The sequence below is a fragment of the Micromys minutus genome (genome assembly GCF_963924665.1).
Source record: "Micromys minutus genome assembly, chromosome: 1".
In the NCBI taxonomy this organism is placed as follows: Eukaryota; Metazoa; Chordata; class Mammalia; order Rodentia; family Muridae; genus Micromys; species Micromys minutus.
In genome coordinates, this window is record NC_137969.1 from 170,892,000 (window position 1) to 170,963,896 (window position 71,897).

At 43.1% G+C, this 71,897-nt stretch overlaps 2 protein-coding genes across 2 annotated transcripts in view; both read left to right on the plus strand.

Annotated features, from left to right (window-relative positions):
• The first annotated feature begins 2,001 nt into the window (after nt 1–2,001).
• TAF1B (TATA-box binding protein associated factor, RNA polymerase I subunit B) lies at nt 2,002–53,123 on the plus strand. Its single transcript, XM_080939444.1, has 15 exons — nt 2,002–2,028; nt 3,615–3,713; nt 7,911–7,998; nt 11,861–11,958; nt 12,532–12,627; nt 14,470–14,620; nt 16,149–16,299; nt 19,520–19,619; nt 40,335–40,482; nt 41,939–42,116; nt 42,772–42,818; nt 44,640–44,730; nt 50,739–50,809; nt 51,306–51,528; nt 52,879–53,123. Exons 1-15 carry the CDS (start codon nt 2,011–2,013, stop codon nt 53,078–53,080), a joined length of 1,761 nt encoding a protein of 586 aa, XP_080795570.1. The 5' UTR covers nt 2,002–2,010; the 3' UTR covers nt 53,081–53,123.
• Nucleotides 53,124–66,232: 13,109 nt separating this feature from the next.
• Nucleotides 66,233–71,897, plus strand: part of GRHL1 (grainyhead like transcription factor 1) — a gene marked incomplete at its 3' end in the record, with an annotated part of 40,005 nt that continues 34,340 nt past the window's right edge. Inside the window, exons 1-3 of the mRNA XM_080919224.1 lie at nt 66,233–66,302; nt 69,412–69,598; nt 71,303–71,373. Of these exons, the coding sequence (XP_080775350.1) occupies nt 66,283–66,302; nt 69,412–69,598; nt 71,303–71,373 (278 nt within the window). The 5' untranslated portion in view covers nt 66,233–66,282. The remainder of the gene's footprint in view (nt 66,303–69,411; nt 69,599–71,302; nt 71,374–71,897) is intronic.

Here is a 71,897-nt window from a genome sequence, read left to right on the forward strand (position 1 = left end):
TACAGCCTGGATGACACAGAGAAACCCTGTCTGGAAAGAAAAGAAAATTCAATGTACTGGCTTATGGTTTCCGTAAAATGTTTTTTTTTTTTGTTTTTTTTTTTTTTTGTTTTTTGTTTTTTTTTTTTTTTTGCCTATGACATTTCTAGTGATGTAGACTATACTGGCCCATATTTTACTCCATATTATTCTATTTTGGTGTTGGTAATTCAACCCAGGGTCTCGAAAATGTGCTTCTCTTCTTGATCAGTCTTCCCAAAGTTATTAAAATTGTCACTCTTAGAGAGGGCTGACACTGGTCTATGGAAGCTTCCTGTTGAATTCTTGCTCTCCCTTTCTCTTGTTTTCTTTCTCAGTCTAACCTCTGTCTTCTTTTTTAAAAAAAAATGTAATTAAGGATCCTTCCTCAGTGAGATCCTTCCAGACTACCCCTATTTCCAACTGAAACCACCTCTCTCACCGCATTTAACATGTCTTCCCTATTTCATTTTCTATTTTATGTGTATCAGTGTTTTGCCTGCATGTGTGTGCATAGCATGTCTCTGCCTGGTAACCATGGAGGTCAGTGGACGGCACCTGATCCTCAGGAACTAGAGTTATGACAGTTTTGAGTTGTAATGTGGGTGCTAGGAATCAAATTGAAACCTTGTAAGGAGATGCCAGTGGTCTCTTAGCTGCTGAGCCATCTCTCCAACCCCATAATTTTCTTATTTTTGTCTTTTCCTACCATAGTATTGATATCAAAGTCAATCAGCCTCGCTTCATCTAGTACCTTCCAGAAACTGCCATAAACTGCTAAACTCCTGTCACGTAGCAGCCCCATGGTGGGAGAAGGCACAATAGGTTTAGCTTCCTAAATTATGGGCCTTTATCCTTTTTAGTGCCTTCATTAATCTGCAAAACAAAGAGTCTCCTCTTAAGGGTTTGGGGATCCTTTTTCTCTAACATCTATAATATCAGGAGTTTCCCTTGTTCTCCAGGGTGCTGCAGGATCTTCGACCCACCCCAGACTCCCCAGCTAGCGGCCTTCCCACCTGGAATCCGTATCAGCAGTTCTCTACCGCCCCTGCGGGAATTTTTAGAATTTAAAACAAAAGCTAGACTCTGGTGGCACAGGTCTTTAATCCCAGCAGTGAGGAGGCAGAGGCACATGTCTGTGACTTCAAGGCCAGCCTGATCTACAAAGTGAGTTCCAAGACAGACAGGACTACTCAGACAAACCTGTCTCAAAACAAACAAACAAACAAAAAAAAAAAAAACCAAATACATAAAACAAAATCTTCACGAAGGTGGAGTCTTATTCTGTTCACAGATCAATCTCTAAAATAAAAAACAATTTTGGTTTACAGAATGAAGCAAGGGATTAGTGTGTTCAGCGAGGGAACAAGAGATAAATTTATCAAGAACATATTATATGAGAGATAATTATATTCACAGGCAAATATATCCTTTTTACACAGGAGAAGAAGGAGGGACAATAAAGTAAAGTCATGAATAGAAATCTTGGTTTATGAGTTGTGGATGTCGCTCTGCGGTGTGGAGTACTTGGCTAGCATGTCGGAGGGTTTGGTGCCTAGGATCTGGGAAGTTAAAAGAACAAAACCAAAACCAAAACCAAACCCAGTTCTAGTTCAACCATCTGTGTTTCGTACTTCAAACACTGAGAATACATTCGGTAAAATCTAAAGGAAGTGCTGGCACACGCCTTTAAACCCAGCACTCAGGAAGCAGAAGCAGGCGGATCTCAGTGAGTTCGAGGCTGAGCTTAGTACAGCCAGGGCTACAAAAACAAAAACACAACAAACCCTCGTGGGTCTGAGCTCTGTCTCTGGGGCCTGGTCTCGGTCCTGTAAACCCTGATTGCAGCCTGGGTCTTGAGCCCCACCGGGACAGCAAGGAAGACTCATGGAACGCAAAGGCAGAGGCTGTGTTTCCGGCCGGAGCGCTCTCCCCAGGTCTCCCGGAAGCGGCGTCTGCTGCCTGGGTAACGGTGTCAGCAGCGGAGCAGCGATGGACGTGGAGGAGTTGGTAAGGACCGAGAAAAAGTCTTGGAGCTCCGACTCAGGTTCCCTAACTGAAAGGGCCAAGGATAGCTAGGAGGTGGAGCAGCTCCCGGAGGAGGCGTCAGTTGGGGGCGGTGACCCGCATAGGGGGCGGAGTGAGAGGCGGTGGCCGCGCGGGCCCGGATCTGGCTGCGCGTTTGCTTTGGGAGGTTGCTGGTGAGGTTGGGTGGAGTGTTTGTTCACTTGGGGCGTGGGCCAGAAGGAGGACGAAGCTTTTGAGGGACCATCCCCATGGGTCGTCCTCCTTGGAGAAGACCAACCAGCAAAGCTCCCCGTGATGCTGGGCACATGAAGTCGCAGGCCCTGGAACTAGGGATGCCTCCAAGTAATCTATGTCAGTCTGTCTAGAGTACGAATTCCAGACCCTTGCCGAGGACATTCTAATGTGCTTGCGACCTTAGGGTTTCTGTTGCTGCAATGAAACACCATGACCAAAAAGCAAGTTAGGGAGGAAAAGGTTTATTTTATTTCTATGTCGTTGTTTATTATGTAAAGAACAGGACAGGAACTTGGAGGCAGGAGCTGATGCAGAGGCCACGGAGGGGTGAAGCTTACTGGCTTACTCCTCATGACTTGGTCAGCCTGGCAGATTCTGTAAAACCTAGAAGTATCAGCCCAGAGATGGCACTTCCCACAGTGGGTTGGACCCTTCCTCATCAATCACTGATTAAGAAAATGCCCACCTGCCACTTGATGGTATGGAGGTGTTTTCTTAATTGAGATTCCCTCCTCTCAGATGTCTTTAGCTTGTGTCAAGACACGAAACTATCCAGCACACGTGTCCATACCTCATCATAAAAGTGGTCAGGATGCCGCTGAACTTTGCGTGCGCTTTTAACATGGTAGGCATATTCTGTAATTGACCAGTAAGGAACCAATTCTGTGTGTGTGCATTGGCAGAATGATAGAGGGCCTCATGGTAGATTAGTAAATACTACTTGTGCTTATTACAAATGTAGTAGGGTAGATAATAAGTTGATAAAACTAAAATTACAATCTACCGTGATTCATTCATATAGACGACGAGTGGACCCTGTGCTCCTTTTCCTTACAGTAGGAACCCCCCCCCCCCAAGTACCCAGTTAAACATCTAGTACACATGTATTTGATACCTTTTATATTGTTGGACAAATAAACCAAAATTTGAAACATCCGCCTCATGATATATTTCCAGTGCCCCAAAGGAAAAGTCAACAGTGTTTTCAATCTTTGTGTGTTTGTTTTGCTTACCATACACTGGGTCATCTTTTTCTCAGCTCTTCCAGGGAGTTTACCTATGTCTTTGTTTCCAATTTAGCCCTGTCCGCCTGCCCTTTGTTCTAATTCTGCATATGTCAGTAGTTTTATGGAATAGTCACTGCATTACTTAGTACTGAAGAGACTAAACTCTACTTATTTATAGATAGTATCTGATATATTTTTAATGTTTTATGATTTTTTTTTAATTTGGGGGGAGTTGAAATTGCTGGGATCACTGGAAGTAGAGCTTAGAACATGGGGTTTAAGATGCAGTGTGTTGGCCTGACAATAACAGACTTGTCCCTTCCACAGAAAGCACTCACAGACCGCTGTTCTCAGTGTGACGCTGTCTCCTGGGGCCTTACTGATGAAGGCAAATACTATTGTACTTCCTGCCACAATGTCACAGACGTAAGTAATGTGTCATTCATGAATTTGATTATGTTTTTAAAATTGCAGTTTCAACCTGGTATGTGGCCTGACTTGTAAAAACTGAATCTATATCACTCACTCAATGGCCAAATACCAAGAATAGAAACAGTCTTTAAGAGTACAGTTTTGGATTAAGACCTTTGCAAACTGGATTAGAGATAAACTTTTAAAATTATGTTGTGTCACATTTATAGATGAATGTTTTATTTACACTGTATATTACATATGGAAGTTTTTGTTGTTGTTTTTTTGGTTGTTTGGTTGGTTTTGAAGTTTTTGAGACAGGTTTTTTTTCTATGTAATAGCCTGGGGTATCCTGGAACTTGCTTCTAGACCAGTCTGGCCTAGAACTCACAGATATCTGCTTATCTCTGCCTCTTGAATGTTGGGATTAAAGGCGTGTGTTACCATGCCCAGCTTGAAGTATTTAACATTATACTTGAAGGCTATTTTTAATAGTTTTTAATGTGTTGTACCAGCTTAGAGATTTGGAGGACAGAATGTTAGAATGGTGGGGGGAACTGTTGGGCATATTGGAAACCTGTTTCCTTACTACACATCTTTGTTTAGTTCCTTACAACCTACCAAGTACTTGTTTGTCCCTTATGTAATTCCAGCCTCACAACAACCTGTGAGATACAATGTATCTCAAAGATAGACAGAGCAAGCAGGGCTCATGAGTCATTAGTGGCTTTTGTTGTTGTTCTTGTTTTAAGACAGAGTCTGACTGTGTAGACCAGGCTGGGCTCCCACTCAGAGATCCAAGAGAGCCAGGATCAAAGCCATGCACCACTGCACCTGATACCAGTTGAGTTCGTGGCTAATGCCACGGGAGTGTAAAGATTTGGGATAGGACTTGAATCTTAAGTCTTGTAACCCCATTACACCTGTTTCTTAAACTGGAGATTGTCACTCTTCACTGTGTAATCATGGTAAATGAGACCATCTCCTTACTGAAAGTTCTAGGTCCTGTTCTGGTGAGCACACCTTACCAGTAACCAAAGTTCGGATAGTCTGATGCTGGACCAGCTAAACATGCCACGACTGTTCTTCATAGGGAAGGATTTGTTGGAAGTGAAGAGCCAAGAAGGAGTTAGCACTGCCTTGAGCACTTAATCAGAAAGGCTCACTGGGGTGGAAGAGAGAATGTGACCCAACACAGAGTATTATAGGGCTGACTTGCCTTCCTACCTCAGACCACTCAAAGTTGTGCCTATAGAGTCCAACAGGGGGAGCTGGGTTTGAGATGGCTGTGAGCTGATGGTTGGCATGGAACTGAGGGGTCTTTGGCAAGACTTGTGCATGCTCTCAGCCCTGAGCCATCTCTCCAGCCCCACAAAGGTGTGTTCCTTTGAGGTGGCTTCTTCAGTCTATAGCTCAGATGCTTGTTTACTTCCCTGTTAGTCAGACAGGATATTACCCAGATATATACTTAACCAAAACCACTGGGGAATGGTGGAGTGATAATCTCCTTGATCATGGTAATGGGGATAGTCCCATCAAGATATACGATACTCATGTACACAAATACATCAGATTGCACACTTGAAATGTATGCAGTTTATCCTGTGCTTTGATGCTCACTGAGGCTCCAGTAGTTTAGTCAGTGTTAATTTTATAGTGTGGTTCAAATATAAACATAGTGAAGGAGTGAGATGTCATAATGGAAGAGTCTCCATTTGCAGATGGAGTCAGGGCACTATTTTTATAGGAACTGAACAGCCGTAACTAATGGCTTCTTTTATTTCTGTCTTTGATGTTTCTTGGTTTGACTGATTAAGTCAACTACCATAATTTTTACTTTGAAAGAATATAATATTACTACCAAGCATCATATTTAAGAGTTTCAACCCAAGGGAGTGAGGATGTACAGTTCTTGAAGGCAGATAACATTTTTTTTCTTTTCCTCCTGTTCAGGGGCATGATCTAGTGCTTACTGTGTGCTGGACAAGTGTCCTATTGACTACATTCCTGGTCCCAGTGTGTTTTTGTAAAAGGCTGTGAGCCTGAGAAGCTGCCCTCCACACAATAAGCAAACCTGAGCAAAGTTATACAACTTCAGTTGTACTCTTGGCTTTACACTAACCTAGGCATATTCAACGCATAGAATAGTGTACAGCCTGCTTTCTGGAGATGTGTAGTGTGGTGCTGTTGAAATTCAGTGGGTGAAGAATGACCAGTGGAGGCTGCACTAGAGCTCTCCTGACAGTCTGCTTCTTTCCTCTCCCTCAGGTCACTGTGATTCTTCAAGCTCTTGGCACTGTGTACAATCCCACCAAAGCTTTCTGAGTGGAAAGCTTTTTTTCCTTGTGTGTTTTAGTCAGGAAAAAGAACTTAAGGTCTTGAATCTGGCCCCAGATTAGATGACACATATTTTATAAGTCCTTAAGTATTTAATACAAGTACGGGCTTACATTATGTGGGGTGAATAGATTTTGTAAGAACAGTGCGTGCTCATTGTAGGAGGCTGAAAACTGCAAGTGGAAGCCCACGTCACCTACATTGTCAGAATGCACCTGCAGTTCCCATCCTGTCTTTTGTTTCTCTGGGTAGGAAAAGGGGAGTTTGTGAGTTCCACTAAGTATTTGCCTTGATGGTTTCTACTGTGTTGTTCAAAGCATCACAGATTTCTATTACGTATGTGGATAGTCCACAGTCTAACTGTGGGGCTCGCTTGTTCTTGTTTCTTGTTCTTCTGTGTCTTACATAGCTCCAGTGTAAGGCCCCTGCTCACCTCTTACATCTTACCTGTCTGTCTAAGTAACTGCCTCTGTGTTATTTTGGCACGTCTTATCTTTTCACTGTAGCTTCTTTATATATCACAGTGCTTTGAAAACAGTATCTACATACAGACTGTTATTGTTAGAGGATGTCTCTTACTGTGTTTGAGAAGGATCTTGGGAATTGAACTAGGGTTTGGCCTTGTTAGGTTGGTGGGGAACTCCTCAGCTTGTGCCTTTTATTGTTATGAGACTCACTCTGCTGGGATTGTAGAGCCTGGAACTCTAGACCTCAAAGGGCAAAGGCTTTCCCAGGCTATGTGGACCCCCCTCTCCCCCCAAAAAGATGTTTCATTTTCAATTTTTAACTTTAAAAAAGTATATTAATATTATTTATTATTTAAAAATTTTTACTTTTCTCCAGAAATAAGACTCAGCATTTTGTTTTTGGTTGCAGGACAGTCAGTCTGAGATAATTTCCCTCAATAGCTGTTGGCACCAATCAGTTTGTTCTGAGTGCTACTACTACCACTTTCAAGTTCTATTAGAAACAAAAAGTACTTTGATTTTGTTTAATTTTTCAGATAGATCTTACTTTGTAACACAATCTGGCCTGGAACTCATTATGTAGACCAGGCTGGCCCTGACTCTGACTCCCTAATGCTGGGATTAAAGGCATGTTCCTCACACCCATGGTAGTACTTTCGTAAATAAAAATCCTTTCTGAATTGATGTTCACACAATCATGCTGAAGGTAGATGAGCCTTTCTGTGTGACAGGCATCAGCAGTGGCAGAGAGTCAGGGAGTTCATTGTTTTTGTTGTCCTTTGTTTTGGGGGAGGGTCTGTGTAGCACAGGCTGGCCTTAAACTCTTTATCTGTCTGCCTCCACCTCCTAAGTGCTAGGATTATGGGCACGAGCCCCTAAATCTAACCATAAATTGTTGTCATGTTAATGTGTATTTTGCATGGATAAAGAATGAGTGTATTATTTTTGGTCTTGTTTGATTCCCCATATTTTTTTAAAAATTAAATAAAAGTTAGCTTTTAATACATTTTTGTTTTGTTTTGCTGTTGTTTCCAAGATATGGTTTCTCTGTGTAGCACAGGCTGTCCTGGAACTTGCTCTGTAGACCAGGCTGGCCTCAAACTGAAAAATCTGACTGTCTCTGCTTTCTAAACGCTGGAATTAAAATCATGCACCACCACATCTAGCTTTTTAAATTCAAATTTAATTGCAGTATAATTGCATAGTTTAAAGTAAATGTTTGTTTGATTACTGTGTAACTGGCTCTCTTAGGAACCAGCATTTCTTTGAATGAACAAGTAGCACTATCATGGTGTGGCTTCCCAGTCACCGTCCAGTCACTCTCAGGTTGGTTCCTGGACGCTTGGAATGTGTGCTTCAGGGGCTAGAGCTTTCCTCACTCGTCATGGCCTGTCTTTGTTTCCTTCAGCGATCTGAGGAAGTCGTGAGCACCGCAGTCATCCCTAACACCAAGATCAACTCCATTAGCAGGGGATTGAAACAGAGAAGCAAGCACGGTGAGCACCGATTCCCACAGCAAGGCCATGTGAGAACACAGGCAAACTGAAATACATTTCAGACAAAATGCCAGCTTTAAACAGAAAATCCAAGTTCCTAAAGTCAAGTTGCTGCCAGGGGTGAACTGGGAGCAAATGTGCTCAAGTGTGTGTTGTCTCTAAGCTACTCTTCTGCAGAAGGCAGTAACTGTTCGCTGTCTGAACCTGGCCTGTGTCTTGTGCTGTGCCATTAATTGTGATGTGATTTTCTGAAATGGTTCAGCTGAGTGGGTCTCAGATTGGGCTAGCTCAATACCACATTCAACTTTTGAACACTATTTCTCACACTGAATTTTGAACATACTCTTTTAAATAAGAAAGATGAGTTTTCCCTAAAAGAGCTGTAGCGTGAGAACTGATCTAGTGAATTTTATAGTGGGTCATTAGTGAGAAGGGTCTGAAAATATCTGGCTGGTGTTTTTATATTTTTGTGACTAACTAGGACCAGATGGATTCTCAGGTTGGAAACCACTGACCTAGTGGTGGTAGTGAATAGTTCTACAAAAAGTAGCTGTGAAAGTTACATACAAACGTGTGTGTACATGTGTATGAATATACATATATGGACAAACATGAAATATATATATATGAAAAAATTGAAATTCTTAGATAAATAATAGAGGGAATGCTCAAATACTAACACAGATTTTTGTTTAACCTCTGATAGTAACTTTAAAAGAAATGATTATTTTATGTTTATATATGTAGGTATTTGTATGTCTATGCAGGTACCCTTAGAGGGCAGAGGACTGTGTTACAGGTGGTTGTGACCCACCGTGTAGATGCTGGGAACCAAACCCAGGTCCTCTTCAAGAGCAGCGAGTGTTCTTTCATCACTGAACTGTAACTTTTTATAGGTTAAAACCTGGTTGATTTTTATTCAGCTTTATTAGAGTAGAACATGATTAGTTATAACTTAGATATGTAAATAGTTAAAATGTATAGTTCAGGCTTAAATGTCTGTAGAACCTTGGATGATGCATTAGGTGGTATGTCCTAGTCAGTGCCAGAATCATGGCATTGTCACCTTGTCACCTGTGAAGGAAAACAGAAACACTTTTGGTATATATGCAGGAGGGTGTGGAGAGTTTAAAATGCAACATTGTCAGTTTCTAAGTTTGTATGACAGTCTGTGGGAACCTTGCACATGCATACCATTCAGAGCGTTTACTCTTGTTAGCTTCTGTGTGTATCAGAAATTAGAGGCTTTTTGCTATATTTGTGACTGCCCAGGAAGGATTGGCTAGTCAGTGGGGTCAGGAAACCCTGTGATATTCTGGTAAGTGAAAGGAGTTGGAGCCTTCATGGTGTGCAGAGAAGCTATGTGGGAGTCAGTAACAGACTTCAGAAGCCATGTGTGAGAAATTTTGATAGTGTGCTTTTGAATGAATTTCTGTGTTTGTTTGGCCACGACAGGTAGAATACAAGGGTCTTCACCCACTGTAACATTGTCTCCAACTGGTTGTTACCATAGCTAAACATATAATTCTGACTGCTCTGGTAATTTCTTTATGATATCTTAGGGTTGTGAGGCTCATAAGAATAGTCCATTTAAAATATTTAGAAGCTGGGAAGATGGCTCCATCAGTGAAGTACCTGACATGCAAGGACTGGAGGTCAGAGCCCCAAAACATCTGTAAAAACTGCTAATTATAGCATGCTTCTTGTAACCTCAGTATTGGAAGGGATGGATACAGGTAGATCCTTAAAGCTTACTGGCCAGCCAGTCTAGTCAAATCCACAAGTTTCAAATTCACTGAGAAACCCTATTTAAAGAGGTGGAAGGGCTGGAGAGATGGTCAGCAGGGAAGAGCACTTGCTTTTCTGGGACCTTCATTCAGTTCCCAGCACCTGCATAATGGCTTACTACTGTCAGTAATTTGAATTCTGGCTTCTGTGGGCACCATGCTTCTATACGTGGCACTTACTACATACTAACTACATACTTACTGGCAGAACCACCTATATATATGAAATGAAATGATAGTAATTTTTAAGAAGTATAGTGATCAAGGAAGACCCTGCCATTGATCACAGATGTACACACACAGTCACATGCAACCTACTTACATGTGCATACACACAAACAATTATAAACACTGTACACAGTATCACACATAAAATATTTAGGATACATCTGGTTCTAGGCACTGGTGTACATCAGTTTCAGTTTCTCTCTCCAACCAAGAACCATTTTCACAAAAGCAGAGTGCCACTGTGAGTTTGTTTTCTTAAATGTGTGGATTGCCCTTTCCTGACCTCTAGATATCATTTATTGGATCTTGACATTTGCATATTTGTTGACTAAAATATGTGTTAAAATGGAAAAGAAAACTGGTGGATTCAGTGACCAAGTATTTCCACATAGGAATGCTTTGAGCACTGTAATATACTCATTTTAAAAACTTAAATCTCACTGAGTATGGTGGCAAAGCCTTTAATTCCAGCACTAGGAGGCAGAGGCAGACAGTTCCATGCCAGCCTGGTCTGTGAACTGAGTTACAGGACAACCTGGGTTATATAGTGAGACACTGTCTCAAAACCAAAACTAAAAAACAAAAACCAAAATCTCAAACAAATATAAATTCCACTTATTTTTTAAACATGCCAAGTAGTCAGTTTTCTGTTTATTTTGATAGCATTTTAGAACAATCATACATAATTGAAAAAATTCAGTATGATAACAAAATGCTTAGCTTTAGCATTTTTATACAATATATTCAATTGGAAAAAAGAATATACAGATAGAAACTATCAGGCTGGAGAGATGGATCAGCAGTTAAAAGTACTGGCTGCTTTTCCAGAGGTCCTGAGTTAAAATTTCCCAGTCACAACATTGTCTTAGGGTTTCTATCATTGTGATAAAACATTATAACTAAAACTCAAGTTGGGGAGGAAAGGGTTTATTTGGATTATACTTCCAGATTATAGTCCATTATTGGAGGAAGCCAGGAAAGGAACTCAAGTGGGGCTGGAACCCGGAGGTTCATCCAGAGGCCAAGGAGGGGTGCTGCTTACTGGCTTGTTTCACCTGGCTTGCTCAGTCTGCTTTCTCATATAACCCAGGACCACTAGTCCAAATATAGTACCCACAATAGGCTGCCCCCTCCCAGCCCCCACTGATCACTAATTGAGAAAATGCCATTCCTATAGCTGGATCTCATGGTGGCATTTTCTCAACTTAGTACCCTTTTTTTCCAATGACTACCTTGTGTCAAGTTGACACACAAAACCAGCCAGGACACACGGTGGCTCACAACCATTTATAATAGGATCTGATGCCCTCTTCTGTCATCCTGGCATATATGCAAATAGAGCACTCATATATATATATATGTAAGTAAATAATTTTAAAAGAAAGAAGCTATTTATGGTTGAGTATAGTAATGGATACCTATGCTTTCAGCACTTAGGAGATGGAAACATAGGCAGAGAGATTGATACAAATCTGAGGCCATCTAATCTGCATAGCAAGTTCCCTGATGGGCATAGTCACATAGTGTGACCTCATTAAAAAACAAAACCAAACAAAAACCAATGTGTGTACACATACACAGCATACACAAACACATATACAAAATGTACACATATACACATAATATGTACAATGCAAATAGACACATTGCACACACATACACACAAAGTATACACACATATACATAAAGCATACATGCATATACATAAAGAGTACACATGTACACACAAGAAAATTATTTGAGGTACAAAAATAGAAGTCTTTCGGCTCATGTAAACAGATTGCACTATGTAGAAGCATCATAGTAAATTAGGAATATGTGTCTGAAGCTTGTTATTTGTCCTTTAGAGAAAGGTTGGGATTGGTATGTGTGTGAAGGTTTCCAGTGCATACTTTATCACCAAGCAGAAGCCTTGGAGGCACTCGGAGTAAGCCCAGAACTAAAGGTAAGTGATGTGTGTCTGGGTGTTAGCTCATTGTTTAAAAAGTCAGACTTGAGTGGACCCTCCCTAACTCTAAGATTAAAAGTATATCTTTTTTTGGTGGGGGGAGGAGAGGATTTATTCAGTTTACACTTCCACATTGCTGTTCATCACCAAAGGAGGTCAGGACAGGAACTCACATAGGGTAGGAATTTGGAGGCAGGAGTGGATGCAGAAGCCATGGAGGAGTGCTGTTTACTGGCTTGCTCAGCTTGCTTTCTTATAGAATCCAAGACTACCGACCCAGGGATGGCACCACCCACAGTGAACTAGACCCTCCCTCCTTGATCACTAATTGAGAAAATGATCTTGTGGAGGCATTTCCTCAAGGGAGGCACCCTTCTCTGTGATAACTCCTAGAAGTATATCTTGAGGTCTGTGTTTAATCCTCAGCACTGGAAAACAAAGTGGAACATTATTTATTCGGTTTTCCTCTGTACCTGGTAAGGAGAAGCAGATGAGAATGTGTAGATGTGAGAGCTTGTATGGTACATGTGCCTGTGTATGTCACCATCACTTGTTTTCCTTCCTTCTTAGAATGAAGTCTTACACAGTTTTTGGAAGCGCTACCTTCAGAAGAGCAAGCAGGCCTATTGTAAAAACCCAGTTCGTACAAGTAGAAGGAAAGCCAAGGTGAGCCCTGGACCCTGACATGAGGCATAAAAATTCACTTTGTGTGGCAGAAAGACAAAGGCGCTTTTTGTGACTGTTTGGGTCTGACTGTGCTGCTTGTCTTGTGGATTTTCAGGGAAGAGGCTTCTGGTACAATCCAGAATGATCTAGACTTCACAATGAATTGTAGCTGTTTTGTTTGTTCTGAATTGCTTCCAAAGTGTGCTATGGTACTTTTTACTTGGAGTAAAGGACAGTTCCAGTGCTGAGATATGTCTGATGAGTGTACTACCCTCCAGGGCTAAGAAGAAAATCTGAGTCCCTGTGACTCATATTTGCTAGAAACCCGGAGGTGGTCCAGCATTTCCTTGTTTGCTAAGGTCCTCATGCAAAGGTCAGTGATCCAGGCCTAAGAAGCTCAGGTCAAGATGGAAGGAACAGGTTACATAGGTGAGCAAAGGAGGGGCCTCAGAGCTGCACATGGAACACCAGCCTGTCTAGGCATAGGAGCCACTGCTTGTCATGAAAACAAAAGGTTCTCTATGGTTTTACGGTGACTCTTAAAGGAAAAAAGAAATTATTCAAAGTAGTAAGAACATGACCTTCAAATCTCATACTTGGTGTCTCTGGTTGTCTTTGTGCACTGAGATGATGCCTACTATGTAGAAAACAGGAAGGAAAAAGTGCAGTTCTTTATGACACTTTCATCTTAGGATAACTGAAAACTTACAGACAAAAGTTCAATTGGTATGAGTAAACACCTGGTGGACAGTATCACATTAAATCCTGGTGAATAAGAAATGAAATTGGAAGCTCATTGGTAAATCACTTCATTTCTGTCACACCAGTATAGCAATACCCTTTTCTGAAAGGGAGAGAAAAATATATTTTAAATTATAAATGGGTTTGGAGTGTTACTTACAGACAGGACTTGCGTAGCAGTTCTGGACCACAGATTCCACACTCAGAATGTAGGTACCTTAGTCTACAAATATGGCCCTAGAGCTTTGGATACAACTGTTCAAGTAGAGGGTCCAGTATCCACATCCCAACCTACAACTTTTGAGCTGTGGATAACTGTTATTCCAGAACAAGCAAGCAGATGTGTATAACAGGGCATTGGGAAGAATGTTATGTAACACAGACTGGCCATGGAGGACTTCCCATGAGGTAAAGGGTCCTGGGAAGTGAGATTAGTGTGAGGTGTGAAAGAGAGGCAGTGCTGAACGTCAGGCCTTGATGGGACCAACCGCCCAAGCCTGAGGTGAGTGGCAGTGACACAGGAGAGGATGAGTGGTAGGGCTGTAGAAGGGCTTTGGAGGTAGATCCAATGGGACTTCCTGATGGTCTGCATGTGGGATACAGAAAGCAGGGGTCAAGGGTGATTACAGGGTTCAAAGCCTAACCAAAAGGGCAGGTGGACCAGGGGTTGGGTTTGGGGCATGTTAAGTTTGAGATAGCTGTTAGACGTTCAAGAGGAGATGTCACATGTGTAGTGAGATGGACAAGTCTGTAGTGAAAAAGATAGGAAGGAATTTAAAACTGCCAGGGTACATTATAGCCATGAAATCATCAAATCCAGGTTTCAGGCATACCAAGTAAGCATTCTACCTCTGAACACAGCTTCAAACCAAGTGTCTTTGTTACTCTGCGATAAAACATCGTGACCATACGTAACTGGAGAGGAAAGGGTTTAATTCATGTATACTCCACATTACAGTTCGTCAGGTGTTTCTGCTGCAGTTCTTGCCTCCAAGTTGTTAGCCAAACTTCTTCCAGTGGTGGACAGCAACTGTTTAGAGTCACAGAAGTTAACTTTTGAGCTCCAGTAGTAATTTCTAGTTTCTCTTATCTTATGAACAGGTATTAGAAGACAATCTGCAGTCTTCAGACTGGGGGAGTGATCTTGAGCTGCTAAGTGATACCACATGTCCCCTTGAAAGTGGAGCAGAGTTCCAGTCTGACCCCCAGACTCCAAAGCCTTTCCCTGTCACCAAAGGATCACCAAAGTCAGGTAAAATGGAGAAACAGTCTACTTAGCATCCTTTAAAAACTATTTATTATATATGTATAGGAGAGTACACATGTGTGACAGTCACTGGCTGCTCTTCCAGAGGATCTGGGCTTGATTCTCAGCATGCACATGGGCAGATCACAACTGTCTATAACTCCAGTTCTGGGGGATCTGGTGTCCTTTCTGGCCTCTGCAGATACCAGGCACTCGGGTGGATCACACATTGCAGACACACATGTACCAAAATAAAAAAATAAATATTTTTTTAAAATGATGATTTACACTAAGATTAAAATTATAAAGTGCCAACCCATTACAAGGAAGATAAAACACCAGCTACCATCCCACTCAGAAATAAACATTACTACCATAGGTAGCATCCAGAATGCTGTTTATTTGCATATGTAGAGAGAAAGCCAAGGATTTTGTTTTGTTTTGTTCTGTTTTGTTTTGTCTAAGACAAGGGTTTTTCTTTGTGACAGTCCTGCCTGTCCTGGAACTCATTCCATAGACCAGGCTAGACTTGAACTCACAGAGGTTCACCTGGCTCTGCCTTTCAGGTACTGGGATTAAAGGTGAGGGCCACCACTGTGTGCCACAATGCCTAGCTGAAAGGTGAGAATTTTAAGTACATATAATTCAAATAGTTGTCCTTGTTTAAAAAAAATTGCAGAGAAAGAGATGGGAAGAGAAGTATGGTTTACTATTCTCATAAATGTTCTGTTCCCAAGAGATGTTTATTTTTAGCTTTCATTTAGTATTATATCTTGATTTCTGATTTGGGACAGTAGTTCTAAATTTGCCACTGTGAGGCTGGCAGGATTGTTCAGCAGGCTAAGGCACTTGGCACAAACTCTGATCCAAGTTCAATCCCCAGGACCCATGTGGTGGAGTGAGAGAATCTGACTCCTGCAAGTTGTCCTTTGAGCTCTACGTATGTGTGTGTATGTTACACATGCGCACACACACACACACACACTCGTCCACACTGCTGCTGGCATGCTGGGCTTGTCAGCTCTCTGCTCAGATACCACTTTTCTCAAGAGGTTCTTCTGACCATTGCTCAAAAGAGCCAACTTTCCCCCTTTCTAGAAACCTTTGGATGCCCCCACATTGCTGTTCTCCTGGATAGCTTTTCTCTGCCCATGTAATTGATTTTTATGGCTTAGCAGAATGTAAATTACAGGAGAGGTGAGACACCGGTCATTGTCATTTCCCCAGGCCTAGGGGAGTGGCACAGAAAGTGAGGTGGGTCTCTGTAGAATAAGTAGGCTTGGCTGTAGTGTCTGCTGGAGGGAACCTGGAGGGTGGGTGGGGGATAAAGTGCTGCCTTATCCAAGCAGTTTGGAATTTTCCCTCTGATTGACTTTTTATCTTTAAAAATAGTTGTGTTCACTACATAAAAATTTACATCTCTGTTAAAAATCTCATTCCATTTGTATACATAAAGGAAATCAATTATAATTTATTTTAAATGGCTGTTATTTTATTACTCATTTTTAAAATTTCACTGTTTCTGAATAAGCAGCATTTGTCTGCTCTGGGTCTGTTGATGGAGTGGAGTACTCAGAGCGAAAGGAGAAGGGGCTCGTGAAGATGACTGTGCCCAGGACACTTGCTCTCTGCTATCTATCCTTGCTCTGGCAGAGAGAAACAATTACACTTTCAGACCTTTTGAGGTAAGCTGAACTTACTTCCTGATTGATTTTTCCTTATTATCTGTGTGAATTTAGGAACATCCTTTGGATATTTTTAATCTTATAAGAAAGCATAAGATGAGGAAAGGCCTGGAAAGCTTGGGCAGTACATTGAGCAAGTCTGTACGTGTTTCTCTGTTTCTGCTTCTTTCCAGGTAAAATGGGTCTCTAATAGTAATGGCACCTTGGGGTTGTAACTGCTTTGACCTCTGGACCTGTGTGAGCACGTGAGCAGTGTGGGCAGCATCATTAGTGCTCTGACAGTCAGGATGTAGTCCCCATCCTCACTACCACTGTTGTCACCATTGGCACTTGTCCTTCTATTAAATAGACTGCTCCTCGTAAATGATGGTAGTGCCTTTGGTTTTGGCTTATTAATCTAATAAGAGAGCTGTTCTCAGGGGTGAGCAGCTGCACACAGACCACTCGTGATCCAGTGAACTTTACTCAGTTGAACCTTGCCTTGCTTTGTGCCCTCACTATATGACATCATCTTCTCCCAAGACTAATTATTATCTCTGTGCTGATGACTCCCCACTCTGTGTCACTAGCCCAGGCTTGTCTGCTGAGGGCCAGACCCATATACTCATCTGTATAGTTGCCCATGGTCATGACTACTTGATGCCCTTATTGTTAAAATCATATGACTAAAAAGTGCCTCACCATCTGTCTCCTTGATCCTGCTCTCGTCCAGTGTTCTTAGCACATGCTGTGGACCCTGGTGGTGTCAGGAAACCTAGGGCTTCTGGGCTCTCCTCACTGTACATATACAGCCAGCCATTGTGTCCTAGCCCTGTGTTTCCAACACAACTCTAACCCATTCTTCCCTCTGTGCCTCACCTCACCTCACCTCACCTGGATCGATGGCTTACTGTTTCCCACCTGCACTCTGTCTGCAGACTTGTCATTTCTTTCCATCTTCCTGCTGATAACCAGAGGGTCTTTAAAAAAGATCCCTAATCATGAGAACCTAATCCTGTCTTCAGAGTTGGGTCAAGGGGCCAGTCATCCCAGGGCAGTCTGTAAGTGGGCAACAGAACTGCCCTAGAAATGTAACAAATGAGAGAAGCTCTTCTTAGGAAAAATACTGTGTGGGTGGAATAAACAGTCCCAGCCTTCAGCCTCCCTGGCTCACCCTCCTTTTCTCTCTGACCCTCCTCCTCCACACAGGGAATTGTAAAATGCCTTCAAGGAGATTAGATCCAGCTGTCTGGAGGGCTGTCACCCACCATGTTCCTTGGGGTGTACAGCTGGGGACAGAGCTGAGTTGCTTGGGGCAGCAGAAGGGGCTGTCACCACTGCTTCGTGTGTGCTCTGTTTTCCCCCAGAAAGAGCTCTAAGTCAGATCCTCAACTTGTTTCCTCTTGACCAGCAGCCCCAGCATTGTCCAGGGATGGCAAGAATCAGACCCCAGGGTAGGGCCTGCTTATCTCTGCTAAATTGCGCTCCAGGAGGTTCTCCAGAGCAGTCTGAATTGCTGCTTGAAGCTAAAAAACATTACTTTGCGGCTAGTTTGTCTGGAATATATATGTTCATCCATCCTTCCCTCCTTCCTTCTTCCTTTTTTCTTTTTCTTTCTTTCTTTCTTTCTTTCTTTCTTTCTTTCTTTCTTCTTCTTCTTCTTCTTCTTCTTCTTCTTCTTTTTTTTTTTTTTTTTTTTGAGACAGGGTCACTCTCCTTACTCTGGCTTCTACTCAAATACTCAAAGATCTGCCTGACTCTGCCTCCAGTGCTGGGATTAAAGGTATGTGCTACCACACCCAGCCCTACATATTTTATAGCTGATGGTAAGCTGTTGTTTCCTTATTTATCTTAAGAGCAGCATCCATAGGCTTTAGGATTCATTCTTCTTATCCCTTCACATTTACTCTAATGGACCCTACCCTGCTAGCAGCAACAACAGAAAGTATCAACAGCCAAACTTTTCTTGGCTGTTTGAGTAGCTTGGCTTTGTTGAGTAGCTGCTGTACTCACATAATGTTTTAGAGTTTAGACCTCAAGATACAGTTAGGAAGTGTCTAAGTCAAGTGCCTTCTTTCATTAGGGGGAGGCAGATGATCAAGAATAAAGGAGAAAGTGATGAGCCATGCACATGCAGAGCAGAAGGCTGAACTAGGATGCTGGGGTGGAGCCTGATGCACGTGTTAGCATTTGGAAGTCTAGATGTTTTGAATTGATAGGTATATATTAAATAATGTATATAATAATATTAAACCAATATTGTAGTTTACTATGCCTAGATACTTTATGTAACCAAATACAACTAATGAAAACCCAGTTGGGAGAGGTTTTTATCTATTTTTACCTTGAATATTTAATTCTCAAGTTTCAGTGGACTAAAAGAGGAATCACATTTTAATTTTGGAATTAAGCTTAGGTCAAAGCTTCCTTTTTTTTCCTAGGAAGCTAGTGACGGTAGAGGCCAAGGCAGTGCATTCTGGATGCTTATCCCCAACTGACACTTTCTTATTTCTCTTGATACTTTGTGACCCTGTTCTGCATTCTCCTGTTTTTTTTTTTTTTTTTCCTCTGCTTTGTTTTCTTAGCATACTGTAGTTTATTGACTGGCTGTGCACATCTTCTTCTAGCTAGAACACAAGTTCTGTAGGAAGATGAATTTTACCTGTTTGGTTCACTGCTACTTCCCCACTAGAGCTGATGGTGCCATACCCTAATCTTTATTTTACTTGATGAATGAAGTTTTAGCCCATGTTTAACATTTGGAGTTTTCTTCAGACTCAACATTTGACTCAAAATGTTTGGCCTCTTGTGTATGTATACAAGGCATTGGGATGAAAACCTTAATAGTTGGCCCATCAGCCAGCATGCATTGGGCTAGGTCCTGAAGACAGAAGGGAGGCAAGGAAACAGGGACCAAGGAAGAGCTTCCTGAAGAAGGGACTCACAGGGTGGAGCAGGAGCTAAGTCATGTGTTGGGAGCTAGACAATGAATGAAGGCTATAGGAGCCTGGTGGTGAGCTTGCAGAGCCACACTCCTCAGACACAAGGCATTGATCAGAGTTAGGCAATCTGTAGGCTAATTGGTCTTTATGGGTGCTGGGGACAGTAGCTGTTAAAATATGCAGGAGGTAGAATCCACTGAGCTTATTCTTCCTTCCCCTGTGAAGGAGTAGACTTTCAGAAAGCGTTTACTTAGAGCAAGTGTATAGCTCTCATTGAGTTGTCTTTCTGAAAAATGCAGGTTTGTTGAAGAGGACCGTATTCCGTACATAAATGCTTTTAAGCTCTTCCCAGAAGAGATGAAAGTGTATGGTCGTGACAAAGGCATCTTTGCTGTAGAGGTAGGTTACGTTCTTTTGTGCATTGCAATGACTCACAAGACAGTGTCACAGTTGTTTCCATGTTCCTGTGCAGTATTTGATTCTGTAGTTTTCAAAAGTGTCTAAAGTCTAGTTTCCATAGTTATAATTTAATGATGGGTAGATGTATTCTTTTTTAAACTTTTATGACTCTAAAAAAGATGTGGCTCTGTCCCTGCTTGCACATGACATCTCTCCTTTCTGAGACAGGGTCTCACTGTATCACCCAAGCTGGCCTTGAACTCACCATCCCTCTACCCCAGCCTGCTAAGTGCTGAGATTACAGGAAGGTATCTAATGCCTCCTTTTTCTCTCTCTGACCTGTTCCTAGTGGACATGCTTCTGTCCTTCAACTGTGCATCTTTATTACTAATGGAGTGCTCAAAGGTTACTTCCCCTGTTCTTCATTAGGTGGTTGTAGGTATGCTAAATATTAATAGTAAATGTTCTCTTCCATTTCCCACTCAAGGAATTATTGTCCTAGGCTTTTGTGGCCTCTGTGGCAATGGCACTGTTTGCAGCTTAAGAGATATCTGTGGAATGCATGCCCATGGTTTTTAGTAATGCAGTGGCAACTTTAAAAAGACAGTGTTCTTTATAAGATGTGAAATTAAGTCTAAAGCATTATAAGTTTTCTACAGCCTTATATTATGGGCAAATCATTAGACCTGAGTCTGGACTGTATCTCCCACATCAGAAGTCTTCTGTGCTGTGACGGTTTCTCAGTCTTTGTAGAAAAAGACAGCTAAAGAGGTTTCAGATCTTTTCCTTGGACAGCAGTGTACAAAAATTCCCAAGAACATAGGTCTTGAGTAAAATTGACCAAAAGTGCATAGTGCATTGAGAAATATTACTAAAGAAAAACAAAAACACACAACAGCAACAGAAAATTCTCCAGACCTTTGGGTGAAAACAAGGAGGTTGCTCCTGCCTTACCCTCACTGACCTTGACCCCGCCGGTAGGATGGTGCTGCCAGAATGTGGCGGTTTCTATTAGCGTCATGGCTGGAGAGAAGCAGGGCTCAGGTGAAGTAGAAAGTTCCATAGGGGACGTTCAGAGAAAGCCCACATCCTACTGACCTGAGACTGACTAATGATGGGTCCAGCAGAAGAACCAGAGTTACTAAGGAGACAGCCCAGAATCTGAGCAGATGTCCTAATGATGTCACTGTGGGTGGGGAGACATTGGCATCAGTCAAAAATTTGATGTCTCATACCAAAAGTTAAAGCACACACTGTTACATCTACTTGTCTGTCTGTCATCCATCTGTCATCTGTCTATCTTTGTTGCTTACTTTTATTGTTCAATCTTTCAAAGGTAGGTAGATTCCCTTCTTTGGAAACAAAATTTAAGGCAAAATAAATAAAAAAGATTAGGACCAAATAAATGTGAGAAGTTTTTTTCTCCTCAATTATTTCCCTTAGCAGATACTTCCTTTGTTGTGTGGTAGGTAAATAGGCTTCCTCAGTAATCATTATCTGGTAGTACATAATGGGAGCACCTCTCCCCCTTTTGGTCTTACATTTCAGAAATCATTTTTATTCAAACGCCCTGATGTAAAACTGTGCTGGCTTGTCAGTGTGTTGATAACATACTGATATAATTTTGAAAAAGTCCCAGTATTTCACCTCTCTCTGAAATTAATCAGGGGAACTGATTGCAGTTCGTTGCCACATCAGAGTGTAGCAGGACCATACTGTTCCAATCCCTCTAACCCAGGGTTTTAGTTACCTGCAGTCAGTCACAGCGCAAAAATAACTGGATGAAAAATTGTAAAGTTAACTCAAAAAATTTGAGAAGTGCAATGGAACCTTGTGTGTTTTGAGTTTTGAGTGATATGATGTCTGTCCTGTATACTGCAGTCAGGGCGCGTTACCCTGTGCAGTCTGAACGCCTCATCACTTGGCAGCTATTTGTTATCAGGATCAGTCACAGTGCATAGATTGAGTAGCTCTAATGTACTTAATAATGACCATAAGATACAGATAGGTGATGTCAGCAGTTCAGGTGTGTCTTGGAGCAGCTATGACGTGGGAAGGCCAACCCCACCTATATCACCAAAAAGGATTTATTGTTTGAATTACATAAGAGGAATAGGGTATGTGCATGTGAGCGATTCTCTTTGAGGAGCCCAGAGGCATAGGATCCCCTGAAACTGCAGTTGCAGGTGATTGTGAACTATTCTGTGTAGGTTCTGGGAGTCAAACCCATGTCCCCTAGAACAACATGGACTCTTAACTACTGTGCCATCTTCAACCCCTGCCACTTTGGCCGCTCCGTGTTGCTGTTACGCTGTTATTAGTTACTAATCTCTTACTGTGCTTTTGAATTAAACCATCTCCTAGATGTGTGTGTGTGTGTATGGAAGGAGGCAAAAAAAAAAAAAAAAAAAAAAAAAAAAAAACCAGGGCTGGGCACTATCTGGGAGGGTTTAGACATCTATTAAGGATTCTGGAATATATGCCCAGAGATGACTGTAGTTTATAGTGGAAAGAGAGGAAGCCATTGATGAGGGGGAGCTCAGGGGCTTTGAAAAGAACAATTTCAGTGTCAAAGGATTAGAAGTATTTCCTGACTTGTTTGTAAAGTGAACCTCTCTTACTTCTTTAATATATGTGTACATGCGTATGTGAGTGTGTGACTGTGCACATGTGCACACGTACACATGGGTGCATGGACAACTTGCTGTTTGTCTAAGTCAGTGGCAATGGGAAGGATGCTATATTGTGCTGTACAATGTTTTTGCTAGAAAAAAAGAATTCCAAAAAAGAAAGTCAGTGTTTCATTCATTCTTGGGTAAGTAAAATTACAACTTAAAAATTGTTCAAAATAAGATAAGCTCATTTATACATCCCCCTAGCCATATCTTCTTACTATACCAGAAGTTTTTGTCTCTATTTTTTAAAAATTATTTTTATTATTTTAAATTGCATGTCTGTGTGTGAGTTTATATACACGAGTGTAAGTTGGCCTCCATGTTTTAAGTAGATTCACTTTGAGTGACTTTTATTAATATACTTTTGGATAGTACTAATAGTAGGATGAAAATTTTTGCGACAAAACCCACTCTTGAGTGAGTGAGATTGTATAATGGGTAGAGGAGCCTTTCACCAAGCCTGGCAACCTGGGTTCCATCCCTAAAACCCCCAGGATACAAGGAGATAACCAGTCCCTCAAGTTGTCCTCTGACTATACACGCTCTCCTGCTACACACACACACACACACACACACACACACACACACACTAAATAAATAAACACAAAATAATATTTATGATTCAGAACATTATATTTAAATAAAAATCCTTTAATACTTTACTTTCAATTCTGAAATTATAACAGCTTTGGGTTTTTTTTGTTTTTTTTTAGATTTATTTATTTTTATTTTCTGTCAGGGTTGTTGAACACACTGAGCTTATTATATTTTTGTGAGGTACTAATTTGAAGCATTGAATCAGATGAACGTATATGACTAGAAAGACAAATAAATAAGCAGGCCATGTCATGTGACTGGAGTCTCAGGTCATTAAACCCTCGCAGCTTTCTGCACCAAGTTGAAATGCTGTGAGAGACGTGTCTAGCATGTGATACTCCTCAGCTCCAGTGTCTATGCCTTAAAGTCCAATCAAATTTGTGAGCAGTGGTCCCTAAAGTCTTGGTGAACAGAAAGCAAGCTTGGAGGTAGGATCAGTCCAAGGGCTGCCATCTTTACCCTTAAGTTGCCATTTTCCATCATGCCAGGAAAGATTGTGTGCCACACGTGTGCACTTGTGGTGGTGACTATCCACAGAAGAGAAGCAGCGTGTGTCTGCGGCTCTCACTTGACGTAGAGAAGGAAATAACAATAATGGGTGTCGTTACACTCAGGCAGCCCTGGTTTGAAATCTTTAGAGCTGATTATTCTTGCCAAGCCCATGAAGTAGGTTTCAGGCATTATCATTGCTTTACAGGCTGTGACAGTGGTTAGATAACCGGCCTGGCACTCTTACTCTGAACATAGTATAGGCTGGCCAAGGCAGGCTGTAGGAATCCATGAGTATTGGTAAGAAAACAGAGAGTAGGAGGTAGCGATAGGATACTGAGGTAAAGGGAGCTCCAAACTGGTCACTGAAACCAGTCTCAACCCTGAGGCAGAGATGGCACTAGAAACAAAAGGCCTGTGATAGAGGAGTAAGCTGGAAGTCCTTGCAGGCTGGCAATTTGAAATGGGAGCCAGAGCAGCCACCTCAAGTGGGCTTCTTCCTGATAAGGCAAGTTAGTGTCTCTTGTCTTGGGTGAGCTCACTGGTATAAAGGACAGAGGACACCTGCTCTCCAGCAAGCACTGTAGGCCTCAGCTAACTTGTCAGAATGTTGGAGAACTGCTGAGCTGGGATGATACCAGGGAGGAAACATCGTCCAGAGTCTTGTTTCTGTTTGGGAGAATAAAAACCCAAGCTCTAATTTTGGAATTGATCTGGACTCTAAGTTGGTATTTTATCTTTATGTACATGTGTGTTAGGTGTAGTATGTGCACAAATGTGTATAAATGTATGCACCTGTGTGTGTGTGGGTACTTGCACCTATGTACACTTATGCAGAGTCCAGAAGTGTCTTCCACTATTGCTCTGTGCCTAATTTTATTGAACCAGGATCTCTCAGTGAAGTTGAAGCTTGCTGTTTTGGCTAAGCCAGATGGTCCACAGGCTCCCAGGATCCATCTGTCTCTACCTCCTGATGCTGAGACTTTAAGCACACACAACTATGTCTGCATTTCACCTAGGTGCTGGGGACTTAAATTCAGAGCCTTGTGCTTGCACAGCACATGCTCTCCCCACTGAGCCATTTCACCAGCCCATGTTTATGTCTTAAATGGCATTCCGTATACACTGAGCAAAGCCCTGGCTCTCTGAGTTTGCCTTTCAGAGTAGTAAAGATTCCTGAAATCATCACATACCAGGAAGCTTGCTTTGAAAAAACAATTGATTTGAAATGTTTAACTTTAGACTCAGTGGCTGAGCCTTATTGAAATGTCCTGCTAAATCAGCCAGAAACCTGCTGCCTTGTCCTAGTGTGTGTCTCTATGTCATTAAGGCCAGTGGCTGGGTTATCACCTTTATGTTAGCCTTGGTTTATAAAATCCCTTCTTCCTCAGTACTGGCTTATTTCCTTTCCCATTTCTGTCTCTGTCTCTCTCCCTCTCCCTCTTTCATTCCCTCCTCCCAACCCCTTGCTTTTTCAAGAATCTCTCACTGAACCTAGGACTTTCTATTTTAGTTAGGCTGGCTGTCCAGCAAGCTCAAGGTCCTGTCTTATATTCTGGTATCCACTTCCAGGAGTGGGGCTGGGATTACAGATGCGCACCTTGGTATTTATGTGGGTGCCAGGGATCTGAACTCAGGTCTTCATGTTTGCACTGAGCCACCTCTCCTACCCCTAGGGTTTCTATTGCTATGATAAAGTGCCATGGCCAGAAGCAACTTGGGGAGGAAAAGATTTTTAATTCAGTTTACAGTTCCATAGCACAGCCCATCAGGGAGAGATGTCAGGGCAGGAACCAGGAGGCAGGAGTGATGCAGAAGCCATGGAGGGGTGCTGCTTACTGGCTTGCTTAGTTTGCTATCTTATACCATCTGGGACCACCTGCCCAGTGATGACTCCACCCACAATGGGCTGGGCCCTCTCACATCAATCATTAAGACAGTTCCCCAAACTAAACACACACACACACACACACACACACACACACACGAATATATGCTTGTGAGCTCAGGCACACAAGTATAAAGGATGCTATTTGAGGAGTGACGGAGACGATGGGAGGTGACGAGCGAATGTAAGGATAGCACAGTGATATACATGCACTTTCACAATGGTTGCACTAATCTACACTCCCACCAAGGATTGCACCTACCCCATCCTTGCCACACTTTGTTGGTTTTGTGGATGTCTTATTAATGACAATATTAATTATTGATCGTAATAAGAGAGACTAGGTATTTTGATTTGTGTTTCTCTGATGTTTTTGAGAAACATAATCAGTAGCTGTCAAATTTGAGCTACTTTCTTTCAATATAAATAAAAATGTTATTTAATCAATTTCAGACCTGTTTGACTTTAATCCACATAATTAATTGTACATATTTATGAGATATGAGCTCTTACTTCAGTACATTTGTACAGTGTGTAGTGATCAAATGGGGTAATTGGAATGTCTGACTTTGTATTGGGAGCATGGAAATCCTCTCTACTGTCTGTTTTCAGATGCTCAGTTTTTATTCTGGAAAGCCATCCTGCTGTGTTCTAGACAGTCAGAAGTCCCCTGCCTCTGGCATCTCTCCCTGTTCCACTCTCAACCTCTTGAGCTTCCCACATAGGAGACTATGCCATAGCATCTCCTGAGCCTGACTTTAATACCATGTCAGTCCAGGCTGCTGCAATACAGGACCTCATTCTTCACAGCCGAACATATCCTGCTTCGGCTGTAGACCACTTCTCCACACGTGGGTTGCACTGAAATGGGCTGTAGTGAGTGCATGTGTGGCTCTAATGCTTTCTTTCTCGTGGGTGTGCTCTACTGTGTGACTTGTGGACTAGAGTGCTGAGCTTTTGGGTTTTGGAACTTGGTGTTTTCTTTTGTTGTTTGTTTTCCAGATGGATACTTTTGTGGTAGCAAAGACTGACACCTTCAAACTGCCAGTCTGTCTTGCTGTCTCAGGGTATAGAGTGCCACTGTACCAGCTTCTACTTGTAGTTCCATGATGGCTGTTCCAGCGAAAGTTGCCAGGACAGAGTAGATGACTTCAGATCATCAGTTGGGGTTTTTGATTTTGTCTTTTACCCTTGGGGGAGGGTGTTGTTTAAGGTTTTCTTCTTCTTCATGTAACATCTTATGTAAGAGAAAGAAAACATGTTTCCATCTTTTAGTAGGAGTCATCCTTACTCAGGTGAGATTTTTTTACTGGGTTTTTCTTTGCAATTCTCCACAGCTGGTGGTTGTATTTTTCATGCATGTGTACATTTTTATGCATATGTTACCCACTTGTACATCATTTCAGTTGTTTGAGTCAAATCATATGCTCATTTAAAAAATGGTTTAATCTACAGTATTCTGCTATTTTCTTCTTTATGTCGTCTAAGTGGTTATCTCTTGTCAGATGAGTGGTTCATGAGTATTTTCTTCCATTTTATAGGTTGTTTCTTAATTCTGATGTTTGGAATCTGATGTAATTTTATTTATCTATTTTTGCTTTAGTTGCCTATGTCTTTGATGTCATATCCAAACAAAAAACAAAAAAAAAAAAAAAAAAACAAAAAAACAAAACAAAAAAAAAAAAAAAACCCTTTGCTCTAACTAATGTTCCCTCTGGTTTTAGAATCTACTTAATGTTAGGTTGTATCTTTAAGCCTTTGATCCACTTTGAGTTGCTTTTGTTGTTTGTCATGGTGAAAAATAATTTTATTTTATTTTTTGATATACAGGTCTCCAATTTTCCAGATGTCATTTATTAACAACTATCTTTTCCCCACCTCTTGGTTCTGGTATTTCCATCAAAACCAGTGGGCTGTTGTTCATGGGTTGTTTTGGGGTCTTTGATTTGTTGCATTGAGTTTTGTGTATATTTTTCTGCTATTGCTGTGGTTATTGTGGATTTGTAGCATATTTTTGAAGTTGGTCATTACAATCCCACTAGCTTTGTTTTTGTTAGTGTTACTTAGTTATGGAGTCTTTGTGGTTCTATACAAATTCAGGAGGTGTGCTTTTTCTATTTATATAGAGACTATCATTGGTATTTGATAGAGATTGTATTGGATGTGTAGGTGGGTCACATTGGGTCACTTTGGGTTGTGTGGACACTAAATGATTTCCTTCAATCTGAAAACATGGGTCGTCATTACCCCACCCCCACCCATCGCCTGGTGTTTTCCTCAGTCTCTCAGCAGTGCTTCCCAGTTCTATTATGGAGTTCTCTCTTCTCCTGGTTAAATCTGCAGTGTTGCTCTCTGCAGCTTTCCTGACATTTTGATAGCTGTTGGTGCATGGAAATGCTACTAATTCTTGCATGTTGATTTTGCATGTTGATCTTGTATCATGCAAATTTATTAAATTTATTTATCAGTTCTGATCTTTGGTGGGCTCTTTAGACTTTTTAACATGTCATGTGCAAACAAGGATAGTTTGATTTCTTTTTACCTATTTGCAGTAGCTCTCAACCTATGGGTCTCATCCCCTTTGGGAAGTCACCTAAGGTCATCTGCATATCAAACATTTATATTATAACTAATAACAGCAAAATTACAGTATGAAGTAGCAACAAAAGTAATTTTTTGGTTGTGTGTTGGGGGGGTCTCCATAATACAAGTATTAAAGGGTCTCAGCGTTAGTAAGACTGAGATCACTGTCCCAATGCTTCCTGTAGTAGTTGTTCATGAGAGTTCCTGTTAGTTAAAATGTCTTCTTTTTGTCTCCTGTTTTATTTGAGACTTCCCTCTGTTTCTTTGTCTAACTAAATGTTCTTTGTCTAACTAAATGTTTGTTAACAAGATTTTAAAATGTCTTTTTAAAAAACCACTTCTTTCTTTCCTTTACAGGGGCGGGGGGCTATGGGTAGTGTTGAGAATGGTGGTACATGCCTGTAATCCCAGAATTTGGGAGGCTGAGGCAGAAAGATCATGAGTTTGAGGCCAAACCAAATCAGTATCAACCCCTTTTTGTTTCATTTTTCCATTTCATTTTGTTTCATTGATTTCCATTTCTCTCCTGGTTCTGAAAATCAAACACAAAACCTGCGCTTAGCCCTACTGTTCCTAAGTGTTGTCTTTCACTGGGCTTAGGTAGTTTGTTTCTGCAGATCAGCACTGCACAGATCTTTGCTTTTACTGTTTAGTGTTTTTTTTTTTTTTTTTTTTTTTTTTTTTTAGGGCTGTGCTTTTGTTTTGACCATGCTAGTGATGTGGTCTAGAATTTGTGGGTCTTCTGGTATTCCACTGCTGCTTTTTTTAAGCAAAGTTCTCACACTCATATCCTAGGCAGGCCATGAACTCAAAGCATTCCTCCTGCCTCATCTCCCCTAGTGCTAGCATTATACAGGTGCGTCTGTGCCCCATTGCCTTGTACAGATAGATCCCTGAGCTTTCTCTCCACGAAGCTTTATCGTCTCTGGGATCTGTCTGTGAACTACAGCCATTTAACTTCTGGGAATCTACTCCTGACAGCAGGCTCCACCAGACCATAGGGCTGTTTGTACCCCAGTTCCTCACGGTGTTAGTGGACAGCTGCTCTAGCAGTAAGCTGGGTTCCTTGGGTTCTTTGTTCAGGGTTCCAGCTCAGTGCAGCCTCTTGTCCCTCACCTGAAAACCCCTTTACATATTCTTTCCACTTCTCTGTTGTTTGTGGTAGGTAAAAGATTACTTCCCAGAGTAATTAATCGCCCAGGGCAGAAACAGGAGTGTGCCAATATTGGGTTTTAAACATATAGAATGGAGTTAGTGTTCAGATGCTGAACAATTCTTTCCTGGATGCCTTCAGGCATCTCAATGCTACTCATTCTTAGATTTTAAAATCCTAATTGTAATTTCTATTCCTGAGATAACTAGTGTTATCTTTTCATAATCAAGACAGCCCTTGCAAAGGTTCAGCTGAGTTCTAGGACACTTACCTAGAAAACTTTTCCTTAAGTGGTGTGTGTTTTTAGAGATCATGGTTTTGGATATGTAGAATACTTGTTTTATAATCTCTTCTATCAGCTATCCTTTCTTCATTAGAATTTTAATTGATAATCATTATTTCATACATTTATGAAGTCCATCATGTGACCTATGGTTGTTTCTCTCCTTCCCAGTACCTAGCTTTCAGTAATTATCATACTACTCCCATCTTCTGTGAATGTAACTTTAAAAAATACAACATGCAAATAAGATATTTGGCTTTCTATGACTTGTTTCATTAAGCATAATATATTTTGGACTCACTCATATTATAATGAATAGTTAAATTTTCTTTTCTCTTAAAGCTGAATGAATGTGTTTGTTTTCATTTTGTTTATGTTGCTTGATAAAATATACTAATGATTACTTTAGAGGGAAGGGTGTTTATTTTGGCTTACATTTTCAGGTCTGCCATTGTGGGGAAGCCACAGTGACAGGAGCTCGAAGCAGCTCTTCACATTACATCTGTAAGTGGAAAATGAGGGAAATGAATGCATGCGTGCTACTTGCTTTTTTACTTACTGTACTCAGCTAGACTTCTCTACTCTTACACAGTTCAGGACCTTTTACCTAGGGAATGGTTCCATCCACAGTGGACTGAGTCTTCCCACATCACTTAACTAAATTAAGACGGTCTCTCAGAGACATGCCCATAGGTCAAGTCAATGTAGATAATCCCTCACTGAGACTCTTTCCCCAGTTTCTAGGTTATATAAAGTTGACTATTGAAGTTACCCATCATACTCCACTTCTTGTCAGCTTGACATACCAAAATCGCTTTTAAGCCATAACTTTCCACATCTTGTCCCCAAAGTCTCTTTTTAAATATAATGTAGCCCAACTTTAAAAGTCCAAAGTCTCTTAACTATGGGCCCCTGAAAACTTATATATTATATATTTATATACTTCCAATATATGATGACACAGGTATATTCTTATTCCAAAAGTGAATTTTTAGGACATCACAGGGAAAATCAGATAAAAACAAAACCAAAATCCAGCAAATATCACATTCCATAGCTCAGTGTGCAGCATCTGGGGCTTGTCTTCTGGGCTTCATCAAGGAACTTCAGTAGCTCAGTCCTTCCAGCTGTGTAAGAAGCTGGAGCTTCAGCTTCACTATTGGGTCCTGGAGCCTCGTTAAAGGAACTCTGACCCTGCTACGCATGGCTAGCCTCAGCTGCTCTCCATGAGCCCCTCAATCTTGCATCTTTCATGCCTTCAAACCTAGTAGCATAGATGGGGCAGTGGTGATGCATGCCTTTGATCTCAGCACTTAGGAAGAAGGAGCAGGCAGGATCTCCAGGTTTGAGGTCAGCCTGGTCTACGTAGTGAGTCCCAAAACAACCAGGACTACACAGAAAATCCTGTCTCAAAAAGAAAGAAAGCGGAATCTAGTTCTTCCTGGAACTGAAGTTACAATGATTGTGAGCAGCCATGTGGGTGCCAGGATTTGCAAGAGCAGCCAGTGCCCTTAACCATCTCTCTCTGGCCCTTGGAGAGCTTGGCAAAATAAGCAGTCTTTTTTTTTTTTTTTTTTTTTTAAGATTTATTTATTTAGTGTATATGAGTACACTGTAGCTGTTTCAGACACACCAGAAAGAGTATCAGATCCCGTTACAGATGGTTGCGAGCCACCATGTGGTTGCTGGGAATTGAACTCAGGACCTCTGGAAGAGCAGTCAGTGCTCTTAACCACTGAGCCATCTCTCCAGCCCAATAAGCAGTCTTTTAGGAATGACCTTAGATTTATAGGAACAGCCATAATCCTTGAAACAATCCAAAGAACACCCATATTCTGACGTTTACTCAAATTCACCTATTGTTAACATTTTTTCTTTTTCAAAGTATTGATTGTCTCTGTCTGTCTACTTGTGTAGCTACATAATTCTACTTCTGAGTCACTGAGGGAAGTTACAGCCATAGTTTCTTGCCCCTAAGTACTTTAGCATGCTTTTCTCAAGACTAAGAATATTCTGTTACATGCTGCAATTTACTTACAATTTTTTCTCTTTAGAACTGTGTCATATAGATGTGTCATAATTTAAGTAGTTTTCCGTTAATATAACTTTGTATTTGAGAAAAAAGACTGAAGAAGCCAGATGGTAATTAAAAACTAAAACTAAAAGATATCTATATATCTGCAGTAGGAAAATTGATAAAGTATGTCATGTTTGTATTGACTACATTAAACAAATGTGGAAATAAATATAGAGTGTAGGTACAAGAACCGTGTGTGGATCTGAGAAACAAAATGAGTTTAGAAAGCAAGATTTGGGGAAGTCTGTATAAAGGGATCCCGTTTTGTTAATTTATTAGTGGTTCAAATTCAGGATACCAGGATGGGTAGGAAAGGTGCACACTGGGTGCATCCTTAGTGATAAAGTCCTAGTTCCTGAGCACATAGTAGGTTCATGGATGCTCACTTTCCTATCATACATCACAGGTGCTAATACATGAAATGTATTCCTCTGTGTCTCTCAAAAATTTAAAGGCAGCTAGAGGATGCTAGGTAGAATTTCTAAAAGGGAGACTCAATGGCAGTTTATGGTACGAGGCTGTTTCTACATCTTACATCTCCAACTGTGAGGCATCGATTCCGTGTGAGTTGGGCCTGCATTTGGTGACTCAGTCCACGAGAACTGTGTGCATGGATGGGCTCAGTTGTGTGGTTGATAAAATGATAAGAGACAAATATGAAACAAAATATATTTAAATACTGCTTTGGGGAGAGTTCAAATTGATTTGCTGAAGTTTTTGTTTTCCCACTCAAACCAGAAATTTCTAGACTGCTTCTGATGTGATACACCAGAAGTTCATTAAATAGTATTATTTAAAGAATTTCATTAAGTTTGTTAAGAAATATCTTTGAGATATAGCTTCTGTTTATAAGCTGGGGTATGTAACAGTAAGAATCGTGGGTGTGTTGGTATCAGTCGTGAGATAAATCATCTTATCAGTTACTGTGTGTGCTCCTCACCTGTTCTCAAGCCAGCAGTGCTCAAAGAGTGCAACTGTGGGGGGACATTTATATTGCTTTTGGGAGAGCCATACCTCACTGCCAAATGAAACTGGTGATTTCATGTGGATTATCTGTGATTTAGTTTGATCCTGACCTAGTACCCAGTGTGCTCAGCCCAAGGTTCTCCTCCCTGCACCACCTGGGGAAGAGACTAGAAACTTGCTTTGCACTTGATATTGACAGGCATAAATCTGCAAAAAATAGTCACTCGGCTCTTCCATAATCACCTGCTCTGCTGGTCATCAGTTCATAGTTTCTTATAGTGTGAGGCTGTGACATCCAACAACAGTCAACTCAGTCCAGAGGTTGTTCCCAAGTCACCAGCTCCTGCAGTGGCAAATCCACCTTGGTCCTCAGCTCATAATTTGTATTTGCTCACAGAGCTTAGATTTGCCTGTACAAATATTTCTGAGAAGTTCTGATCCTCCCTACCCCCCTGGGGGGACCCACTCTATACTCTATATATGCACCGCATTCACTGCCATGACCCGATAAACATAGGAGGTACCTTTTGTTACTCCACAGTAAATGTGTAACCATTAAGATAATTCTAGCAGTCTAAAATTGGCTGGTGAGCTCTTTTATGAATCATAATATAATACAATTCATTTTATCCTTTCTCCATAAAGAATGCACATTACAGTGCTTTGTCTTTTATTGTGATAATGTTCCTCCTTGTCAGTTTTCTTGAGACAAAAGTCTTGTAATAAATTTGTATTCACAGGTGCTTCCAGAGCTCGCCAGCGACTTCTTAGGCTGAATTTTAGCTTCATAACAACAGTAGGCAGGGTGTGGCCCGCACCTCTTTAATAGCTGAGCAGGAAGTCAGCTCTGATGGGGTATTGTAATCTGCTTTATCACGGGAGCCTGATGTTGTGTAACAGAAACTCCAGCTTGTCCTCGCCTGTCCTAAAGCATTGCTTCATGAAGGGAAATAAACTCACTGGAATATTTGTGAAATTCAATTAAAATGCTTTCCCAAGCACTCTGTTTTTAAATGCATGCTGGAACAATTTATTATAGCCTTGTGGTCTTTTACAAAACATATTAATTGAGTGATTTCTTCAGTTGTAATTAAGTGGCTCTGTGTTGCTCTAGAAGCCCTGTGTCACATCTGTATCAGGTAGAGTAGTGGCCTAAACCCAGCCCTTTATTTTTTCAAAAGGGGATGATCTGGCTGTTGCAGTGTTTGTTTAATGGACAGGCCGCTTTCCTTCACTGAGTGCTTCGCCTCTGCTCACAAAAGTGCATTCACTCCACCATAGTATGTTGAAACTTTTCAATGGAAACGGCTTTTCACTAACAAAGGGAGCATTTTCTCCCCCTTCCCAAGTCTTAACTTTCCCCACAAAGTCTTGGCTTCTCCAGCAGCTGTACCTCCACCAGCAATGACAAAAGGTGTGATTGTGCTCAGAGATGGCCGTGAAGATAATGTCAGTGGAGTTTGTGTGGGCTCCTGGGAACTGTTTTTCTTCTGTGTTTTGTTCTATTTTTGTTATTTCAGAAGGTTTAGAATGCCTTAAGAACACCAAGAACACCCCCCCCCATCACCCAAAGGCTTTAGAAACCCTTTATCTGACGGTAGCTGCTTCCTTTCGTTAGATGTTCTATTAGCTCTTAGGGAGGAGCCTCTGCCCAGGGAACAGCAGGTTTGAAGAAATCTACCCAGACTGTAGGAATGGAGTGGGATCCCGAGCGTGGTGAGTGGGTTGCTTTCTTGCAGGCAGGCCAAGAGTTTCAGTGTCTGACTTGAGGGCAGTAGGCAGTAAGCTTCGTTACTTCCCTTCATCTTCTTTTCTGAGTTGTGACTCCAGTCCCAAGCTGGCAGCCTTTGTGCTGTGTCTATTTACCTAATTAACTTGAAGATAACATATCTACATCTTTCTTGGTTCGTTTTTTACTTAAGGTTCTGGGCAGTGGTGCTGATTTTGAAGCACCATTTGCTTCTAGCAAAAATCTTTCCGATTTTCTGATAGTGGCCTGAACACCTAATTTCCTTCAGGGGCACTCTGTTCACCCAATAGTCAAGCCATCAGTGGAACCAAACCATAGGACCTAGCCACAATGGTCTCCATTAGATTCAGTTCAGCTGATGAATGACCTACCTTTTGAGCCATGATTCTTTTGTATATTTATATATAGACACTAGGTGGTGTACATTTTCAACCACAGTCCTTGGCAGTCTCTCTAAATCTTCCTCTCAGTTCAGCCATCTTGTTATTACTCACTAGACTCAGCAAGTGTGGATAAAGCCACCAAACAATCCTTCTGAAGTACAAACACACATTCTGAATACTGATAAGCAGCATTCTCTTCCCTCCAAACAGGCAGAGAGAAAAGATGTAATGCCGGTTCAGCCAAACCCACTGAGTGGCACTCTGCCAGATGATTCATTTTGCCTTGGAGCAATCTTACACCCTTGGTGAAACTAGGTCTCTTTTGGTTGAAGAAAGAAAAAGACTTCTCCAGAGCTGTCAGTCACTGCTTAAGTACCACCAATTGAAGGACTTAGTGGATCAAGTTTAATACACCCCGAGTGTGCAAACCTTCCTCTAGATCTATTCACCACACCACTCAGTCACCTGTGTCCCTAGAGCATGCTTGTGCAATCTTGTGAGAGTAATAACCTGACAGCTTAAAATCCACCTGGGGGGGAGACAGGTAAAGGTAAGGGTGGTGATTACAGGTATGCTCAGCCCCTCAGTTCCACTCCTCCCTTGGGGATCACTACTGCTAGACAGCATGAGGAGTCAGCTGATGGATTCTGTTCCTGGTCTCCCACACCTTAAAACATCACTGGTATGTGTGTGCGCACACACACTTCTCAAGCTTGTATAGTAAAGCCAACTGCAGATTTCTGCCATTCCAGAAGAAGAAGGAAAATGGGAAGCTACTGGACTTTGTCGATTGCTGTTGCATCCCCCTGCCACTGGCATGTATGCTCTCTAGGGAGCCATTAGAGACTCCACAAACTTAAACATGCATAAGACAGTGCCACACAACTGTCACTCAGAAGGATGAGGCAGGGGAATTGGGAGATCTGAGCCAGCCTGGGCTATATAATAGCTTGCACTATTTAGTGAGACACTGTCTCAAAAAAAGATTAGATACAATAAGTTCTGGAGTAGTTGTTTATCCTGTGTCTTCTCAGACCCAGACTGAATCAGCAAATCTGGCTATGAGATCTGAGCAGACGCCTGAGTAATAAGCATCTTGCTGGTGATTCTGGTAGAGATGCTGCTTTGCACAGTGCACAGGAGTCTTATGTCTCTGCTCTGTCTGTCCTTCCTTTGTATCCCACACTGAACCATATCAGGTTTGAGGTTAGTAGTTGAGAATCAACAGGTGTCCCAAAGGTTAGTGAAAAGCAAAATGCCTCTGTGCCTTATTAAACAAGAAAAGCTCTGAGTGGTGGGCCCCTGAAGCGTCTGTTGTATCAGATCATTGTGGGCTCCGCTCATCAATGAGAACATGCTACACACACCTACACCTCATGTGGACCCTTCCCTGGGTTATGTTCTACAGGTGCATCTTACCTGGGTGTTCACGGTGATTATGTGCTGGCTACCTGAACCTTAAGTCTTGTGGCTATTGGAGGCTGACTCCACTCTCTGGACTAAAGGCAGAAGCACCACACCTTACAGTCTTCTCTAGACATTGAGCAGTGCTGGTCCTCAAACAGGCTCAATCCCACTGTCACTGGGGCTGTGGTGTGTCCATTCTCAAGCCTTAGAGATGCTACCGAACCCCATCTTGCTGATGCCTTCTCTGGAACAGTAACGAGGGTCAGTGGTGACACAAGTCTTTATCCCATTTGAGGCACTGAAGGGAAACACTTCATTCTACTCTGGTCTCACTGAATAATAATGAGGTGCACTGACCAGAGTCTGTAGCTACTCTTCTGGTCTCATTCTGTATGCCTTTGTCATCTGGGAAGAAAGACCCATATCTTGGTGTCACATAGCTAGCAATTGGTTTCATGTGTCTACTGAAGTATGCTTCCACTGTTAACAAAAGATCTAGGTAACTGTTGAGTGGTACACATTTTATACATCTGATTTCTTTACATTGTCATTACAGTTATAGCCTAAGCAGTAAATATTGTTGGCAGATAGAATGTGAAAGAGGGAGATGACGGTTTGGCCAGGATATTTTAACAAACAGGAGAACTGTCCAAATAGAAATGTAAAATAGGCTGCTGGGGTAAAAGCCCAGTGTTAAAAACTTGAGTGTGCCCAAGATGGCTGAGAAAGAAGCCCTCCACATCTGAGTCATGACTTTTTGTTGGGGTTTTTGGTGTGTGTGTGTGTGTGTGTGTGTGTGTGCGTGTGTGTGTGTGTGTGTGTGTATGTGTGTGTACAGTGTCTCACTGTAGCCCTGGCTGGCATGGAATTGTATAGATGAGGCTGGCTCTGACTTAACGGAGATGGGCCTGTCTCTGCCTGCTAAACATTGAGATTAAGGTTGTACACATCACACCTGACTTTTGTGGCTTTGTTGTGGTTGTCTTCAGTATAGTATTCTGTACTGCTGAAATTTATGATTATATCCTGGCTTTATAATCAAACTTAAATGCTGCCAAAATATAGTTGTAATTTAAATATATAGCAACGATGAAAAACTTTAAAACAATAATGGAATGACATTGAATATCTTTTAGTCATCTTTAAAAACATTTTGGGTAATTCATAAATTTAAAAATTGGCTCTATCTAAAAATAATATTACCCAAGAGTGCTAGCTCATACCTGTAATTCTAACACCTGCTTTGGGAGGTAGAGGCAAGAGGATCACAAGCCTGGGATACATAGTGAATGCAGGCCATCTTGGGCTGCAAAGCAAACCCAAAGGCCAAGGTATGTACTTAAATAGGAAAATTTAAAAGCAAAATCTAAAATGCCAGATTGAGATTAAATAAACTTAAAATCTAAATTTTAGTATAAATGAATAGCTTACCATTATGTGTATTTATTTGGAAAGATGGCAGCTGATTCATGACCAACTGCTGAGATTGACAGATCAGCTCTTTATGTGGTAGTTTTGAAAACATAGTCTATTTAGTCTACCAAATTGCTGCTCATTAACAACCTGTTTGTCAGGAATTTGTCATCTATTAAACACTTTTTTGAGTGAGGTGATTATTTTTCTAAGGGGCCATGTACTGCTCTAGTGTTTTACTTGCAGGTAAGAAGTATTCACTTATGTCTCCTCCTTGTCTTATTTAAAAGGATTAGGGATGCTGTAAATCCTGTCAGCCATGCTAAAACTGTCTTAACTTCAAAGACACTCCAGGCTCTGCAGAGAGAAACAGAATTCTAAATGAATTATTATTTTTCTAAGGAAATAGATACTTTCCTTCCAAAGGTAAATGAGAATTTGTTTTTCCTTTTTTTCTCTTTTAAATTGACAAATTAGAATACAGTTAATAGTATTTTAGCATAAAGTAGAATTGTTTTTCCTCATATTGAAAGGATGTGAAAAGAACACATTGCCAGCTGGAATTTAATAAAACAGTGCCTTTTGTATTCCCCAGCTGTGGATTAATTATGTGTTGATCACACATTAAGTGATAATCATGTTAAAATAAATACAATGCAGAGACAACTGTAGCTTCATGAAAAGCACAACCAGCACAGGTATTAAGTATAGACATCAGCACATGACTGCATGTGTACACCTACTCCTGAACCCTTGTAAGGTGTCACCCCAACAGCAAGCTGTATAAACAATTCTGAGTTACTGTGAGCTCAAAGTAGGGAGCAACTGTTTCTTTAACCAAGGGAGAAGTTGTTAATGGTTAGCCCCCTAAAAGTAGAATGTCTGGAGCTAGAGGGGTAGCTCAGTGGAAGAACATGTGGAAAAGGGGAAGCAGAGGACTGCCTGCTTGGGGAAATGCTGGCGGGCATCATTCAAGATCTGCAAGAAGGCCAGGCATCTTCCCAGCCCACAGGGATTTGTATATTTCTTTTGAGTACTGCCTTTAGTTTCTCTCACAAAGCTGATCTACTAAGCAGCTCGCTGATAGTATCTTCACCTCCTCCCCCATTTTGTTTTTGCTGAGATAGTTTGAGGTCTGGGAAATGCACATGTCATAGAGTGGGTTCCTTCCTCTAGCCATGAGCCAGCCACTATGGAATAACATTGTTCTGACTTAACTGTGCATAAGACTATGGCCCACACTCTTGAGTCCTTTCTTTACATCTGACATCTTTCTTTGAAAGTAGTTTAAAAACTTAACTTGTTGTGTGTAGAGTATACGTTTTATTGCTGATTCATGTTGCATTGTAAGATACCAAGATACACTCGTGGCTTATCCCTGACAGGCATTCCTGTAGCTTCCTGCTTGGGCTTTTACAGTCTCATTATACAATGTCTAGTATGTGCATCTCAACAGGCTTGCAACATTTCTGTCAAGATCAGCTTAGCGGGGTCCCCACCTAAATGAAAGCCTGGAGTTTCCTGAAACCCATGAAATACTTGTTCATATCACTAGGCATGTTCATAAGCTTCATGTGGACAAATTATATGAAAAGACAAAACAAGGGCAGAGTGTGTTCTTGAGAAAATCCAGACTTTTCTAACATTTCATACAGGATTGCATATGCCCTTATGTGGAGGTGTTAGGATGAACTGAGCTGCAGAGTTTGGGCTTGTAGACTTAGAGCTTGGCATCATCTTCCCCACAGAAGCACAGATACTAAGGTAGCATGGGCTGCCCCTGTCAGTGTGACTGAACGATGAATGGGAAGCATAGAGGAGGGAGAAGATTGTGTGACAGAGCAGTTACAAGAACACTGTGACTTGAATTGACTGATTGACTGATTAGTTGATTAATTTGTGATACTGAGAATTGCACTATAGTTTTGCTAAGGCTGGACAAGACTGTCACTAAATTGTATCTCACTCAGTGTGTCTTTAAATGAGCCTCAGTTTTATCTTCCTCCAGATCTGAGGCAAGAAGTGTTGATTTCACTAGATTATGAACCAGGCCAGGATGAACTCTGTGAGCCAAGCAGGACTATGTGGCATTTTAACTTGTGTCACCATTGTTTAAAATTACCAAATTTGGAGGCTGGAGAGATGGCTCAGCAGTTAAGAGCTCTAGCTGCTCTTTTAGAAGACCTGGGTTCAGTTCCAGAACCCACATGGCAGCTCACAACTGTCTGTAATGCCAGTTCCAAGGGATCCAACACCTTCACACAGACATACATAAAGGCAAAATACCAATGCACGTAAGATAAAAATAAATAAAATTACCTAATTGGAATAGTAAGTATCTTTCATATTTTCTCCCTATTCTAAAGTTTATTTAATGAATACATAATACTTTTTTATATGACTGGATCTCACTGTGTAGCTTTGGCTGGCTTGGAGCTTACTGTTTAGACCAAGTTGGCCTTGAATTTACAGAGATATGCCTGCCTCTGCCTTCCAAGTGCTGGAGTTAAAGGTGTGCACTGTCATATTTAACCTTATAAATATATAATACTTTTATTACAGTTATTTGTGTATCTTATAGGGGGAGGTACAGGTGGCACAGTGCACATGTTATGTGGCATATGTGGACCTCATAGGACAACTTGCCAAGGCCAACACTTTCCCTCCATTGTGTGGGTCCCAGGGGTTGAACTCAGGCCACTAGGCCTGGTAGCAAGCACCCATTGAGCCATCTTACCAACCCACATACTGCTTTTAATAAAAGATTTATTTATTATGTGTGCGTGTGCATGGAGAGCAGAAGAGGGTGTTGGCTCTCCTGGAGCTGGAGTTACAGGTGATTGTGAGTCACCTGATGCAGGTGCTGGGAACTGATCACAGGTCTTCTGCAAGAGCAGCAAATGCTCTTAACTGCTGAACCATCTCTCTAGCCATCCCCTTTTCCACATATTACTTTTAAGTCAGAAAATATCTTTAAACTTTTAAGAAAAATCTTTAAATAATTAATATTGCAAAGATTACGCTCCTGATTATGTCTTTTTAAAATTGCAGTCTTGGCCTAACTATGAAGACATCTATAAAAACATGATTGAAGTTGCCATATTTTTAGATTTGCCTCGTTTCCCAGACATAACTGAAGACTGCTACCTCCATCCCAACACCTTGTGTATGAAATACTTACTGGAGCTCAATCTCCCTGGTGAGCTGTGGTGTGCATGGGGAGGAGTCTTGGCTGCAAAGTTGTGCTAAGCAGAACAGTAGGGCCTTTCTTTCAGCTGCAGACTACTTAAACCACCTGAAGGAGTCCATAGTAACAGGAACTTAATTCAAATGCTTTCTTAAAATTATTCACACCATGTAACACAGGTAGAGGGACACTGGTCGAAAACACAGTTCTATCTTTGTGTAACTTACGCTTGGGAGAACGTCTGCAGTTTCTGTGGCAAGTTGACTAAGTGCAGGCAAAGCAGCGAGTATGTCAGTGTAGGCTGTTGATGACCTTCGTGGAAAAGCTGCTCTATCCCTCTGAGAACATTAGACATTAGTACTGCGTAGTTACTTCTAATTAAAAACAAAAACACCATCCAAAGGTGATGTCAGCCTTTGAGAGTGGAGGAGGAAGACCCAGAGTTCAAGGCCAGACTAAGCTAGCAGGGAGACCTGATTCAGAATTTAGTAGTCCTGGAGGCTACCTTGCTTGGTGCTTGAAGCCTGATAACATTCACAAGCTCTAGTTTCCAAAGTTATGGAGAACAGTGTGGACAATACAGTGAACTTTTTAGGGCAGTGAGGACTGTGAGGAGAGCCTTAACCACCTCAAACAGCACACATGTCAGGTAATCCTGGTGCAGCCAGTCCTGAATTTCATACTGGACTAGAAATACAAGAAACCTAGGACTTTTATTGTCTGTCTGATGTTTGTTTTCAAAGTATGCTTTTGTATAATCGTATTTTATCTCACTATATTCTCTCATAACCCACTTAACAAGTAAGGATAGTATTGCTAGGTATAGGGGCTCATGCTTATAACTCCAAACCTCAGAAGGCTGAGGCAGGAGGATCATGAATTTGAGGCAAGCCTGAGCTACACAGAAAAATTCTGTCCTTAAAAAAAAAGAAACAAAAGTGAGAAAGCTGAAGCTATGCGGCTCTAATCATGTGGCATCCAGTTAAGAGCTTTTGGAGCCTCCAGAGTGCTCTGAATTTCTGGAGAAGGTTGACTTTTTAAGGAGGTAAGTGTCTTGCTGCAGAGACATGGCTATGGGCAGCTGGTGTGTGCTTGTTTGCACAAGACCCAGATGTGTCTCGCACATACATGTTTTAGGGCATCAAGTAGGCCTTGCCAAGATTTGCCCATTATTATATCCACACTGGCCTCATTTTTAAAGTATTATTTTATTTAAAAATGCTCTCAAAATTCCTGCATGACATCATGTTTTAAATAAAAGGTTCTTGGGTGATGAGCTGCAACCCTGTAATCCCAGCCTCCCCACCAGAGGCTGAGGCATGAGAGTCATGAGTTCAGGGCCAGTATGGGATGTATTGACCCTACCTTACAAAGCAGATGTATAAAGATAACTTATGAATATGTATATTTCTGTGGCCTAGTTGGCCAAGTAATTAAATTTGTGTTTAACTGTTTTGTTTTTCCACAGATAAAATGCACACTTTAACCTGCCAAGTAGTAAAGTTGACTGGAATTGGAGAAGTGGGTTTTCTGACATTTGATCCTATAGCTAAAATGAAAAGGACAGTTAAATATGATGTGCTGGCTGTGGCTGTCATTGTGGTTGTGTTGAAGCTGTTGTTTTTGCTGGATGACAAGCTGGAATGGTAAGTCAGTGGTGGGTGGCTTGTTATTGCACTGACTTCAGTTTTAAAAAAAAAAAAATCTGGGAGAATCCTTGCTTTGCCAGCTGTTCAGAGTGGAGGAGCCCTGTGCCTTCACAGCAGGAGGTGGGGGCTTTCCAGAGAGCACTCACACCTCTTGATCAGCCTGCTTCTAAGCAAGCAGCATTTCTCACCCCAAGGATTTCTGATTTTAAAGCACCATACATGCGTAAAAATAATTTGGCACCATATCAGGATGCCTGTAGGTTCTTGGCATCATATCTCTGAGATTATTTTAGATTATAAAGATACTCTGCAATGTTACCCTCTTGAAAGTAACAAGGAATGAAGACCTTCAGTGTCTTCTCCTGGATAGTAATTGCCTTTTCAACTTTGGTGCTTTCTTTTGAGAATTCAGATTTAACTGTCCAAGCTGGGTTTGGTGGGCCACACCTTTAACCCCTACACTTGAGAGACAGGGGCAGGAAGATCTCTGTGAGTGCAGGCTAGCCTGCTCTCCAGAGAGTTCTAGGCAAACTGGAGCTATACAGTGAGATCCTGCCTCAAAAAATTATAATTGATTAATTAATTAAAAATGAACAGTCTAGACACATGACATCTAAAGAAGTTGCCTGTGTGTTGTTCCCCCCACCCCCAGGTCTTACTCAGATCTTGCTGAAGCATATAATGAAGAACACAGAGAAGGTACTTGGATTTTTTTATTAGTTACATTCAAAGTAGTTGTAAATGATGGATTAAAAGGTAGTTGATGTAGAAGAAAAGGATGGACAGTCATGTATACATGTGTCTGTGCACAAACTGCACACATGCTTGCTTTACCGTCTGTGGATCTAATTGTAGTGTCTGTGGCTGCCAAGAGACTTGGATGATGTCTGTGGTCAAGACCTACATGTTCTCTCATTGTTTCTCTGTTGCTGTTCAGCCAGACCAGACCAGGAACTTCCTCAACAGCTTGGTTTCTGCGGCTGTTTGTGCTGGCCCCTCTATGTGAAGTGCTCTTGTTTCATATCCCCACAGCCCTTCAGACTTAGCAAGTGTCCTGCCTGTTCTCTGCACCCACTCACTACACACCAGTTCCCCCTTTCCTAAGCTACAGCTGATCATGCCCACCACCATTACTGCTGTCTAGATTACTGGATATTTAGCACATGGGATTATAAGTACTACCTAAGCACATCTGTCCTTGCTGCACTGCCTGTGTCTGCAAACTCTGAGACGATTCGTCTGGTCTGCACTTTGCAATCAGACAGTTACCATGTATTGAACACAGGGCTTCATGCATGGCTTCACCAGCTCTCTTCCACTAAGCTATATCCTCAGTCTCTTCTTTCTTTCTTCCTTCCTTCCTTCCTTCCTTCCTTCCTTCCTTTCTTTCCTTCTTTCTTTTTTTCTTCTTTTAAAGATGAGACCTCAGTAAATTGTTCAGGTTGGTCTGTGTCACTCGTACATGATTTAAGGTCCTCCTGCTTCAGCCTCCCAGGTAGCTGGGTTAGAGTCCAGTACTACAGTTTCAGTTCATATTTGCTTTTTATCTGATGCATAACAGAGTTGCTGGGTAACTCAATGCAATTTTGTGTCTATACGAATTCTTACATTCAGATGTAGTTCCATTTGTAGGAGGATTTTCATTTATTAGTTTTAGGAGTTTGAGTTTATTATTCTCAGTTCATTTATGTTTTCCATAACATATGTGAAGGTAAACACTTCTTACTGCCCCATGCTTACAGGAACACCTACATAGGGTTGAACTAGACACATCTTCTGATGTTCCTTGAATGCTAGAGGTGATGTCAGGAGAATGAGGGTCAGAGAACCCAGAGTTGACTTAACTGTTAGCTGTCCTCTGCCCTCACAGTTCTCTGGGTAGTTTTCCCACCCCCTCTGGATGTACGACCTACAAGGCTGTATCATTTGGTTACATTGGCCATTTGAAAAGATTTATAACTAGACATTAAAGAGGCTGTTCTTATTAGAGGACAGTGGGCAGTAATCCTGTTTATACTTGCCATGTCCGTTGTTTTTCTAGACTACATCTCAAACACACTCCAGCTCTTCACTTTTTTCTCATGGGCAGGATCTAAAAGAACAGAAATAGGTCCCGAGGAGATGGGACTCATCCACCATAGCACCACTCCACGATTATCAACCATTTGCCTATCAATCATTTGCTTATCTACACAGTGGCTAAGAGTATTGGAGAACTACCAAGACTAGGCTGTGCATGCTGGGTGTGGGCTGGGGAAGGAGGCTGTATAGCAGCCAGCAAAGTGCGAGATCTCTTCTCCAGGAGGCAGTAAAGCCTTCAAAGCTGAGGAGAAATGTGTAAAAAGAGTTTCAAGACAGTCTTGTGGGGCCACAGCACTGTCATATCTTACAGTAGAGAGTGATGGCAGTCTGCTCCTCTCCAAGAGCTGTCCTATAAATGTTCTGTGTGGGAATAGACTCAGATGTGAACAATCTTTATGTAATGGATTCTACTACTAAGATGGATTTCATTTCTTTCAGAAACTCCACAGTTTGATTTCAGAAAATGGTACCAAGTTATGAAGAAAACTTTTGATGAGAAAAGACAAAAATGGGAAGAAGCAAGAGCCAGGTATGTCCTCTGTGCTCTGCTCTGTGTCCTCAGCGCTACACCGTCAGTGTGTGCTTGGCAGCATGTGACCTTTCTCTAGAGATCTTGGTCCTGTACATGCTAGTTAGGTTTTTCCCTGGGATTAAGATTCCAGCTCAGGACCTCACACATCCTCCTCCTCTTTACTTTCTTTTATCACTCCTAACTAAACACATTTGCTTTTACATTTCCCCGTTTCTCTTTTTCTGACCTCTAGGATCTAGCCTAGGTACCGTACTGTGTGAGCCTTGCCTGCATGTACACTATCCTCCCCCATGTTTTCTTTTAAACTGGTCCTTCCCATCTGTGGGTCCCAGTATTGTGGAGACTATAAGTGTTCTCCTGTGGCATGTGTGATTGGAAGGTTTCCCAAAAACAGTGTCCTCTGAGAAAACCAGAGGAGGACAGACAGTGGGCGTTCATCTTAGTTTCCCTTGGCACTTGTCCCTGGAGCACAGCTCAGGGTAGCAGGAGGAGTATTACTTTAGGGACAGAAGCATGCGGTCTCCATCTTCACAGACTCTGTGACTTCACCTTTACCCCAGCTAAAATTCAGTTCATGCATAAATTTCTAAGGGTTAGCTATTTAACAGGGAGCGTATCTTCACTGATCTCCAGCACAATTTCATTTCTATTAAAACTCTGAGTCCCACAAGACAGAATAAAAACCAACATCTGTTTATATAAATTTACACTGAAATTTATATAAATTTATATAAATAATACTGAAAAGGAAGTTTCTAAAGCTGTTTGAATAATAAGTCACTTTAGCTCCCTGATGAGCAATCAAAGATGGCCAGTCCACAAGACTAGTAAGAAAACATTTTCAACTCTCAAGGTAAAGCTTTTATTTTTTTTCCCCTAAACTTCAGAGAAATGTGTTCAAAGGCAGATAAATTACCATGACGAAAAAGCTTTTGTAAAAAGAAGAGTGACAGGCTTTGGCTAGACAGGCTCTGGGGAGAGTGCATTCTGACAGGTAGGTGGGCTCAGGTTGTAGCAGTAGAGGACTGGGTGTGGAGTGCGCTCTGACAGCTTGCTGAGTCCTCCTCTTTGTTGGGTCCTCATGTTCTGTAGATAGATGAGTAAGGTTTGTCCTGGGCACTTGGGGAGTCAGCCTCTTTCTGTGGTGTCAGCTGGGTGACTTTGCTGATCCTGAGGGCTGGGTGTTACAGGGCCATGCTGTGCAGTCTCTTTGACTTGCCCCAGCAGGCCACCACCGTAAATTTCAGACACTCCCAGTTCATGCTGCAGCGTGAGAGTCAGTTGAATGTCTAAAAATACTGACATTTAGTTACTTTAGGGGAGTATTTAGCAGCAAAAAGGGGTAAGTCTAATTATAAAAGTCCATTTTCCAGAGAGAGATATTAGACCCCGGGGAAGAAGTTGTCTGTAGGACCCCATACCAAAGCCATCCTCTATACAGTGTTAATACACACAGGTGGTGGTGGCTGCCATGTAACTGGTGTCAATCACTGCCACCTGATGTGGAGTCCCTAGGCATGCCGAACACCTACTTCTTGGTGTCATCTATGCCAATCCATTTTCACATACATTTTTATATTTTGCTTACCTTTCTGAAGTTGTTTTTATCTATCTATCTATCTATCTATCTATCTATCTATCTATCTATCTATCTATCTATCTATCTTGGTTTGTTTATATATCTTGAGATAGAACCCAAGCCTCCCTGTTGCTCTGGGCATTATCTTTTGGGCTGTCAGATGATCATTAACTCATTTTCTGCAATTAAACTTACTACTTAGCATGAGATTTTGAAAACAATAGTAGTATAAAAAACAGCTTAGTAGGCTGCCTTGATAGCTGCCAGTTTATTGAAGGGGTTGAGAAGAACCTGGATGGAAATGTAAAAGCACATGTAGAAAAACTCATTGCCAGGCCAGGGGAGATGGCACAGCTAGGAAGCATTAGGACATACATTCCAATCCCCAGCACCCATGTAAGCCCAGATATGGTGATACACATCACCATATGGAATCCCAGCACTGGGGAGGTAGAGACAAGAGGGTTCCTAGGGCTTGCTGTCTGCAAACTCCAGGTCCTCATGAGAGACCCTGCCTCAAAAAACAAAGTGAAATGGCCCATAAGATTGTCTTTTGGCATGCGCGCGCGTGCGTGCGCGCACTCATGCACACACACACACACACACACACACATACACACACACGAGGAAGAGAGGGAGGAGAGATAAATGATAAAAAGAAAAAGCTTGCTGATCTTTTGGGTTAGGTAAAATTTTGTTTGATATAAAATCTAAAGCATGTTCCATTAAAAAAAAAAAAAAAAATTGGTAAATTGGATTTTAAAAGTAAGGATTTCCCCAAAAGTACTTAAGAGAAAAATGAAACCCTGGACTTAGAGAAGGTATCTGAAAGCTAGGCATAGAAGTGTACACCTTTAATTCCAGGACCCAAGAGGCAGAGAAAAGGGGGGGAAAAGCCAGAGAGAGAGAGAGAGAGAGAGGTTTCAGATCTACCATATATCTGATGAATATCAGATGGAGATATCTGATGAAAGATTTTCATCTGTAAAATATAAAGAATTAATAAAAATAGGAAAAGTCAAGTTTAAGAATGAAAAACTGAAGATGATGTACAGGACACACAAGAAGAGATGCGTACAGTAATTAGAAGGGGGTGTACTTTCAAACTACAGTTGCTCCTGCAAGTATAGGAGTATGAAATGGTACAGCTACTTTGAAAAGTTCAAGTGAAATAAAAATGTATGTTTCTGCAGAAATCCATATAGAAATGTCTGTAGTGACTTTTGCTAGAGAGAAGATAAGTAACTGGCATATCCATGTCATGCCGCCCACTGAGCAGCACAAAGCAAAGCCTTCTGATATGGCAGGAGTGTGACTCCTTACACGCTAAATGAAAGACCCAAAGGTTGCAAGTGGATGAGTCTATTTATATAACATTCTCCAATGGCCAAGCTTCTAGGATAAGACTGTGGTTGCCCAAGATCGAGGGTGTGGAAAGGACTACAAAGGGCCTGGCTTTTAGAAAGATGAGACGGTTCCGTGTATTAGTCACAGTGCTGATTACACAGCTGTGTGTGAATGCTAATTGGAAGTGTCCTGAAAGAGGTTCCATTATATGTAAATTATACCCCAATTCTCTTTTCAATCAGTGAAACAAACCATGTCAAAAAGAGGGAAGCATCTAGATAGAGTCTAGCAGAGTCCCAAGGCCTTTGGGGTGTGTCTGTTTGGGAACCTTTTTGTACTGTGAAGAGCAGGCAAAAGAAAGCAGACATCTGGAGAAGACTGCTTTTCAGGAGGCTGTCCAGTTGGAACATTGTGATCTTCAATGCCCAACATCTTCTTGGGGTGTGGCCTAGGGATGGTAGTAGTGCCTCCTTGATTGTGGTGGCCACTTGTTTAGGTCTTCATTATCAGTGCACAAGAAACACCTGTCTAGACCTGTCATTCCCAAGGAAAGCTTAATAGTGGGCATCCCTGAGGACAATACAGGGAACTTGTAAGAAAGTAAATGATAATTTTTTTAAAGTTACTTTAAATAAAAATAATAATTAAAATATAATTTAAAAAAATTCATCACAGATCTAAATGACAACCTCATCAATGTTTAAGTGTGGTATAATTTACCTGAATTTAGTTTACATATAATTTACAGGAAGACAGTATTATATAATATTGACTATACATCTACTTCTGATACTTATAGAATTTTCTGTTCTTAACATCTTAAATCACTGTGAAATTAAATGTTAAAAAAAATTAACATCTCCCATATAATCACCATTGTACTAATTTGAATATTTTAATGTTTGAGAAAAAAATCTTTTTTAAAATTGGTTAAAGAGATCCTTTGTTACTAAATCATGTTCCTAAACTGTATGATTTACATATATTTTCTTAACATTTAAAAATTAGGGGAAATTACCAATTGTTGAGTTTTATAGGTAAATAGAAATATTTGTTCTGGCTCCCTGCTCCTTAGTGTCTTTTCTAGAAAATTCTGGTTGTCTCATGAGTACCTGTGAGCCAGGTACTTTGCCCAGCATAGTTGTGCCATATCTTTGTGATTGCACAGAGTTTGTTCAATATTATTTGGTGGTTGCTTCTCTTTTTAAGACAGAATTTCATGTAGGTCTGGCTGGCCTCACTTCAGTGTGTAGCTCCGGCTGGCATTGAACTCCACCTACCTCTTGAGTCCTGAGATTTTAGGATTGTACCTCTCAGCAGCGCATCACAACACATACATAACTGTGTATTAAGTTTTAGATGTAGTCTTACCGTGTAGTTCTGGCTGGCCTGGCACCCTGCACTCTGAGCACTGGGATAAAAGGCATGTGCCACCAGCACAAATACGATTAAATAAGTCCTCATATTAGTCCTGTAAGAGCAGGAAATGGGGCACTGTACTACATGTGTTTGTTGGCCCATATATGCATTTAGTTCATTATTAATGAATACTTAAGTTGAATGCCTACTGTGTGCCATCCCATCTATTATTAATAAGGAACCTAGAGGGAACAGGGACTCCATTAGAAGACCAACAGAATCAACTAACCTGGACACTTGGGGGCTCCCAGAGACTGAACCACCAACCAAAGAGCACACAAGGGATGGACCTAGGCCCCTAACATAGATGTAGGAGATGTGCAGCTTGATGGTCCTGTGGGCCCCCAACAACTAGAGTGGGCTTACCCTGACTCTATTGCCTGTCTATGGATCCTGTTCCCCTAACTGGGCCTTGTCTGGCCTCAGTGGAAGAGAATGTACTTAAGGTGCCAAGATTGGTTTGTACCCAGGGCAGCCCTCCCTCTTCTTAGAAATGAAGGAGAGGGAAGATGGAGTGGACTGGAAAGGTTGGTATGTGATTGTGACATAAAGTGAATGAATAAATAAATAAACTAATGAAAAGGGAAAAAGGAATATATAGCCATAGTGGGTGTTGGGGAATGTAGACATGAATAGAAAGACCTTGACCCCACAGCTTATGAGAGGCATAGAGGCACTGAAATGATGTGACTCTACAAAAACAAACAAAAAACAAAAGGCCAAAAACTTACATTGAATGTCTACCATGTGCCCTAGAGGACATAAAAGAGACAGTGAAAGTCCCAGGACCTCCCTGGTCACTTGGGCTGCTGGACACATGCAGAAGCTGAGAAGGCCCTCTGACTTAGTGTCTTCTTCTGTGCCATGGTGTCTATTATTTATTTTAGTTTTTAGTAGCCTGAATCAAGAAGGTAGATTTAAAAAAAAAAAAAAAAAACTGTGGTTTCTGGAAGGTTCCTACTTAAGGAAGTGCCAGAGAATGGCAATGAGCTTTGAAACATAGAGTTACATTGTCCCACAGGGGTATCCTTTGTTGGGCAGTGTACTAACATCTGCCTGGACCAGAAGTGGGGTGTGTCACTATTCACTTGTGGTCACCAGTCAACTGTAGGAAGTCAGATGGCATCTAGCCTTTGGCCTGGGGTGGGGGGTGAGGTGGGGGAACCCTGTGGGCCAGATCATCCCAGCACCCGTTCTGCAGTGAACATGCCTACCTGGCCTCCTCTCAACAAGGTTAGATTCGTAGGTCTGTCTTGCTAGAATCTGGATCTTTCCTTCTAAATCTCAGTAGGAAGAGGGTGGTTTCCAGGCACTGGGTACCAGCGAGTCAGATACTTGCTGTGTATTTTGTATGGGTTTCCAGAATCAGAGGGCACAGACCTCAGGGACAAGCACTGGAGGCAAAGAGAAATAGCAGTGAGAGTAAACAGCAAAGAGGTGTGTGCTGATGGAAACCGACTCTGCTGTACTCTGTTTAATGGCTCTTAAAGGGTCTTTGACTCCTAGAAGGAGCACACTGCTGGCCTGCTCTCTCTGGGTGTTTCCTTCTGGAATGGAAACACTGAGAGAGTGTAGACAAGTACCCAGAACTGCTGAGTTTCAGGTCCTGCCCCTGTCTCTGGGCTCATTCTGCTCCATTTCTGTTCTGCCTTGTTCACAGGTACGCTTGGAAGACCAGACGGCCACTCTACCTTTCACACATTGATAAGTCAGTTGCATATAAAAGAAGAGGTGAGTCTCTGTTTCATTTCTGTGCCTGGTAGCAGCACAGTTGGGAGTACCACCCGTCTCCTCCTGAAAAGCAAAGACCACTTGGTGGGGATGCTCTTGTGTATTTCTCCTTCTATAGGGGAAATCACGTAGGAATCCATATTCTGGGAACTGCCTGCTTTTTCATAGAGAGCTCAGTTTCCCAAAAAAAAACTGAGGTCCTCTGTTTATGTGACTGTGAGAGCTCTGTCAAGACACCTGAGGTCATCCTGTGCTCTTTTTAAATCATTTTAATAACTTCCTGAGCCCCTCATGCAGCTCCAGCCTCACCTAATGCTCCAGCGTATGTTACTGCAGTTAGAAAACCAACTAGGTGTGAGTGTGCACTCAGGAAGCTGAGGGAGAGAGGAAGCTCCAGAATGTGAAGCCAGACTGCCCACTACCACCCATAAACAATCCGTTCCTGTGACTCCAGGCTTTCTCTGTGTACTAACATTTGTCTCTTCCCTTTTCCCAGAAATGGTGGAGAATCTTCAAAAACAATTTAGTGCCTTGGTTGGTTCCGCACCCGTGGTTGAAAAGCCGGCCCCTTCAAGTTTTCAGTTCAATTGGACTGAAGAAGGCTCTGATAGTCCTTGTTTCCATGGACATAGCCTCCAGGGACTCCTGATAACAAAAGGCCAGTCCTTGATAACCAAGAACTCCCTGTATTGGCTTAGTACCCAGAAGTTCTGCAAAAGGTACACATGTTTTTAAAACTCCAGAAGCACAGCCTGGAGATCCCTTTCTCTTTCTTTCTGAGGCTATAATTACAGCATTTCTCAGCTCCCTTTCTTCCTCTGAACCCTTCTTGCTCTCTTGCAAATCCACTGCCTTGTCACTTTTTCCATTAACTGATACATACATGTATGTATATGTATATACACGCATATGCCTTAATGCATAAATACACCCTGCTCAGTCTGTATAATATTGTTTGTATGAGTGTTTTCAGGGCTGACCATTTGCTGTTGGATAACCAGTTGCTTCTACTTTCCCCAGGGAAGTCCATTCTCCCCCGTTCTCTGCATTCCTTAGTTGCCTGTAGTTCTTTGTGTAGGGTTGAGTTCTCATGGTCTCCTCATCCACTTAGGCATCTCTGTTGTCGTCTTTGTTTAGTTTTGGCTTAGGCAGCCATGTGTGAGGCATTATGTGAGCTACAGTGTCACAGCCTCTTGCAATCCCTGTCCTCCTCCTCCTCTGCTATGTCCCCGAGCCTCGGGTGCTAGAATGCCTTGTAGATGTATCCATTAGGACTGGGCTCCACGCCTCTGACTTTCATTGGTTTGACTTTCTGTATAGTCTCCATCTGCTGCAAAGAGAAATTTCCTTGATGATGATGATGAGGAGGAGGAGGAGGAGGAGACTACACTTACCTGTGGGCACGAGGGCATATGTTTAAGTGTAATTAGGAATTTATGCTTGTTTAGTATAAGTGGTGACAGTGGGATTTTCATTCCTTAAACAAACAAACAAGCCCACCCAGGGCTAGAGAAGTGGCTCCGTGACTAAGGGCACCTGTTGCTCTTGCAGAGGACCCAGGTTCTGTTCCCAGCACCCACATGGTAGCTCACAACCATCTGTGACTCCAGCCCCAGGGATCCAATGCCCCCTTCTGACTTCCATGGGCATCAGGTGTGCATGTGATATATATACATAAATGAAGGCAAAAGAGTTATGAAATAAATCTAAAATAATAAAATAAAATAAACTCAGGAATTTAGGACCACACGTATCATATAGATCACACTGCTCCAAGTGTTTGGTGTTTATCTGTCTTTAAACTTGACTGTGGCTAGGTCAAACATTTCAGAAACAGAGACTGATACAGTGAGCCCTCTTGTTCCCAGCTTAGTGACCATGGGCAATGTGAAGAGTTTTCTCTTTGTATAATTAAGGAGCTTCAGCAGAGTTCCCATGTTTTTCTAACTCATAATACTGTTTAAAGCTAGCTGTATCTATTGGTGAAGGGGCTGGGGGCTGGGCAGTGCAGGGGTGCCAGAGCTTCTTTACTATGTAAAGATAACTTGCCTTTCCCTTTCCCATTCTAGCTATTGTAAACATGTGACAACTTATGAAGAATCAAAATTTTCCTTGAGTTACCAGTTTATACTAAACATCTTCTCCTTCTTACTGAGAATAAAGACCTCTGCTCTCCATGAAGAAGTGAGCTTACTTGAAAAGAAACTTTTTGAAAAAAAATATGATGAATCAAAAAAGAGCTCAAGATCCAAGAAAGTAAGAAGACATTGAGAAGCCAGAGAAGGGCTTGCTCTGAGAGATGCTCTGTAGGATAACGGTGTCTTAGTGCTATGTTCCAAGACTATGTAAAGTCTCTTGTTGAACAGGCATACATTTTGACATGTGTCTTTATATGCATTGTAAAATAGGTAAACTTTGAATTATTTTCTACACTTTTTTTCAGAAAATTAAAATACTATGTAAATGACACCTGGAAACTTGTATGCGTTGTAATTTAAAGTTAAATTTTTTTTTTTTTTAAAGATTTCTTTCTTTATTATATGTAAGTAACCCTGTAGCTGTCTTCAGACACACCAGAAGAGGGCACTAGATCTTATTACAGATGGTTGTGAGCCACCATGTGGTTGCTGGGAATTGAACTCAGGACCTCTGGAAAAGCAACCAGTGCTCTTAACCACTGAGCCATCTCTCCAGCCCTTAAATTTTGTTTTTACACTTTCTCTTTCCAAGATGGGAACTAGCTATGTATTTCAGACATAAAACTGGGTATGCAGCTCATGCTAGCCTGGAACTCACTATTATAGCCCAGGCTTGCCTCAGTGCATCTCATCTTCATCTTGAATCTGGGATTATAAGCATGCACCAGTGTGATTGGCTTTGAATTTACTTGTTATATTAAATTATTTCCTACTCTTTATAAACTTAATCCCAGATTGACCAAAGATCTAAACAACACAATCATTTACTTACACATATGAATAAGTATTCTGAGGAAACAGTATGGATGCCTCGACCCTGTGGTTGGGGAAAACCTTCTAAGCTCATCTCACACCCAGAAGGCAGGAGAGCAGGCGGGCAGCATCACCACAGCAAACAGCAGCATGGGGGACACAGTGAGCGTGCTGTGCACAGAACAGCTTCCTTAATGTAGCAAAGGTCCTTGCAAAGCAATGGGCAAAAGACTAAGGAAATCCAGAGGCCAGGCAGAAAAGACATGAACAGGCGGTGTTTTAAAGAAGCGAAGCACCTGGGGAGGATATTGGAAAGTCGCCATTCCTGCTCAGAGTCCACTTTCTCGATGCACACTGAGAGCTGCCGTGCTCTGGTCACCATCTCGGCATCAGAGGCACAGCACCAAGCAACCTGCCTACCTTAAGGGTCATGTTATCTGGTTGGGAGCTGACAGAAAGCCAGTGTGCCTCATGAGGAATTAAATCAAGCAGGAAACAGTAGGGTAACCATGATAAGAAGAGGAACTCTACAAAGCATGGCCAAGGGGGACCTTCTAGGGAGGTAACACTTGAGCACAGACCAGCCAGCATGAGGTGCAGTTTAGGGAACAGGCTGTGTTCCCAGGGAAGATCGTTGTGGAGTGACACACAGGAGGGAGGGAGGCATGTCATCCAACTCACGGTAAGAACTGGGGTTTGATCCTGCACTTGTCACAGGAAGCTTTGGAGAAAATACCAGCAAAAGCCTGAGGTGTTCTTTTTGAGTTTGCTGAGTCTCAGGCTTTGATTTGGTAATCAGTATTGAATCCTGACTCTTAAACAAATGCTTGTTGGCATCTCTGGGGAATCCCTTGGTCTCATAGTTAATGTGGTAGTTTACAGTGACTGAATTTCAATGTTGAACCAACCTTTTATTCCTAGAATAGCCCTCGCTTGGCCCTAATCCTTCATCCCTTTTTGTTTAGGACGACATTTCGATATGTATCCCAGATTAGCCATGACTCAATTCTCCTGAGCCTCCTTAGCAAGCTGGATTAGAGGCATGCTAATTTGCTAAAATTTTGTTAGTAAGTGTTTGTTCTCTGTTCATGAGGGACAGACATTTTGGAGTTTTCTTTTGTTTGGTCTTGGATTTCTTGAGATCCAGTCATGTTTCCATCACTCATGAGAAGTGAGTCCGTCTTCCATCGATTGGACTGTGACAGTCCTCAGCTCTGACCCAATCAGTAGGAGTTAGATCCAAGGTGCATGCCTTATGAGTCTTTGCAGGGAACTGGGAGGCTCGGGGGTATTCCCAAGGGACTACCGCTCTAATAGAATGACCTCATGTCACCACTGTGGCCCACATTAACTGCATTATGTGATTATTACGTAAAGTGGAACAGATGGTCTCTTAATTAAACTCCCAGGATTGGGCTGGAGATGTGGCTTGATGGTGGGGGTGCCAACTGCACAAACACAAGGCCCTGAGTTCAGATTCCCAGCTTCCAGGTAAAAGCCTAGCCTGTAGCACATGGCTGTGGCCCTAATGCTGGGTGGGAGGCTAGACAGGTGGGTTCCCCAGGATTCACTGGCTTCCTGATTTCATACACCAGAGAGAGGGGGTGGGGCGAGGTAGTGAGATGTCTAAGTCCTAAGAAGACAACTAACCCGAGAAGCAACAGGAGAGTGAAAGATGCCTGTGGTTTTTCTTTTCTTAGGAATTCATACTGGAAGAAAAATCCTTCTGGGAAGGATCTGTCTGTTGGAGCACTCTGTCCTCTCCTGCGATGCTCAGTGCAGCCACTTCTGTGGCTTGGTTTTCATGGCCCCTGTCCTCTAGCTGATGTGATTCCCACAGTGCATCAGTGGAAAGGGGTGCAGAGAAGGACTACCCCAGAGTCCCAGTCTGCTGCTCTCCCAGCAGGAAGGACTGAGTGGGTGGGTGCCTCACACTGTACCCTCATCCCTGACTTAGCTTCTGGACTTTTCTTGGCACCTGAACACTCCTGTCTTTGACTTACTCAGTACCTACCGTACATCCTGCTTGACACACTTAGTCTGCTTGCCTATGTCCTCCTGTACGAGGTCATTTCTTGAGGCACCTTAGAGAGCCCTGTAGCTGGTGCATCTCCAACTGTGTAGTGACTAAAGGAGGCCATTGCTAACTGCTCCTCACCCCATCAGTCACTGCGGGGCACAGTGACTTATTTAATGGCTTATTTAATGAACAGACTTATCTGTGTCCTTTCAAGTATTTGTTTGGAATCATCTGAGCCCTTTAAGAGCCGGGGAAACTGGCATTGCTTTCAGGGTCATCAAATAGCTGTCTCCCACTTAGCGCTCCAAGGCCCTGCTCATGAACTGTTTGGCCCTCTACCTACTCTGACGTGGCACCACATTATTTTATGCTCAGCCTCTTAACTACCGTGACGTGGCTCACCTTTATTTTACGAGTGGGGCTATTAAGACACTGAGTTCATTGATTGCTGAGGATCAAACAGGAAGCCAAAGAACCAAGATCTGATCACAGGCAGCCTGGCTCCTGAGTCCTTGAGCTACATTTCCTCACAGAGCTGCCTTTCTCATCCCGGGGTGTGTGTGTGGATGAGAACACTGGCCTCTATCTACAGAAACCCTCAGAACTTTGCCCACCTTCATTCACCCCAACCTGCTCTCAGAGGTGTCCCCTGCCTCCTACTCATAGCTGTAACTCCAGCCTTCCCTGCCTGTGGTACCAATCTCCATCCTGCCCCCACACAGCCCCACAGTGTCACTGCCCAGTGCAGATAGACAATCTTGCCGCTCTTCAAGGGGGATTGCAAAACCTGTCTCTTCGGGCATTTATCATACCTCAGCCAGCAATTTTCCAAAAATAGATTTACTAGCACTCTGGGGCTCCAAAGCTTCAGATGGCTCCTTGCTGTCTAGAGGCCCAATGCTTGTCACTGGACCATGGCTCTTGTACGGCTTTCCAGCTCCTGCCTCACGTGCTGGCTCAGCTCAGGCAAGCCATGACATCTCATTGCCCCAGGCTCTTGCCAGGGCTAGAGTTGCCTTCAGGATTGTCCTCTCACAGAAGAATACTTTTCCTCTGTGAAACCCCTGCCTAGATCCCATCTCCAGCCAGCCTTCCCTACCTCAGCTCCCCGGGGAGAGCTCCTTGTTCTCAGAGCACAAGGATGGTCAATGAATAAATGACATTCGAGCAGTATATATGGCTTTGGAAAGTGGAGGTCAGGTCAGCTGTGCACACAAGTCCAGTACCACAAGCCAGGTAGGTCAGCTCAGTGTATTATCCCCATGGCTCTGAGGGCCCAGGAGACTTTGGGCTAAGAAACTCATGTTCTCTCTTGTATGAGAAAGAACTGGAACTCCTAAGAGTGCAGGCAGCATTCAAAATGGGCACCAAGGACCCACCAGACATTTAAGTCAAAATGGACTCTAGTGATTAGGAGTGTGGCTATTCTTCTAAAGGACCTAGGTTCAATTCCTAGCACCCACATAGCTGCTTACAACTCTCTCTAACTCCAGTTCTAGGGGATCAGATACCCTCTTCTAGCCTCTGTGGGCACCAGGCATGCAAGTGGTGCAGACATACCTGCAAAACATTAGTACTGATAAAATGATTACAAATGTTTAAAAGAGGATTAAAGCTTATCTAAGCCGAGCGTTGCTGGACGAGCCTCAACCCAAAGCACAACGTGTGCTCACACTTTGTTGAGACCAAGCACCATTCTGGTCCCAGCCAGCCTTCACAAAATTCCTCAGACAGGCTTCTCCTCACCGATGCTACCTACATCTCCGTCCGTCTCCAGTCTGTAATTCTCCATTCCAGTTAGCATCGACAGATGTCACTCAGTATCCCAGACACCTGGCTGGGTGGTCTCATGGTTCAGAAAGGACCTGTAGAACTGAAGGTAAAAATGTGTGATTTTTCAAGCAGAGGCAATTGTCAGTGCAGGGAAATCACTGTAAGAAAAATGAGTCGGCGAGGCGTGAACTTTGAGCCATTTTTGCCATCTGATTTATTTGACCCTTGTTTGTTCTTTACCTACAAAGGTTGTCCCCCTGCCCCTTGTACAAAGATGTTTGTGATGTTCCAGTGACTTTAAATAGATATGTATTTTTTGTTCATTTTGTTTTATCCTCTCATAGATTACTGCAGTTTCCCCTCCCTCCTCTCCTCCCAGTCCCTCCCCCTGCACTTCCTCCTTCCCCACCCACTCCTCCTCCACTTCCTTTAGAAAAGGGCAGGCCTCCCTGAGATATTAATCAAACATGGCACGAATATATATTTTGTATGAGATCTCGAACCACTAGTTATCACCGAGACTGCTACTTCAAGAAGTAAACGTGGCTGTGTGAGGCAGCGAACAGGGTTTGGCCTTTCAGACCTCATCTGGGAGTTTTCTTCAAGTGCCACCAAATCTGATGACTACACCCATTCACTGTTAGTCACAGGTCAGAGGGCTCTCTGTAGGTTAAGGCCTGTGCTTCTGAGCCTAGGGCTTTCTGGTAGTTGTGTTGCAACTGCTGAGCCCTTGCTGGGATGATCAATTGAGAACAAAGCCACAGCAAAAGAATGTGAGGTATCCTGGTTCTTGTAGTTGCCAGCAAGTGGGTGACGCCCTATCCCACGGAGCCACTTCTCCATTCACAAACAGGAGCACAGCTGACTTCTTGGGTGACTGGAGTCTGGATGAAGTCCCAGGTACCTGACAAGGCTCACCCAAGATTAGTAGACCTGGTAGTGGCAGGCAGGATGGGCGAAGGGGACAAGCCTCCAGCAAGCATGCTTATGACAACACTCACATTTGAAAATACAGCATTTGGATGACCAAACTGAATACAGACCTGAAAGTGAGTGTTCTCAAGGTTGGAGATGGCTTGGGCAAGCCGAAGCCAGATACGGTCACTAGGTCAGAGAGTGCTGGCCACATCCAGGCTGCTCTACAATGGGGGCCAAGGGTTAATCCTGGAATCTCAGGCAAAGACATCAAAACCTTAGAAAGTGTGTTGTTAGGAAACAAGATGTTGAAGCGCTCACCCCACACTTCCTGGCGCTGAGACTCTGAAACTAATTATCTCTCTACAGAGACTTCTCCATCTATGAGAGATGGCCTCAAACTACCTCCGACAGCTTTAAGGATCAGAGGGGGACACTCAATACTCCCCAAGGAGGACCAGTGTCATTACTGTCCTGAATAACAATGACCACTGAAGCTTATGGTTGACAGTTTAAAAAAAAAAAAAGAGGTAAAGTTTTTGTCCTCTAAATAGCTTGTGCTAGGGCAAAGAAACTTTGAGAAGGTTGTAAGTTTAGTATTTGTTAAGCTCCTGTTATGTGCCTGAAACTGTATGTGACATTTAACTTTTCTTTTTCTTTGTGAGGGTCTTACTGTACTGCTCAGACTATGACCTGTAAAACCTCCTGCCTCAGCCTTTGGATGCAATGGGACTACAGGCATATCCTGCTATGCGCAATTTGTGGTGTTTTTCTTTTTAAACTAGCAAAAGTCTTTAATGATAATAGTGATTCGGGCCTGATTGCTTATAGGGGACTCAACTCAAAGGTTGAGCAGCTTCCTCCATCTCAGGCTGGAGGGGGTGGGAGGAGTCAAACTCTGCTTCCTACACCCTGTTCCTGGGAGTGGAAAGTCCTCCATCAGGCTGGCAGAGGTCTGATACAGCGAGCTGGGTGGGGCCGATGGAGATCTGGCACAGAGGCTTTGCCATTGCTATTGAGACACTTAAGATGTTCCTCACCAGCCTTTTCATCAGGCCTAAAATCACTGAAGGCAGCGAGCCCCACAAATGGCCGTCGGAGGCAATGGGGTACATAGTTTCCTGCTCTTATAATATTTGTGTTGTTGGGATGCAGAAAGAGTACTTGAGAGACTGAATGAAGTCCTGGCACTTTCTGGGCAAGCTCTCTTATGGTGCTACACTCCAGCCTTCTCAGGATCTTCAGAAGAGAGAAGCCATTTTAAATGCCCATGTGCCAGGAAATGTGGGTTTTTTTTTTATATAAATTTAATTGTATCTTATTAATGTTTAAAGCTAACACACAGTAATGGGGTTCAGTATGATTTTTTAAATCTCATTTTACTTTTATTGGATATATAATTTTTATTTACATTTCAAATGTTATCCCCTTTCCCAGCTTCCCCTCTATAAGCCCCCTATCCCATCCCCCTCCCACTGCTTCTATGGGGGTGCCCTGACCCCCCACACCCTCCTGCCTCCTTGCCCTGGCATTCCCTACACTGGGGCATCGAGCCTTGGCAGGACCAAGGGCTTCTATCCTCCCATTGATGCCCAACAAGGCCATCCTCTGCCTCATATGCAGCTAGAGCCATGGGTCCCATCCATGTGTACTCTTTGGATAGTGGTTTAGTCCCGGGGAGCTCTGGTTGGTTGGTATTGTTGTTCTTATGAGGTTGCAAACACCTTCAGCTCCTTCAATCTTTTCTCTAACTCCTCCACTGGGGACCCTGTTCTCAGTTTAATGGTTGGCTGTGAGATCTGCCTCTGTATTTCTCAGGCTCTGGTAGAGCCGCTCAGGAGACAGCTATATCAGGCTCCTGTCAGCATGAACTCTTGGCATCAGAAATATTGTCTGGGTTTTGGTGGCTGTATATGGATGGGCTGAAGCTCCAGGTAGGACAGTCTCTGGATGGCCTTTGCTTCAGCCTCTGCTCCACACTTTGTTTCTGTATTTCCTCCTGTGAATATTTTTATTCCCCCATCTGAGAAGGACTGAAGCATCTGCACTTTGGTCTTTCTTCTTTTTGAGCTTCATGTGGTCTGTGAATTGTATCTTGTGTAATCTGAGCTTTTGAGCTAAGATTATTAGTGAGTGCTGAGAAGGAGGGAACCCCTAGGGACCAAGGGACCAATAAAAGATGAGAGGTCACTGGAAAAAAAAGAATTTCATGAAGTCATTGTTTCTAATAGCTGAGTAGTGCGCCATTGTGTAAATTTACCACATTTTTTTTGTATCATTCCTCTGTTGAAGGACATCTGGGTTTTTCCCAGCTTCTGGCTATTACAAATAAGGCTGCTATGGACATAGTGGAGAATGTGTCCTTGTTATACATTGGAGCATCTTTTGGGTATATGCCCAGGAGTGGTATAGCTGGGCCCTCAGGTAGTGCTATGTCCTATTTTCTGAGGAAACGCCAGACTGATTTCCAGAGTGGTTCATTAGGGCGTTTTCATACAAATGTGTCATTCAGCTTTCCTTCCATGCCTGTTCTGCTTGACTGTCCCTTCTCTCTGGATCACTTCCTTCTTCCAAATTGCCTCACTCCTGCTCTGATGTCACAGTCTCTCACACAGCCTCCCTCACACAGTGGGGAATTCTTGAAATCCACCATTCCAGTTAACTCCACAACACGTTCCAAATGGAAACTGAGGACCACGAGGGGCGCAGCCTGCTCAAACCAAGAATGAGATGCCATCCTAGGATTTGAATCCTGGTCTCTCAGAGTCATGTGGAACTGAACTGACAAGAGCACAGAGGTGTGGTAAAATAAGGGGCAGTGAGCAGAGCCCCTGGGAATAATTGTAGTGGCGAATCAAGTTTAGAGCCAGGGGAAGACCCAGAAGACACAGAAACAAAAATACAGTGTGTTGGAAGTTTTCCACTGGGGTATCAATCAGGAAACATGTTGGGGGTGGTTGGGAAAGGAACTGCAATGGCTAGGGTGCTTCTGATCCTAGCAACCAGGCTTATAGCCCTGGAACACATGGATTGGACACAGGGATGGGACACAGGACCTGTCCAACAATTTTCCTTTACTGTGGCCCAGAGAAAAGAAACTGAATTGTGAGCAGCGTCCATGCTAAGACCCTCTCAGTGCCCAGCCAACTTTGACACATTGTTTCCAGACATCTTGGGTTTGTGGGGAGGTCCAGTGAGTCCCTTACTCTGACACCCATCATTCAGGACGCAAGCTTCTTTTCAAAACAGTGCCATTGACTGGGTATGGTATGACATTCCCATAATCCCAGCTCTTGGGGAGCCTAAGACAGGAGAATCATTAGTTTAAGGGGTACAGAATGAGACCCTGTCTAAAAAAAAAAAAACAACAAGCCACAGCAGGGCAGTGGTGGTGCACATCTTTGATCCCAGCACTGGGGTTGACAGGCAGATCTCTGTGCACTGGAGGTCAGCCTGGGCTACAAAGTGAGTTCCAAAAAATGGAAAAAGGAAAAGAAAAAAAAAAAAGGAAAAGGAGAGGGAGGGAGAGAAAGGAGGGGGGGAGAAAAAGAAAGAAAGAAAAAGGCAACAAGCACATCCCCACAAAATAAATAAAAGGACAGCAGCTGTGTGTATTGCTTCATGACTGGACTCAGCTCCTCAGAAGCCTGAGGGGGGAAAGATTGTCTGAGACCAGTCAGGGCTGTATAATCACCAGATTCTATCTCAGAAAAACAAAGCAGAAACCAACAGTGCTATCCCATTTTTAAGTTTAAGAAGGCCCCTTCAAAAAGATAAGCCCCACTCCTAACTCAAAAAAAAAAAAAAAAAAAAAAAACAGTAAGATACTGGTTTCATATCAATCTCTGACAATGCTTGGTGCTGATGTAGTCACAGCTTGGGCCAGTTTGAGCAGCTACTTGTCTAAAAGGCACAGCCTTTTGGGAAGAGGTCTGTAAAGATCTAAAGCATTCCACCTGTGGTCTGCTGTGAGCTAGACCAATGGCAGAAGGAGCTTGTCTCCCGGGCCTGCAAACCTGCGTTTCATCCCTGCAGCCCAAATAAAAGCAGAAGGAGAGAACTGACTCCACAATGTTGTCCTCTGACTGCCAGATGTACCTTAGCGTGTGCACATGCACACACATATCATGTGCACACATGTAAAATAGTAAAAATTTTAATTTAAAGCTGCAACTCCAATTCCAGGAATCTATCCTATGACCACACTTGGCCCAGCACGCAAAAATGTACTTGGGAGGATGTTTACTGTGAATGTTTGTGATTATGAAAAGCCAAGGGAACTTATTGTTCACCACTAGCCTCTGTCACACACCAAATCAAAGAAACGTAGGTTTCACCGCTCTGACGTGAAAACTGTGCAAACTGTGAGAAGTTGTCTTAGCAAAAACCCTAGATGCTTGCAATTACACAGAAAAATCTGGACATATGCACAGCAGTAGTTACAGTTCTCTCAGGAAGTTGGGGGTGGTGGATGGAGGAGCCCATTTGAACTCTAGCTCAGACTTCTGGATTGCTTAAATGTCTGTCTTCCCTTCCTGACTATGTATTACTTTCTATGATTAAAAATAATGTTAACTTATAAATAAGGGACTTCAAGATGGCTCAGTGGGTATGGGAGCTTGTCACCAAGCCTGAGGACCCTAGTTCGATCCCTGGATCCCATATGATGGGAGGAGAGGACCAACTCCCACAAGTTGTCCTTTCATTGGCACACACATGCTGTGCTCATGCTTCCTCATACCCCCCAAATATATACATGTAATTAATATGTAATTATAATTTATAACAAAAATAAAGACATAGGCTAACAGCTCACAGATGTTACAGAGTATATTAGAAATAAACAAAACAATCCTTTCTTGAAGTTTACTAACAAGACCTAATATTTTTTCCCAGTGTATGCTTTGTTGCAGGGTCGCCTGTAGTCTAGCCTGAGGACAACTGTTGCCACCCCCAAGTGCTGGAATTACAACAGTACACCACCATACCTAAGTCCTATTTTTTTTTTATTGCTATAGCTATGATCTGATACCAGAGGGCCTTCCTGTTCTGTTTCTGATTTTACAGTTTAACCTGTCTTCATTGGTCCTGTATATTTGGCACCTACCATGTGTCAGACATTGAACCCAACGCGCCAATGCTCCTCAATGTCTTCAATACCAGGGGGTCATTTAACTTAGCCCTACAGGTAGGCCAAAGGGACTAGAAGAATCCAGGCTCTTGGAGGCCTACAGAAAACTGCTATCCAATAAGGTTCTCCAGGACATTTTCCATGCACACGCCAGGGCTGGGCACCAAGCACTGCCTGAACAGTGCCCTCTCTGGAAAAGCTCACATAAGATCTCAGACATGGAAAACAAGGCTTGGTAAACGTGCTGGAACTATGCTGGTGGCACTGTGGATGGCTCACTGGGCCGAGGCTTGGGGAAGTCAGATAAGGGAGTGTTCCTACTGTGGTACTTCAGAGTCTGTGGTATCTGAGGGACTTGGGAAGGAAAGGCTTTATTGGGAGTGACATGGGATTGTGCTTTGAGAAGGTCGACCCTGGCAAGAGAACAGAGAGGTGTTTGTGTGGGTGTGCATTTGTGCCTCTGTGTGTGTGCGTGTAATTTCTTAAATTTTACACTATCAAGTAAAGAAAGAACAGGCCCCAGAGTTGCACTATGGCTAAACACAGCGGCTGGAAACAGTTCTGATACCATGTCTGTGGTTACTGACTGGGACGCCAGTGCCTCCAAGAACTGAGACCACAGGGTGAGGGGGTGAGAGGAAGCTAGCACAGGACAAAGGCATAGTAAGCCCTTCTTAGCAAGAGCACACCTGCCTCCCTGGTTCATCATCTCTCACTGGCTCTGAGCTTTCATCTTTCTCCCCGGCTCACCTGTCTGCCCCCTCTCCTGGCTCTTCTCCCTCTGAGCCTTTGATGTTGGAGGCTCTAGGACTCAGGGGCCATTGCATCTTCCATGTTCCTCCCTGCCTTGGGGCTTCAGCCATCCCAAGGCTTTGAATTCTGCTCTCGGGATGATCATGCCCAGAGGTAAAATTTTGGTCCAGATATGCCCCTTGGGCTCCTGTCTAGTATCCATTTGCGTAACTCATATACTCAGACAGAAAATGAACTTTAAGCTTAACACATCCTCAACAGGACCCTTGGCCACTTATAAAATGCTCTGTCTGCTGTCCCTCACCATTTCAGGGGACAAGATTCTATTGCTCAGCTGAAAACTCCTGGTCATTCTTAACAAGAATGACTTTTGCGGGGTGGGGGTTGTCAAAGTTTCACTTTGGGACGGGCCTAAAACTGGAGAGCCTCCTGCCTCAACTCCTGAGTCATGGGATTGTAGGCACACCATCTATCAGAGGCACTCTTTAATCCTTAACCCACTCTTTGGGTTTCTGAGAATCCTGTTAGTTTTAACACCAAGGCATCTAGAATTCAAACCCTCCTCAGTGCACCATCACCCCAGGCTATGCTTCTGGCTACTATTCATCTTTTGCTTGTAGTTTTGAAACTGCCTCCTACTGATTCCCTACCATACAGTGGCCAGCTTATTTTAAAACACAAGTGAAGTCCATGCCCTACCCTGAGCCCTTCAAAGCTTCCTCACTTAAAACCTTACAGAAACCTGCAAGTCTCTACAGAGTGCACCCGTGCCCGGTTACTCTCTGGCGACAGTCTCTACCTCCTCTGCAGTGGACAGGAGTACACTGGAAGCCAATCACTCACATCACCGTCTTCATCTTTAAGCCCAGAGAGCTCCTCTCTACTTACCCCATCCACCTGCAGATTGTCATCTGGGAGTCCTGTCATTTGGGAGTCAGACGACACCAAAGGAGTTGTCTGATTCCCAAATTAGGATAATCTAGGAAGCATGAAAATTTGCCTGCTCTGTCTCTGCCTTGCCCTCGGTGTCTAGGTGCTGCCTGCATTGAGGAAAAAGATAAAAAAGGGCCAAGGACATGGGAGGAAGAAGTGAAAACCAATCTGGAGCTAGCCAAACAGAAAGACCACGCAGGTAGCTAGGAGTTGAGGATGCTAAAGCCCAAATGCGGCTCTGAGCAGATAAAAAGCCAAGCAAGTACAGACGCCCTTAGGAGGCTGGTGGGGACGGACCCCTGGAGCTTGGGAGGGTGGCTTAGAGTGATGCTCTTGACACTTAGTAGGTGCCCAATAAACAGGGACCGCTGACGGGGAAACGTGGTTATTAAGGGGCTGTGCAGATCTGCGACTATCACAGTGGACACTGAGAGATGAATTAACAGGAAAATTCCAAACCTGCATAGCTGCCGAGAAACTCCCTAGGTATTTCCCAGGTAGAGGCCTTGGGGCCGGGGAACTGACCGCGAGCGAGAACTGGAAGGTGAGACGCGCCCACGCGGGTGCGCGCCGAAGCCTCTCGGCGCCGGCGGCACTACGCGCCGGCGCCACCGGGACCAGCAGCGCGCAAGCTCCCCAGCGCCGCCGAGCACCGCTGAGCACCGCGTGGCCCCCCGCCCTCCGGTCCGGCTCCCAGGCTCCTCCCCAGACCTCCATCTCACCAATCAGAACAAGGTCCCCGCCTCCCTGTTCCAGAAGCCCCGCCCTGGGCCGGCGAGCCGCCAGCCAATGGGAGGCCGAGCCCTGCGCCCAGTGCGCGCAGCCCGCGCCGAGCCGGCTCAGAGCGAGAAAAGCGAACCCAACCCGTCGGGGCCGCCGCTCCGGACCCACCGCCTGCCGCCGCGCGCCGCCCGCCGCCGCCTCCTCCCCCCGGATCGGGTGTACTGTCCCAACCCGAAAGTCCAGTTCTGCGGCCCGGCAGCGGCGAGCGAGCGCGATGACACAGGAGTACGACAAGTGAGTGAGGCGCGGGCGCGAGTCTGGCCAGGGCCCGGGGGCCACCGCACCTGCCGCCGCGACGGCGCGGGCTCCGGGAGCTGCGAGGCCGGGCTGGGCGGGGCGAGGCGCGGGGGGACACCCGGCCTGGGGTCGGAGGGCTCCCGGGTCCCGCGCTCATGGACCGGTGTGGACGGGTGGACCCCGGGCAGCCTGCTGTCACCTGCCGAGCTGCCAGAACGAGAGATCTAGGGAAAGGTTGAAGTGTCCGCTGCCCGCGCGTTTTCTTCGCTGCGGCTGCTCTGTGAGAAATCTGCTGTGGGTGTTCTTGGGCCCTTGCATCACCGACGGTAATTACAGAAGACTATTTTTTGCCGTTTGGGAATATCAAGAGGAAGAAAATGCAAGAAGGGTGATAAAGCTAGAGGCTACTCTCTAATCGGGATTGCTTTGTGGAGCTTGGAACTTAAGAAAGTAGCGAGAAATGTTCAGTGATGGTGTAAGATGTGATCGGACGTTGGTAGGAGGGGGGCGGGGAGGGGGCAGTTCTCGATTTTACTCGTAACTTTTTTATAAATATGAAGACATACTGAAAAAAGAGTCTTAGCTCAGCTCAGTAAATCTGGAGCAGTGATTTGGTTTCATAGTTAACTTGTTAAGGGTGGATTTTTTTCTCGTGCGTGTTTGCTGAAGGAGGTTAGCTGAGTGTGGAATCAGCAAGAGATTAATCTTGTCTTGTAGGAAATGAAGTTCAGTTAGTGCTCGGCTCTCATTTTAGAATCCTGACCCATAACTCTTGAAGGTCTGAGGCTCATTTGAAAACACCCAGGAACCTTCAGGGCCCGAGCAACAGCTTGCTGGTCTTGAAGAAGTGGGCAGCAATTGTTCTTTGTGTTTATTTCTCTACTTACTGACTAGGCAAAAGTCCCAGCGCCAACCTCTTGGCCTTAGGCATACTTTGGAAATATAAAATGCCTTCAGGGTAATTGCAGACATAAAGCCTCTTGGAAAATATTTAGTTTCTGATGCTCGTACCAGTGTTGGATGGGATGGGAGAAGAGAAGCTTGAAAAACTAGCATTACGACTGTTGAATGAGCCAACTGCTGTCAGAGCCTTCTGGAAGTGGCTATTAGGCTATTAATAATAGCTCAGCAGTACACCAGGGAACCATCACCCCACTGTTGGCCTTGGGACCCAAAGGCTTGGGGGATGGGGATGCCTGTTTGGGTATTTCTTTCTTCCGATAAAACTTGAGATTTGTAAAGATAAGTCTTCTTGATCTTTTTTAAATATATACATATATTTCAAAATAATAAGCTGCCTCCAGATGTAAACCCTTAGAATCATCTTTTTTTTTTTTCTTCTCCCCTTTTCAAAGATGTCCTTATTTTTTTTCTTCTTCTAAATCTATATCTGTCTTTGAAGGATTTGGGCGACTGCCAAGCCCTAACCTTTGTTGATTACTTGAGAAGATAATCAGACTTTCTCCACTCACTTTTAGAAAAGGTAGGTCACCTCTAGGCCATTTACATTTCATTCGTGTGTTGCAATGAGAAGTGGGCCTGGATAACCATAATTCAGATAAGTTCCAGACACCTCTGCTCTTGTCCCTCCACACAAGAACAGGGCTGCCTCGTCTTGCTAAAGTCAATGCTCCGTTTTTTCTTTCTATTGACTTATTAAATAGTACCAGCTGAACAGTTGTTGAGACTGTTGACATTTCCAGTTTTTGGAATCAGTAGTGTTTGCTTGAATCATTTCAATTAAATCTCCTGTAAAGCGCCACTAAAATCACCATTCATTTTCTGCATTTTTTCCCACAAACTGCACTGTTAATGTGAAATAGTCCCTGCCTTGTGTGAAAAACTAATAAAGGTCTTATTTATTTGGGGGGAAGGGAGCACTGGGGATTAAGCCCAGGAAGCCCCTAACCGGGAGCAGAGAGAGAAGTCACATAGACAACACCTTAGCTATGCATAGTAATTTTTTTTTTACATTTTATTTTATGAGTTTGTGTTTGTACTCTCCTTACCCTCCCAACATATTCTCATAGTCTCTCTCTCTCTCTCTCTCTCTCTCTCTCTCTCTGTGTGTGTGTAAAAGCCAAAAGGAATCTGTTGTTCTTCCGCTGTGTAGGTCCCAGGGAACTTCAGGCCATCAGACTCATGAGCAAGTGCCTTACCCCCTGAGCCATCTTCCCCAGGCCCGTGTAAAGATTTGTTTCAATCACCTCTGTTCACTGTTTTTCTATGGCTAGTTTTCATTCTGCGGCTTCATTTGTAGGCTGAGCGCGTCTCTCAGATGAGCAGCTCACTCCCTGCTAGCAGATTATGCTGCCTTATTGATTTATGGTCCCCTGTGGCTACGTCCCAGCCTCCTTCTGCTGGTAACAGTTGAGTCTTGTAACTTTCTCATATACCCCGAAGGAGTAAGTGAAATGTCCCTTTTGCTTTCTGTCCCTTCTTCCTGCCCCGGTTCTCGGAAGGAGCTGTTTTAAGTCATGGCATCAGCTGGGGAAGGGGAAGTCACATGTAGCAGCGGGCCTGAGTGTGATTGGACAGTGTCCGTGCCTCACTGTGTCCTGTGTGTGCTGCTCTGAATATCTAAATAGCCTGTGTCTTCTTGGGGCAAGCTTTGGATTTTGACAAGCAGCATCCTCCCAGTGTCTCTGACAGGGGTCCTTAGTTCTACCTCGTCCTCTGACCGTGTCTTCCTCTGACTTACCAAGGTTATTGATGCCACAGAGTGACTTCAAATACGCCTCTAGAAAGTGTTTTGTAAACCAAATCTGAATTTTGGAACATTTTTTAAAAATTTATTTCAAAATGATCTTTAAGAGGAGTGTGGATACCATTTCACTTATTTTAATTGAGTTTCCTTCAGAAGCTGTTGGTATTTAACTGACTGTAACGCAGGAGATAGAACCCAGGACCTGGTCCATACTGAGCAGTCGCTCTACACTGGGCTGCCTCCCACTTGTGATTATATCCCGGCCCAGGGCCGTGTGTCCTATTTCAGAGGGATGTCAAAGAACTGTTTGTTCAGTCTTGTTTTGTTTTTAAAAAACAGTTTGTGAGCTGTCTTGCTGTAAGGAGTATGGATTTAACTTTTGCATCTCTTCCTCTGAAGCAAAAGGCCAGTGCTGGTTCTTCAGAATGAAGCCCTTTACCCACAGCGGCGCTCCTATACCAGCGAGGACGAAGCCTGGAAGTCATTCCTGGAAAACCCTCTCACCGCAGCCACCAAAGCAATGATGAGCATCAATGGAGACGAAGACAGCGCAGCTGCACTGGGCCTGCTCTATGACTACTACAAGGTAGGCTGCGGCCTCTTTACAGCTGCGAACGCGGCTCTCAGACGCACCTGATTCAGCAGCCTATAAAACAGTCACTGGCTGGTGGAATGTCAGGCCGCCTGCTTCTCTAGAGACTATAAATAGTTTAATGAGCCCTCCAGCTTTTGGTGGTTCAAAGCCAAGCATCGTAGAATCAAAGGGTGGTTTTTAAACAGCTGCTCTGGCCCTCGCTGAAGGAGACGCTGCTAATAAAAGAAAGTAGTAAGTAGCCTGTCTCCCTCAGTTTGAATGTTTTAACACACTTGGGTCCTAGTGTCATGGGAAGGGGTTGTTGCTGACTGACCTATGGCATCCCCTTCTGGGTGGTCAGGGTTACTGCCTTTTCTATAACTGCTATTACCCAGCCTTGGGAGACACTAGGGTAAACGCACACTTACACAATTCTGGGACCTGGTTCTAAGGTCAGAATACAGTTTCTTTCCTCTTTCCAGACAGTTGACTTAGCCTTAACTCTCAGGCGTACCATGTGTGGGTTTTTATACCATTCTGCCTCGTGGTTCTTAATGGGATTCTAGTAGTTCGGCTGCCACTCACTGGTGACCCGTGTCATACTGGACGCAGGGCATAAGGCCAGCCTGTGTGTCACTTTTGACTCTCAGGCCCAGCAACTCGGATGCATTCAATTAGGGTTTCGGACCCAGTCCATTCCCAGCCACAGACTGGCGCTGGGGAGTGGCCTGAGTTTGCTTTCTCCTTGGCGTTGTCCAGCAGCAGATGCCCACGGTTGGTAGTTGGCATAGTTGTTATTACTTGATAACTAGCAGTGCTTTATAAACAGATTGCTAGTAAGTCAGACAGTACTTAGTTTTATCTTTTCAAAAAGATCTTTGTTATTTTAGTTATGTGTGTGCATATGAGGATGTAAAAGCAAGTTTCTATCCACGAGTTTAGGTGCCCTAGAGGCTAGAAGAGGGGGTTGGATTCCCTGGAGCTAGAGTTACAGACGTGAGCCACCTACTATTAGTGTTGGGTCCCACACTCCTGTGCAAGGGCAGTGTGCATTCTTAACCCCCAGCCATCTCTCAAGGCCCTTTATTTTGTTGTTAATGGTGAAATATGGAAAAAAATTCTTGCACTGCCCAGCACCACACACATCTCAGCAATGCGTGTACGCCTGTTTGGACCATGTCTCAGGTGGGTTAATGTCACAGTGTACCAAGTGTTATTTGTCAGCTTTTCATAAAAAGGGTAGAAAGGAGCTGGAGAGATGGCTCGGCAGTTAAGAGCATTGGCTGCTCTTTCAAAGGACCCTGGTTCAGGTCCCAGCACCCACATGGTGGCTCACAACCATCTTTACCTCCAGTTCCAGAGCACCTGATGCCCTCTTAGCACTATATTCCCTCCTGTGTATACAGATAGGTACAGGCCAAACACTCATACACAAAAACTTAAAATAGGTGTTATACAGTTTTAAGGAAGAAAGAAATCGTTATTCCCACTATAAAGTAAGCTTGTGATACTGTGCGTCTGTTGGCAGCTGCTCTTCACCGGTTGCTATGGTGACTGGACTGTTAGGTCCTTGAGGGCAGATGCTGCCCAGTGCTCAGCAGATAGCAGAGATGGGTGAAGCCATGAGCCTCCTGAGAAATAAAAGGTCGCTCCTTCAGGGGAAGGCTCCCTCCTGGATAAGGACTGAATCCTTTCTCATTGCTCTTAATGCTTTAGGTTCCCAGAGAGCGCCGGTCATCAGCCGTAAAGCCTGAGGGAGAGCACCCAGAGCCAGAGCACAGCAAGAGGTAAGAGCTTCCTACAGCAGCACAGCAGACAGGGGGTGGATAAACTGCATATATGAAGAGGCTGTGTCCTGCCAGGCAAGCCCAGGAAGGGCCTGGTGGATCAGACAGTGGAGTGGCCTGTCTTCTCAGGGTTAGAGTCTGTTGCTGATTTGCCTCTGTTACTCTGAGAAGTTATCTGTTTATTTAGGCTGTGTTCCCCATCCTGGAAAACATAAACACCAATCTCTACTGTCCAGAGGGAGGTTTTTAGTAAAAACCTGCAGTGTTTGCTCATGTGCGTTGAGACCCTCTAACAGGATGAGCTGGGGATGTATTTTCAAAACAAAACAAAAAACATGGGTGTGGTGGCACATGTCTGTAACCCCAGCAGCTGACAGGCAGAAGCAGGAGGCTCAGGAGTTGTAGCCAGCCTGGACTCTTGGGAGAGCCTGTTGTAGACAAAGCAAGGCAAGCTTGATGGTGGAGCAGTTGGTGTTCGAGGCAAGGTGCTAGGTTCAATCCCAGATCTGCAAGAAAAAGAAGTT

Excerpts from the sequence above, each read along its gene's own strand:
- TAF1B (XM_080939444.1), top strand. Across the intron at positions 7,999-11,860 it reads GAAACAGAGAAGCAAGCACG|AGAAAGGTTGGGATTGGTAT; the intron begins GTGAGCACCGAT and ends TTTGTCCTTTAG. Across the intron at positions 42,819-44,639 it reads TAATGAAGAACACAGAGAAG|AAACTCCACAGTTTGATTTC; the intron begins GTACTTGGATTT and ends CATTTCTTTCAG.